This window comes from Schistocerca gregaria, chromosome 10 (genome assembly GCF_023897955.1).
Source record: "Schistocerca gregaria isolate iqSchGreg1 chromosome 10, iqSchGreg1.2, whole genome shotgun sequence".
Lineage (NCBI taxonomy): Eukaryota > Metazoa > Arthropoda > Insecta > Orthoptera > Acrididae > Schistocerca > Schistocerca gregaria.
The window spans coordinates 93,333,163-93,405,251 of NC_064929.1; the positions used below are offsets into that span (position 1 = coordinate 93,333,163).

Below are 72,089 nucleotides of genomic sequence, written 5' to 3' on the forward strand. Positions count from 1 at the left end.
GAGAGGTGTTCAATGAATTCGAAAGTAAAGTTCTATGTACTGACTTGGCAGAAAATCCTAAGAAATTTTGGTCTTATGTCAAAGCGGTAGGTAGCTCAAAACAAAATGTCCAGAAACTCTGTGACCAAAATGGCACTGAAACAGAGGATGACAGACTAAAGGCCGAAATACTAAAAGTCTTTTTCCGAAGCTGTTTCTCGGAGGAAGACTGCACTGTAGTTCATTCTCTAGATTGTCGCACAGATGACAAAATGGTAGATATCGAAATAGACGACAGAGGGATAGAGAAACAATTAAAATCGCTCAAAAGAGGAAAGGCCGCTGGACCTGATGGGATACCAGTTCGGTTATAAACAGAGTATTCGAAGGAACTGGCCCCTCTTCTTGCAGCGGTGTACCGTAGGTCTCTAGGAGAGCGTAGCGTTCCAAAGGACTGGAAAAGAGCACGAGTCATCCCCGTTTTCAAGAAGGGACGTCGAACAGATGTGCAGAACTATAGACCTATATCTCTAACGTCGATCAGTTGTAGAATTTTGAAACAAGTATTATGTTCGAGTATAATGACTTTTCTGGAGGCTAGAAATCTACTCTGTAGGAATCAGCATGGGTTTCGAAAAAGACGGTCGTGTGAAACCCAGCTCGCAGTATACGTCCACGAGACTCAGAGGGCCACAGACACGGATTCACAGGTAGATGCCGTGTTTCTTGACTTCCGCAAGGCGTTCAATACAGTTCCCCACAGTTGTTTAATGAACAAAGTAAGAGCATATTGACTATCAGACCAATTGTCTCATTGGCTTGAAGAGTTCCTAGATAACAGAACGCAGCATGTCATTCTCAATGGAGAGAAGTCTTCCGAAGTAAGAGTGATTTCAGGTGTGCCGCAGGGCAGTGTCATAGGACCGTTGCTATTCAAAATATACATAAATGACCTTGTGGATGACATCGGAAGTTCACTGAGGCTTTTTGCAGATGATGCTGTGGTGTATGGAGAGGTTGTAACAATGGAAAATTGTACTGAAATGCAGGAGGATCTGCAGCGAATTGACGCATGGTCCAGGGAATGGCAATTGAATCTCAATGTAGACAAGTGTAATGTGCTGCGAATACATAGAAAGATGGATCCCTTATGATTTAGCTACAAAATAGTAGGTCAGCAACTGGAAGCAGTTAATTCCATAAATTATCTGGGAGTACGCATTAGGAGTGATTTAAAATGGAATGATCATATAAAGTTCATCGTCGGTAAAGCAGATGCCAGACTGAGATTCATTGGAATTATCCTAAGGAAGTGCTATCCGAAAACAAAGGAAGTAGGCAACAGTACGCTTGTTCGCCCACTGCTTGAATACTGCTCAACAGTGTGGGATCCGTACCAGATAGGGTTGATAGAAGAGATAGAGAAGATCCAACGAAGAGCAGCGCGCTTCGTTACAGTATCATTTAGTAATCGCGAAAGCGTTACGGAGATTATAGATAAACTCCGGTGGAAGAGTCTGCACGAGAGACGCTCAGTAGCTCGGTACGGGCGTTTGTTAAAGTTTCGAGAACATACCTTCACCGAAGAGTCAAGCAGTATATTGCTCCCTCCTACGTATATCTCGTGAAGAGACTATGAGGACAGAATCGGAGAGATTAGAGCCCACACAGAAGCATACCGACAATCCTTCTTTCCACGAACAATACGAGACTGGAATAGAAGGGAGAACCGATAGAGGTACTCAGGGTAGCCTCCGCCACACACCGTCAGGTGGCTTGCGGAGTATGGTTGTAGATGTAGATGTAGATACTTGATTGCCGTTCGCGGTGTGTTTTAAAAGGCTGTTATTGCCGTACTGTTAGCTTCTGTGTGTTTTTTTTTTTTAATTTAAACTGTTGTATTACTATAAATAACTTGATTGCCGTTTGTAGCAGAAATTTTTAAACTGTTGCATTGCTGTAAATTACTTGATTGGCGTTAGCGGCATGTTTTGAAAGGTTGTTGATTGCCGTACTGTTACTTGTATTTTTTTTAAAAAAAGAATTTAAAAAAAATTGTATTGCTGTAAATGATTTGATTGCCTTTAGGGGCGTGTTTGAAAGTCTGTTTATTGACGTACTGCTGGTTTCTGTAAGATATGAATAAAACATTTGTGTGTGAAAATCTCTACAGTATTCTACTAGAAATCTGGCCCCGTTTCCCAACTTGTGAGTGTCAGTATTCATTTTGAAACAAGCTGTATTTTCGCCATTTCAGAGGGCCGTGTACTTGCTGCTGCTCACGCTGTTTGAGCAGGATCGGTGAGAGCCGTCCTCCCTCGCCTTGTCAGACGGTTATTACCCACAGGTCGGTTCAAATGGTTCAAATGGCTCTGAGCACTACGGGACTCAACTGCTGTGGTCATCAGTCCCCTAGAACTTAGAAATACTTAAACCTAACTAACCTAAGGACATCACACACACCCATGCCCAAGGCAGGATTCGAACCTGCAACCGTAGCAGCAGCGTGGCTCCGGACTGGAGCGCCTAGAACCGCACGGCCACCGCGGCCGGTCCACACAGGTCGGGAACCGCTGGATTGGTAGTTCAGAAGAAATGACTATTTTAACCGTGTCTCCAGGGTCAAAACGAGGTTAGAAACCGTTATTTAGACTGACAGTGTGTGTGTGTGTGTGTGCAGCAGGTCTGAGAAATAACCCGGGTCCGACACGGAACGTTTGATTCGCACACCGGACACGCGCCCTGTGTACGAGACCACGGACTTTGGCAGAACTACACCAGGTGCAGCGGGAGCTACAAGAAGACACAGAGGAGCAGGACTTTCTCCGTTCCTTTTCTCTCCGTGGCTATGATCATATCAAGCCTGACACTATGCCCAGGACCCTCGTGTAACGGACGGACGTCAGCTCTCATTCCCTGCAGCCCTTCTTCGCTCTTTGTAAAGTGGGGGTGCTGTGCGTGCATTCCCACCCTGAATAACAGGAAAGTGGGATAAAAACACGAGCGAGTGGTTGATAGCAATGTCGGGCCGTAGCTGCTCTAGATAACGATGTCACTCGAAGCGCTATTGGGTAATTGGAAAAATTTAATGTGCTTCATGGCGTCATATAGACAGGTCCATCTCATCTTAAATTACGTAATGCAGGGCTGCAGCAGCTCTCCACGCTCGCTGTTATCTCTCCGATATGGAGACAGCACTCGAGATAATCTGCTCTCGAGACGACGGAGCCTCATCGAGCAATGCGCTTCTGCGTGTCTCCAGATAGCGCTGTCTTAATTACGCCCATTATCCCCTCACAAACACTCAGAGCTGCACTTGAAACGGGAGATGTACGTCACTCGCCCGCCTATATATTCACCGCACTGGACGGCAGCTGTCAGCTGGACACCTGGCCCGCGCATCCAGAAGCCGAGTCGTCTTCCAACTGGAGCCTCCAGATCGCAGCTTCTCTTCGGTAACAGGTATGCATGGAATAGCCAGTGTCAGCATTTGACTGTACAGTATTTTTGGATTAATGGTAAATATTTTGGTAGGCGGCCCGACTACTACAGTGTTCCATAAAGCTGCTAGCGAAAATACCAATTTTCACTGGCTAATAGCTCGGGTTCCTTTGATCACAGAGATAGGGAGTCAAGTGTTTCGCATAGCTCGTGGCCTAATGGCCATTCGTATAGCTGTTGGAAAAAGAGCTACCCTCTAGCTATCCTAGAGTACAGGGTCGAAATATAAACATTGCATACGTCCTCCAGCCCAGGTACATTGAGCAAATCGGTTGCTTCTTTTAAGGTATGGTCCATGGTACACATTAGCGGCTTTATAAAAGCGGTCCCTTAGAAAGCCTTAAAAAATCGTAAGTTTTCGCTACGAAAAACACCTATTGTGGGGATTTCCGCATCCAACTATACGTATGTTCTTAAGAAACTATTTTCTGGGAACTTTGAAACTGTTTCGATATCATTTGTGTTACCAAGATTCAGAAGTTAAAAAGTTACAGCACTTACGTGCAAAATGGCAAAAATCGGATTTCAGCCGTTTTTGCACAATGGTCTGCTGTTATATAAATAACTAACCACAATAAAAATGCCAGATTTTTACTATACACTCTAGAAATTTATCTAGACACTCCATTTTCGACAATCTGAATCCGTTACCGAGATACACCAGAAAAATCACGAATTTTTTGCACCAAAAGTTGGAATTGACCGAATGTCCATGAACCGTCCTTTATTTTGAAAAAAATTCCTAAGAATTTATTCTACTTACTAGCGATTCATCAAGATCATTAACAAATTTAATCACATTATGTGAGCGTTGAAGTAGTTGCCAGGGACTAACTGATCAAATCATAAGCAAATTCCTTTTTAACAATTCCAATGATGCCTAAATCGTTTTTAAAAAGAAACAGATTTAAAATTATAATCAGAAAGCACCCTCTTAATATCAAAGTTAGAATTTATTCAGAGGCAGAAAGAAACAAATTTTTGACTTCTTCAACTTTTGCAGTCCTGTCTTCCTCAGTTGCGAGTAATACTACGGAAAACTGATAATTTTTACTTATGGACCGTCTGACAGAAACTGAATAAAACACAATTTTACTGCCATAGGCGTTTCGCCTTTATTTTCTGCAAGGCATCATCAGTGGCCTGGAATATGTACACATGTTAGCTATTTAGTATACATTTTTGTCACTGTGCCTATAGGTTATAAACAGTTCTAGTGGTTGGTATTTCCTATTAAGTACTTACAGGTTGACCACCAGAACTATTTATAACCTATAGGCACAGTGACGAAACTGTAAATTAAATAGCTAACATATGTACATGTCCCAGGCCACTGATTATGCCTGGCAGAAAATAAACGCGAAACGCGTATGGCACTAAAATTGTGTTTTATTCAGTTGCTTTCAACGCTCCATAAGTAAAAATTATCAATATATCGTAAAATTTTTGACTGTATGAGCTTTTGGGCTGAGAACCTTGCCGCTCCCTTTTGACACGCCCGTATTACGACCGCTCACAACAACCTCTGAAACACTACACTGGTGCAAATCTGCATCACACCAGATTACTTTAAACTAAAAGTTTTAACAATCCACACAAGCACACAAACTATGCACCCCGTAGGAGGGATGGAAATGGTACAAAACACTAAAAATATTAACTTTGCCATGAAGGTGCATCTTGATTTAACTTCTAAGAAAAGTTTTACGGTGGAAGGGTGGCAACTTTATATACTAAAATGACCATTTAATTCCAAAACCCATGAAATGCGATCTTATATAAAATTCTATACGGTTGGCCAAACAAGTTAAGATGCTCTACAGAACAGATACCGCCTCTCAAGATGATAGGCAAGATCAAAACATTTTTCAGGAATTAGGCCGTTACACTCCAAGCAATAAATTCGTTAACACACCAAATCCGACAAACATGACAGAGGCAGCTACTAACGTATGGCAGATTGATAGGGAGATTACCGAACAACCCGAACCACAGATTGCTCTAACCCGCCCCTACAACGCAAGGGAAAAACGGACCACCCAATTCATAAATACCCATCTTCCTGCGGGTAGGCAAACGGAGAAGTACAGTGGGACGACCCCAAAACAAAGCGGCTGGTCACCTCACCATGACAACAAGTTGAATTTAACAAGTAAATGAAACAACGTATCACCAATCATTTAACTTCTAATAAACTGCGATTTCTGGAGAAGACCTGGCGCAGCACCCTCAAATCGCTCTCCCGAACCGTCCGCTGCCGGCCACTTGAACGGACGCCGATCTCCCGTCTCCCGGCGTCGCAGCTCGCGCCGGCCAGACCGACGTCGTGGGTTGACTCCTGTTGCCCTCGTGTCGGCCGCGAAGCCACTACCCCTCGCTATACGGCGCGGCCCACTGGACTCACGTGGCGACCTCACATGCGCCGACGCTCCAGGCGTGTCTCAGTGCGCGGCCGACCAAACGATCGATCCAACCGCCAATGACCGTTGCCTGAGCAACTCGAGCAGACTGGCGGCAGACTAACGCGCAGACTCAGGTGCAGGAACTAAGCCCCGACCGGGCGACCACTAGCTGAGTTCTCTTACTGGCGGAGTGAAAAGACTTTCACTCATCCGGCTTTAAAGATTGATCCGAACTACAGACATACTAGCAATCTGGACGACAGACAGACACTAACTACCTCACAAATTCGGACGAGAGACAGACTAGCAAGCTGGGGATGAGAGACTGCCTAGCTCGCGAGCTCATAGCGCCCCTTTAATGCACGTGAACGGACAAGCTTTGCCCCTTTCCCACCAGAGGGAGACACCAAAGCTGCGATTGCCACAGCGGCGCCACAGCCAGAAACGGAGGGCGACTGCTTCACACAACGCGCTGCGGCGCGCTCTTCAAAACAACAATTTTTACCGCGGCTCAAGTCATGTCTATAATTTCTGTTCATGGCGAAACACCGAAAATTTTACGATAAGTCCTTAAGACGATTTTCGAGAAACTGTGAAAGTTTTTTCGATATCAGTGTCCGTTACCCAGGTCCAGAGGTTCAAAGTTACCATGCTTATGCAAGCAAATTATCCACGTAATATCCAATGTGAGGCGTAAATATGGGTTTAACGGGCATAGTGATCACATGGCAAGGATCCTGGGATCACCAAAAGATCTCTGCGATAAGCAAGCTGCATTTTTAGTGATATTTTTTCACCAATGAAACTTTAAAAGCCTCTGTCTTTGTATAATTTGCAGTTAATGGGTATACAAACTGACTCGATATAGAAATTATTCGTTCGTGCTACATGGCACAATAGGCATCTGACAAGAAATTATTTTGTCGCGCAAAATTCTTCGTGCTTGCAGAGCGAAGGTAACATATCCGTCTGGCGTCCCAGGTTGCAGGAAACACAACAAGGAAGGAAACAGTATTACTTAGATTTGCAGTCTCTGTTATAAGATTTAATCGTATGTTTAGTTTCATGCAGTGGTAATAGTTTAAATGGATTGGGTATTCTTATCTGAATAATGGTTTATTGATATGGTCAGGGAGTAGTTTTCGAGAGGCTGTCCCTAAAGTTACGTATTAGCGAGGAAATGCTCTCTCACAATTTATTGTTGTTCTTGATGGAATTTTCCATTGGAACAACTCTGCACGACGGTTTTTGCAGCTACACGCTCTCCACGTAAACAAATATTCTCAGTCCAGTCACATATTTCGTTTGGCACCAGATGTGGCTGTGCTGTCGCTGGTTAGCGTACCTGTGGTAGCGAGTGTAACGCTGGTTGGGAGTGGAGGAACCCCTCAGCCCCCAGACTGCACTGTCCGGCAGGGAGGGGGTTACTTGTTTGAACTCAGGATACGTTCTGATTATTCGCCAACAGATCGGCGTAGGGATTCCTTTAAGCCGTAGAGCTTCGCTCAGTTTTAGCGATTTGAGCTATTGTTTTATTTTACACCCACTTTCAATTAATATTAACTATTTGTTTGAAAACAGAACTCTTGTTATCAACGTCACTGTCAAGTTTATAAACTTTTTGTGTTTTTCATATGAGAATTAGTACATGAGTCAACACACTTCAGTTGCTCTATTTGCTTCTTGCAGGAAGTTAATACAACACCAAAAACAGCGCGATGGCAGACTTCAGGAAGAAGAAACTGATGTATGTCTTCCACGTATTCTTCGGTGAGTCGTCTGGCATAATTATTGCTTGCATACAACAAAATTGCTACAATTACCTGCATAATTGCTTCGTTATTGGTACAACTGATGCTTACGAGGTGATAAATTTTCTGGTCGCAACAGATAATTTCTCTTTCATGCGGCACCTCATTCCACACACTGAGACGTGCTGGAAAGTAAAGCCCTCGAAATTGTCGCGTGAAAATTCTTGCACCTTTTTAAAACTAAATAAACGTTACCAAGATTTTTAAAACCAAAAAACGTAATTAATGTTCCTTATCTTTATTTTCTGTATCTATATATTTTAAGCCCTCTACCACGAGAGGGCATGGAATTATACCGCGTAGCATCGCGGTGCGTAACGTAACTCTGTCGGTGCGTGAGAAACAACGTACTGTAATCAGGTTTTGAATTGTCCTTTGTCCAGAAATGAATCAGCCGCACCTTCAGCACGATCGCTGCCACATCTGCAGCTATCCGATGCCTCCCGTTGCTCCACACTCGAGTATGGGTTCAGTCCTCGTTGTTTCAGTGCTGACAGCGTTTGCGAGTGCGACATACAGCTTTTGCAGCAGTCGGACCGTTGTTTTACATCGCAATCTGTCACAACATTGGCACTTGTCACAATAAAAGAATCTTCTAAAATGCGGGATTTCGTAGAGTTGTCATCAAGGGGGCAGGGGCGAGGAAATAAAGGAAAAGTAATGTTGAGTGAGTGGAAAGAAGTTTGGTTTCGTGCTTAGCAAATTTTGCCACTGTTACTGAGAAATACAGCATGAAGCATCTTATTTTGCCTCTTTTTTCCAGATGTCAACAGGAGCGGCACGATTGACAAGAAGGACTTTGAGATGGCCATTGAGGTAATTATATTTTATTTATATGTGCTGAAGACTGAATCAAAGAATTTTCTGCTCCAGTCAAGGGTACACTGTCAGAAGTTTCGACATTAATCACCAATCTGACATGAATCAAGTAATTATAAATATCAAAATAACAATAGTAGAAGTTATAAGTGATCTACATCCGAGGGTCACTATTAAAGTTAACCTGTAGCAAACAGTAACGAGACTAAACTCTTTGGCGTGTGGATCCAGAATAACATCAAGTGGAGCATGCACGTGGTAGATGCTAACACAAATTTGAGTAAAGGTCATTCTAATGATCTTGAAAATCTGCACAAATAAGCAAATATTTGTGGTTCACTAACAGATATAAAAAAGGCTACGTATCGTATGGGATTGAAATTGCACAACAAGCGTGCAAAGCCATTTTGGTTTTTGTTTCGGTAGATGGTAGCAGATCCCTTTTCGCAACGTGTAACTCAAGTCATGCCAAACAAACAAACGCTGCTCGTAACGTCTCTCACGCGACGCCGAGTAACTGCAGGAGACGTTTTAGCGCGCCCATTGGATAGACCGGAGGAAGCCGAGCACAGTGGCTTGTTGACTACCCCGAATAAGTTTTTGTCCGGACACATATTTTGATTAGCTGCAGGGAAACATCAGCCAGCGTGACTGGTAACTTTCTCGTTACGAACCCATGAAGGGCTGTGCGTCTTTTTTAAATAGCAACCTATTTCTTTCGGTATTCCCTCTGCTCAAAACCTGTTCAAACCGAACCACAGTATACCGTTCACGTAAACATGACGTTGTGATCAACGCAACCTAACACCGACTTTGCTCTGCTAACACACCGCGCAAGTAGGTGATGTACAGCAACTCGTACACTCTCCAGAGTTGACAAGGAAACGAATCGAAACAGAAGGGAAATACACTCCAGTCATTTAGTCAGCCATCTCTAGTTGAAGGTTTGTCTGACAAAAATCCCCAACAACGAAGAGATGGTAGTAATGCTACTCACCTACAGAGAACATAAGTTAGCAGGACAGTAACAACAATGTTTTCTTGTCTGTAATACGGATTCACAACTGCAGTTCACACTTGTACAAACAAGCAACTCCACAAGAGCAGAACTAGACCGAAACAAAAACTGGTCATTTGGACTCACCAACTCACTGACTTGAACTTTTGGATTCTGGCTGCCAGCTGACTCTAGCTTTGTGCAAAATATCTGTTTAAGGATGGGTTGGTGGGAGATACTACAAAGCTGTAATATGTGAGGCTTTTACATTTTAGATACTAACGTAATAGACGCAAACAGTAAAAAGTACATAAACATATTAGAGACTGAACTGTATTTGTGCAACTACGTGCTGTATCTTCTTAAATTTGTAAAATTGATTGGTACTATCTTGAGGGGTCAAAAGTTTGGGAGCGCATCTGAAATCACAAAAAGCACCCACGAATGATCTGGAAACTCTTAAGTTTGTAACTGCAATATTTCCGAAACCAACATGTTATTCTAGAAATGTTATACATTTTTGGATAGACCAAGTTAGGTGACTCAAAACTATAAACTTTGATTTCCAAAAGATTACATCTTAAGATTGAAAAATTCTAGAGTACAGTAAATTTGAGTTGCAATAACTTTCTAAACAGCAAGTGGTGAGTAAACATAAAACGTTTGTTACATAGAGGAGAATGAAGTATTTGTTGTAATGTACTTCTAGGAGTAATGACTATAGTCAGGGTTGAATTGATAAGAGTTTGAGGTGAGTCATAAAGTTAGAAAATTGTATTACACAAATGCTATAGAAAATGTATCTATATGAACTATTAACAGTATTGTCATCAGGTGTTTGCGTACTGTATCCTGAATAACAGTTGAAAACAGAAAGTGTGTGTAAGAATCCGAAGATTTGGTATATTCAAGTTACAGTATTTTTGTAGTATCTCTGGCAATTCAGGAGACATCAGTGTGAAAAAGATAGCAGGTACAGAAAAACGCTGGGTGTGCATATCAACCCACAGAGTGTCACTGCGAGTTTCGATAGGTGACATTGTGACATAGTTGCACTGTGGGCTATGCACGTCAGAACGAGTAAACCAATCATTTGCTCCATACCGTCACATTGAATAAAAAAAGAAAGTTCACGCCGCAGACAGGCAACCCAACAAAAACTCATCGCAAGTGGGCTGTCATTGTGCCTTCCCACGCAATCTGTGTCAGCGAGACGGAGGAGATTGACATTTGTCGCATCACAAATGGTGGACATATACACAGCCTGTAAGACTGTAGTCGTTATTTGGTGGGGAGGTTTACTTGGTGAGTGGAGGTGTTGCACCAGAGTTGAGCGGGTGGGTGTGACCGCAGCTGTGCCGTGTTCCAGAAAATCTGCCGCAGCCGAGGCTGGGCCGAGGGCAGCGCGGAGCAGCAGAAGACGCGTGGCGCCCTGCTGGAGGTGTGGCAAGCTCTGCAGCAGAGGGCAGACGCCGACAGCGACGGGGAGGTGAGTAGGCTGGAGGCTGGAGGCTGGCGGCTGGAGGCTGGAGGCTGCAAAGCAAAGTGCACAGACCAGGTGGGGGGCAGGTTTTGCCCTTGCGTATCAACACCATCTAGTAGGCCACGCCACTCGCCAACAACCACAGTATTGTCCGAGTGAGGCTGTACCTGTTATTTGTCAAGCCTTTGTTCCCAATTTTTTTCTAATGAAAGACCTGTGGTTACCTTTATCATTTTTAATATACCTGAGTATCTCAGAATAATAAATATTTTGAAAGAAACAGTACCTGTTTTTCTAAAAATAAAAATAAAAATATTACCACTGCTGATGTGGTAAACTAACATGTCGGATTTTAGTATGAGTTATTAGTAAAAAGTGATAAAAGAGCCAAGACTGTACAAATCCCGAAAAACAGCGATGATTCATAACTTAAGTACCGTCATCGCTCTCAACGGGTCAGGTTTCGCATCTCGCGCTTCGACTAATTTGTGTCCACTCCTGGAATTTCCGGGGCTGCGCAGTGTACAGCCATCTTGTGAGTGAGGTGTACTGTAAGACTCTTCGTTCTTTCTCTCTTTGTGTCTATTGGCCTTCCGACAAACATGTCACATAACGTTTCGGGCACGGTCGTAACTGTTCCATGTAGTTGACTATGCCTGTCAGTGTTGACTATTTGTTTTGTGTCGATAGCTGACATGCTGGCTGGGAGAATACAAATGTTGATGACTTTTTAATGCTACTAGTACGAGTACCTGCAGGTACTAACCGGTGTAGAAAAAACATATTGCTTCTAACAGCTGTAGCTATTAGGTTGTCAGTACTGTAAACACTGATGTAATGTTTTGCAGTATGGTTGTGATATGGTTAGTTATACCCCAAACATCGTGTGTGTGGTCAGTTGGGGCGTTGATTTGAGGAAAGGGGCCAAACAGCAGGCCATTGGTCCCATGAGGCTAGGGGAAGATGGGGAAGGAATTCGGCCGTGCTCTCTCACAGGAACCATCCCGGCATTTACCTGTAGCGATTTAGGGAAATCACGGAATACCTAACTTGGGATGATCGGATGCGTGTAGAACCATCGATTTCCTGGATGTGAGTCCAGTGTGTTAACCTTCTCGCCCCCTCTCGGTCCCTGTATATGGTTTCTTCCATTTAAGTTTTCGCCAATAAGAACACCGACGAACTCGAAATTTTCTACCCTATTTATTACTTCTTTCTTGATGCAGTACATTAAAAGGAAGTGAGGTATTTTTGACAGTACAAAACTGAATGAACTACATTTTTCAAAGCTTAAATCTAGGTCTATTTTGCGAAATCAGTCAGTAGCTTTCACAAAAAATTCGTTTACTGTTTTCACAATGTATGCTTCTTTGCTCATCTTCACAACAGTGCTTGCATCAACTACAAACACCTACACGCATTAACTTGGAAACGTGTGCAGTAGCCGATATTTCTCGTGAGCGGTGGCAGCAAACCTAATTTTCGTCACATGGAGAAGTGACAGTCGTGTTCCCCTTTTGTTTACCACTGGCCACTGATTGCCTGGCGTGTGCCCACTGACAGGTGAGCGAGGCGGAGTGGATCCAGATGTGGGACGACTTCGCCAAGGGCGGCGACTCGGCGCTCCAGTGGCAGAGCCGCTACCGGGACTTCATGTTCCAGCACGTCGACGCCTCAGGTACAGTAGCGGGCCGGACGAGTCCACGGAGAAGGTTCCTCCAGCAGGACGATTCTGTAATGCATTTGCAATTGTGCTGCTAATAGTTACCAATATGGATTGAAGCTGGAGTAATGAATTAAAATTTGTGCCTAAGTCAGGTCTTGAACCCAGGTCGTCCGCTTACTAGACACAGTGCTAACCACTACACGGGTGTGACACAGTGGCTCACACCAAAGGACACACTGCCCTAGTCCAAGGATCTCCCTAACACAAACGCGAGGTCACGACTTCTGCAGTGTTGTGGCGGTTGGCACATCTGCCTCGTAAGCGGGAGACCCGGTTTCAGGTCCTGGTGTTGGCAAAAAAAGTTAACTCTTTACTTGAGCTCCTATCGTTATCGAAGATATAGTTGAGACATGTCTGCAGGAAACTGTAATTTAATCAGTTATCAATACGTCATATCTTATAACAGTCACAAAACACGCATCATCCTAGACATAAAAATCTTGATTACTTTTGAATACACTATAGTGATCAATGTGTTACAAATATGTACTATTAAAAACAGTCTTGATCACGTTTTCTTTATTAAGGTGACCAGTTTCGACCACTACTGTGGTCATCTTCAGACCATTGAGTAGGAACCTCAATCTGCTGGAGAATCACTCAATGGTCTCGATGGTCTGAGGATGACCACAGTAGTGGTCGAAACCGGTCAGCTTAATAAATGAATTGTGATCAAGTCTGTTTTTAATAGTAAATATAAAAATCTTGGATGAGTAAAACCATCAGAACTTCCAACTTTTCCCACAAGCTACTTACCTATGCATCATATTGTTAACCTTTTTGCAAATTATACAAAAGATTTCATGTACCTCAGTAATGCTTCAGTATCTGTATCTTGGGATGACGTTTGAGCATGAATTACAACTATAATCCGCAGAATTGTAGAGAAAGGACGTAGGACTTTTGAGCCGAATTTGAATCGTAAGTGTCTTAGTACAGAAAAATAATGTGGTTAATGGGGTATTAAGAAAGGCACCCTTTAATTCTTTTGCCTTGTGCCAAGTGAAAATTGTAAATAACAATTAATTTTAGTACTAATATTATTTTTGGTGAACTTGAATATGCTTTGCAGTTACTAATTACGTCTTCTTGACCAGGGGTCCCAGGTTGGTATATGTGCAAATTAAAACACGTTTACAAGAACTGACACAAGACTATTTCCTCACTAACAAATGATTCATTATGAATAGTTTAGACATTTTGAAGCAATATAACAAAAGACACCTAACTGGCATGCCTTCAGTCTTTCTATACACTATTTCCTCGTGGAAATCTTCAACAAGGACTCCCATATCAAATTACTAACAAATTTCTAAACAAAACTGAATGAAGATAAATGTAGATATATTTTGACATTAAAATTGAAATGTAACAAAACGATAGCTTCAGTTTTTTTATTGAACTTCTCATTTAAAACCTTAAGTTCGTAGAATACATGGTGTATTTACATAGGTTAAAATTTATACGTGTTCCATTCTTTTATGATTGGTTTTTTATCAATGAAATTGCACTTTTGTGTTCAGCAAAGTGAAAAGTAAAACTCAATAAGAAATTTCTATGTATAAAATTTTGCATTACTTTCTTTTTGCAGATTTGTAGTTCATCTTGTAGCAAATACATCCCATTAGTAATTTCATATAAATAAATTCTTCCCTGTATGTGTTATTTTCTTCCAAATGAAATAATTGGATGACCATCTCGGTTTGAGAAATACTATATTTATGTATTGTGCAAAATTATAGCTGAAAGGATCGCTCAAATGAGCTGTTGTGAGTGTGGCAATGGTTATTTCTTCATTACCCCAAGTATATGGCATAATTCAGCCATAACCATGCAGCAAAACTATGTCTTGGATACAATTTGTGCTTGCTGTTGGGTGCTTGATGGTACTAATTTTGCCATCTTCCCAGTGCTTTATATAAGAGAAAGTTTCGTTTTAATTGCTATAAGCATGCAGTACAATGAAAATGATTTCTTTTACACCTCAGCACTAGGATTATCTAATCTCACATTGTCTTGGCTCTGTGCACATAACTCGTCATTTTAGCTGCTTTGCTGTGTAACGTGTACTCCTGTGGAGCTGACAATTGCCACCTTTTCCTTTCGACAGGTGACGGCAGTATCGACCTTGACGAGTTCGTCAAAGTCTACACCAGCTACGGCATCTCAGCAGACGAGTGCAAGAACGCCTTCAGCAAGTTCACCAACGTAAGTTTTGTTCCGACGACAACACGTGAGGCAGTAGAATAGCCTACTGCACTCACAGCGGCTTACCTCAGGAACCAGAGAGGAGCAGACACAGTAGATCACTCTCACTGCTCTTCATCACTTGTAAGGCGCTCTGTGAAGGCGTCTCATAAAGCAGTCTGAGCGTTACGTCCTATAATGTGCGTGTTATAAAATAAAGGACTTGATGTAGGTTTCAAAACAGGCTGTAGGGGTTAACACATTACAGGCGCAACTCGTTGTTGACACTGTCAGTAGTGTAGAGTGTAGACTGTCTTCAGAAACCAACAGCTGTAACTGAATGGTCGCATGTCACTGTTTTATACATTGAACTTCGAGACCCAGATTGATAGCTGACTACTCCCAGAAGTAAGAGCCTCTATTGCGTTTTAGTAATTCGAGGACACTTTATATATATATATATATATATATATATATATATATATATATATATATATATATATATATATATATGATTTTAAACTTTGACCGTTTATCTAATATTCTAAGTAATCACCATTTTCGTCGATGCATTTTTGTATATGCTGTGACAGTTTTTGTATGCTCACGTCATGGCAGCTCGCCTCACGTCGCGGAGAAAGGGTCGAACATCATCTTTCATCTCATCATACGAGTGGAATTGCCTTCTGGTGAAATGTTTTTTGTTAACTTAGGGAACTGGAGGCAGTCAATTGTGGAATGACTCGACTGTAAAGTGGTTAGCTGGGTGAAGCATTTTCACTCAGACTTTGCCCGGAGATCGACAGTTTCATAGACGAAGAGAAATCAACTGTTCATCTGGAACTGTTACACCCTAGCAGAACATTCCTCTTCTCCGCTTCTAAACTGCCCATCTGAGTCTTTTCAGTATTTGACAGTAGAGTCCATGCAGGATATTGCAGCCAGTAGATGCACATTCGGCAGGGCATGCACGGAGAGAATGGTAGTGGTGGGGGTAAGGTGCAGGCCGTGGAGGGCGCTGGAAGGAAGTGTCGCTCCAAAACCCTGCACATTCCTCGTGTTAAAATTTGCTTCTTTTGCCAAAAGTCAGCGGAGTTTACAGAGGCTCATCTCACTGACATGTTCAGATGCAGTTGCCAAGGAATTATGAAACAGTGGTTTATTAAGTTTATTAAGAGAGGATCTGTGTAAAACTGATTGCAGCATCTTACGAAAAAGCACATCCTCAGTACAAAATAAATGTGTAATGTCTCCACTGTGTTGTTCCAAAAGCCATAGCATTTGACGTTTCACCACCTTCTGATAGCCCTTAAAAATTACATCATTTCATCAGACACGGTAGATAATGAAGTTTGACATAACAACCATATGGTAGAATACTGTCCTCTTTGTGTACTATAATTTGCCAAAATCTCATTTCGATATCTCAAACCGTTTATGAAATAAGAGGATTGTTGTGGATATTTCACTCTTTACCACTGTCGGAGTGCGATCGCAAACGAGTTTGCTACGTCAGATCAGTTTCATGGAGATTGGTGACAGACAGAGACCTTCTACCTAGTCTAAAAAAATTGAATATGTTTCCGAAATTTCATACACTGCATGCAACGTATTATGTAATATGTACTAAACCCCAAATCAAAGTGACCATAATTTTTCATGGCAAACTTGTTCGAATTTCTGTCAGTGTGTTATTTCCGTGAAGTATCACAGTAGCTATGAACATTAATGAAACGATTGGCTCATCATAATCAACCTGACATACATAGCTACAAGTGAAATAATTTTTTTTTGTGAATAGTTTCTGTGATATCGATTGAGAAAGACTGCAGGGCGTGGGCATAGATTCTGTCATAGTCTACCAGCAGAAAGGTGGCAAACACTGAACAAGCGAATGGACTCGGCCAGCGCTCTGGACGAAAACTGGTCACTGCGCATCGGCCTCCGTACCCTGCGCGCCTTCTACCTGCCAGCGTTGTTGTCGGCCCAGCAGCTGTGAAGGCGACCGTTCAGTCCCAAAACACGGTTACCAGAACACACTGTCTTTGTTGGAATTTGCAGGACTTAATTGAAGACGCTTCCCTCAGCTGGAGCCTTTAAAACAGTTTACTAACTAGGTGCCAAACTTTGACAACAAAAATCCATTTCATCTTCTTAAACGAACTCATAGGAAAAGTTAAATCTGGTAAAAATAGTAGTCTTCTTTCCTTTTATGCAAGATACTCAATGCTGTTATTGACCAATTATGTGACTTGATGGATTTCTACTTTTCTTATAACCTATCTTTCAAGTGCCTGTACTCTGTTGAGGTTATTGGTCATCTTTAAGGACTCAAATACACAGAAAGAAACCATTGTCAACATCGTGATAAAGCGTTTTGTATTTGTACTTCTATAGATGCCATTGGTGTTGTACGTATTTTGATCTGACCAATTGCTCCTTTCCTTTCACAACATCTTTCATCTGTTGTAAACTGTTATCTGTTCTTTTTTATTCTTATTTTTATTTTTTATATCTGTATTAACTATTTTATCATGAATGTGTATTTGACCACACAGAAACAAACACACAAACATTATTCTTACAGAATCAAACTGTGAAGGTTACACCGCAAGTGTTCGAGAAGCTGTGGAGTGAGTTCTTCTCTTCAACAGACCCTCAAGCTCCAGGAAACTTCATCTTTGGCAAAACTTCATTCGATTAGGCTTCTGTAGGAAGTGAGACAGAGGAAGAGGGAAAATGATGATGGAGGAGTGATGAGAAGACAAGGCATACAGAAATGGCGTTCTCTTATGGATGTACACAGCTGAAGATCCACTGATCCCAGTGTCAGCAGTTACTGCTCTGCTATTACATGTTATGAGGGACAGCAGTGGTATCCATTGGTCACCAGGCAGGGCCATCTCTTCTGCTGTATGCTCCATACATCCATGACCCAAACTCTGTTAAATTCATGCAACAAAAAGAAAAAGACATATAAGAGCATATTACTGTCATAGACATAGGCCTGTGCAAAGTATGACTATTGTTTTCATTCTGTTATCAAAGTTATCTTTCCCATGCAAGTTCATCACACACACCCCGTTATCTTTATTTGGACCTGACACACAATTATTCCTCAATTTCCTCTGTTAAAATGATAATCGTTTTTACAAATATAACAGATAATTATTTTATTTAATAAAGAAGGTGCTGCAGGTCATGTACAACTCTGTGCTGAACAATATTTTGTATTTATATGAGTTATTGAAAATAAAGAAAAGACATGGCCAAAAAAATAGGGTTTCAGTTCCTGTCACCATTCCTGCAAAATTAAACAAGAAACAGGTGTCATGTGTGTTATCCAAGCATACCACACTGAGTGATTTACAAAGTAATATGGACACCCTGAAAGGAACAATTCACTTTTAGAACTGGTCTTGTGAGTTAGCTATCACACAGTGACATACTTCTCGTTTCTCTGATGTCCTGTGCTTGTCTTCAAGTAGCGCGATGTCTGTGTGGCGTAAGGTGGCTACACTGATCTACTGTCACATCAGGCGTCTGACTTAACTGACTACCAGACCGTGCCTGCTCAGATGGCGCATCCACAGCACCAGAAGAAGGTAGCCCAAGCTTCAGTCATGAGTCGCTCCAGGTTCAGAAACGATTACTCACTGAAAACAAAACTCACCCTCTGTACACACAGGGCCCTGTGACATGTGCAAGGTGGCCACCAGGTACATTCCAGGGTTGCTGGAAAACATTCGACACTGTAATCTGTGAAAATAGCTCCAAACATAGGGAATAGTTTCACGACAAACGTGACTCGCTCGAAGACTATTTGCATGATAGAGTCGAGTACATTGTCTTCACATAGGTAATTATGGAATTCTCTAACTAGCTTAAGTACTGTAATATAAGTGACACAGGGGCTCCACAGTGTTCAGTCTTGGGTCCCTTTTTGTTCTTAATACCCACTAATGACTTGCCACTTTGTTTTCATGAAGATGCAAAGCTGGTTCTCTTTGCTGTTGATAACCTAAAAAACAAGAATTAGCTGAGAAAATTGTTAATAACGCCTTTCAGGAAATTACTAGGTGTTTTTCCGCAATTGCACTTCCAATAAATGTTGATAAAACACACTATTATACAGTACTGTACAGTAAATGGTATAAAATCGTTAAGAAATATACACCTTGAGCAGGAATTTGTAGCTAAGGATGAATATTCCAAATTTATGAGTATGTGCATTGATAAGAGACTGAACTGGAAGAAACACATTGGTAATTTTCCGAAACATTTGAGGTAAGCAACTTGTGGTGTTATGGTCGTTGCAAATTTTAGTGATAAATGTATCAGTCGATTAGGTTATTATGGTTATTTTAATTCACTGCCTTCATGTGGCATCAGGTTTTGGGGTAACTCATCAGTGAGAAAAAAGGCATTTGTTATACAAAAGCATGTAATAACTATAGGCTCCACAAGATTATTTTGCATACACTCACTTAAGAAACTAGGGCTATTCACAACTGCTTCACAATAAATATAGTCACGTATGAAGTTTTTTTAATTGATAACCTGTTCCAACTCCAAAGTAACAGATATGTACATAGGAAAAAGGCTGATCTCCGCTACTCTGTATTAAACCAGACTTGACACAGAAAAGGATAAATTATGCTGCCAAAAAAGGTCTCTGATCATTTACCAAATAGCACCAAAATCTAAACAAAAGTCAACCAGCATTTTAAAACAAATTAAAAACTTTCTCACTGACAAATCCTTCTGCCCAATCGACGAATGTGTAGGTAATTACTTATTTACAATTTTTTAAGGAAACTATCAATTATGTCATGTAAAAAAATCTTTTGTTAAAATTACCTGTTGCATATTGTTACGAAGTGTCGCATTCATGATCTATCAAACAACTATTAAGTTATAAATGTCTAGGCATGGCGTGAAATGGGAACTCACGTAACACACAACAGAACAAGACAACGACGGACCACGAAGAAATTAACCGAACGGTACAGTAATCGGTAGATGTGATTTATATGTTCCGACAAACAAATTATCATCATTTCAGAAAATATGGATAAATTATTTAAAAGATAGATCATCAGAAACTGAGTAAATCAATAATGCGTTGGTCCACATTTATCCATTACGCAAGCAGCTATTCGGCTGGGCATTGATTCACAGTGTTGTTGACTTTCTTCCTGAGGGATGTTATGCCAAATTCTGCCTAATTGGTTCGTTAGATCGTGAGCATCGCGAGCTGGATTGAGCAGCCGTGGCCACCGTGCTGACCAAAGCAGGGCTGGGCAAGCACGAACACGAGCTGCAGAAACTTTTGCAGTATACGGGCGGGCATTATCTTGTTGAAATATACGTCCAGGATGCTAGATATGAAGGGCGTCAAAACCGGGCACAGAGTATCGTCGACGTTCTGCAGTGCTGTAAGGGTGCCGCAGAAGTCAACGAAACGGGTTCTGCTACGAAACGAACGGCACCCCAGACCACCAGGCCGCCAGTCCTGGCTGACGGGCGACATCCAGTCTGGCGCCTCGAGTAATATTGTCTTCAGTGATGAGTCCCATTTCAAACTGAGCCCCGATGTCCTCCGTGGGAAGCCGTCCTGGCCTTAAATCTCAACAAAATTCTTACGATCTAACGAGCCAATTGCGCAGAAGTTGGAACAACGTCGCTCAGGAGGACATCCAACAAGTCAGTCACTCAGCGCCACGCCAAATGACTGCTTGCACTAGGGTCAGATGTGGACCAAAGTGTTATTAACTGCCCGAATTTTTCAAAATCGGATATTAAAATTTATTTCCAATTTTTTGACTTCTTGTGCATCTAAGTACTGCACATAAGCTATTATTTGACTGTCCTCTGCCTTAGTTTGTCTGTAACACAACGTGTCCATGTGGACGCGCTGGGCACTCAGATTTGAAATATTTTCTGTGATATTGAAATACATTTGAAGATATGTTTTGTTAATCAGATTTTTAATACAAGTAAGGCAAAATTTGAACAAAATAATTCTTACAAACCAATTTATAACACCATACACAAAATAATTCACAATCATTTGTTTTTCTGACTTACATGGTACACTTCAAAGCATTCTAGACACAGTCCTACATCACATTTCCCACATTTTGAGCAAACAGCTGATGATTTCTGTTCGCAGTACAAACTTACACATCTTCTCTTCTTCTCAGTTTTCTTGATATAGTACTTCATACCATCACATCTGATATCACTTGGAACACGCCATTTGTATCCACACATAGGACTGATAGACGGCCTGCCTACCTCTTTTATGGGACTCATATATCTTTTTAGGTAAACTTGTACAATTTCTCTTCTGAATTCAAGTTGAGTAGTCATAGGATCCGTTCCTTTCTTCTGCTACCACGCGTTATGTACAGATACGTCAATCAGCGAACAAAGTAAAGCCCAGTACCACTTCTTGCTTCGAATGTTTATTCTGCACATGGCAATGTTTTCATCCATTCTATCCACTCCTCCCATGTGTTTATTATAGGCGGTGATAATTTGAGGACGTTGTACTTGAATTGTCTTCTTCTCCTTTGCGGAATATCTTTTTACAACTCCTTCACAGGTAGAAGCTACAGTAACCACTGATTTGTCCACCCATTGTGTGACTATAACACCATCATCCTTACAAAGTGAGGATTCAAAATACCCCCTTTCCATTTTAACTAGCGCTTTCTTTGAGGAAACTGGTCACGATTTGGGAACTGTTTTCTCTGATACTGCCTGTTGCCCCATAGCCCTTTTCTCTCAGATATGACAGAACAGAAAAACCAGTAAATAGGCTGTCAAAGAAAACGTGGAATGGCAGTAGCTTTACATCCAGTGTCAAATAATCTATCATCTGAACGAGTGGGGCAGTAGCGTTACCAAACTGTGCTTCATATACTGTATTTGGATTGGGTGATTTTCGTTGAGAAAAGGAAAAATTCACCACATATCCAGTAGTAGTCCATAAACACCATGCTTTATAACCACATCGTATCGGTGTCCCCCGATAAATTGCTTGCAAGAGTGTCTCTCAAAATATTTTATCATTGACTCATCTTAAGACAGATTCTTCTGAGGAACAAACAGCTTATTACATTTGTCTCTTACTATTTCAATAAAGGGTCTAATTTTTCCACATCTTGTCCTTTTCATCAAATTTGTTATTGTCGTTACAGTGCAGAAAGCTAAGAATTTGTTCAAAACGATTTCTCCTCATGGCATTGCATACAAAATCGTTTTGTGTGTCTAAATTGGAATCCCAGTAAAACCTCTTATTAGGAAAGAGAGTTATAACTACTTAGAATGAGGATCCCCAGAAAACACCTCATTTCTTCACAAGTTAAATTAGGATTTTGGAAGTTCTTGAAAAGTGCACCATGGAGCCAGGTTTTTTGCATATTTCTGTTCTTGGAATCTATATTTCTGTAATCTGTTTCGGTGTGTGTGTGTGTCTTATTTCAGCTTCAGCCCCGTGTTGTCTAGGACTGAGGTTGTCTGCTGTTCCTCCTTCATCCTCACCACCCGAACCGTCATCTGTGAGGACTGCAACTGCCCAGCGTGTCCACGTGGACACGGCTGAAATAATCGCTTCGTAAACAGAAACTGAATCGATGGATAACAACTTTTCTGAAATGAAAATCTCTATAAACATATTTAGATATACTGCAAACAATTTCACATGCCAGAATGAAGAAGTTCTTTACGAAACATTACTTATTTTACATCAACATGCTCCATTGCGGACGTCAAAGCATTCCCTGAAATACAAGCTGTCACAATCACAGTGTAAATGGTAACAATGAAGTGTTAAGACAATGTACGTAAAATTCAAACCCTCCCTGAAAACAATATGTGACCGCCAACGCTAAAAATAATTGTAAGCCGACAATGAAGTAAAAACAAAACTAGTCAACAATTGTGTCCATATGGAAACGCTGTGAAGTTATGGGTTAATTTTTCAAGGTTCTTTACGTGGATAAATCATCTATTTTTTTGATACTGTAATTATTTGTTTGTCTGTAGATGTATGTAACATCTACCGATTTCCTTCCGTCGTGGTGCATCTTGTTTTTGTTTTAGAGTGCATTATACCAAAATGAATAACTTTAGGAATGATTAACACAGCACGACGAGTTTTGCAGTGTTTAGCTTCGGTAGCGAGGTGACGTTAACAAACGTAACAAAACAATTTTATCCAGAATTAGCTCTTTAATAAGTAAGGTGAAAAATCATCGAGTCACCATCAGGTAAGGCCACAATAATTCAGACAGCACCAGCTACAAACAAGACAAAACTAGACTTGTGACCTCTGTCAGTGACATATTTATAGTTTCTAAGTTACAGTTATTTTGCACCTCTGTGTTGCAGTATTAGTTACAAGAGATTTAATTACACACAGAAAACATCATCAGATTACCTGTGATGAACTACACTGTCCAATAAATTTTCGCTGAAAATTTGTGAATAACTTAAATTCAGGAGTTATTCATTTATTTGGATAGGTGGTAGGGATCAGAATTATTTGTAGTGCTGACCACTACTCTTCTTCACACAGTTGCATATTGCTACTGGGCGTCATTTATTTCGAACTGAGTGTGCTGTTCACATCGAAGAATGTGGAATGTTTAGTTGAAGTCACTAAAACACTTGTACCTTTGTCAACACATGTCCTGTTTGATACCATCAATATACAAATGTACTTAAGCACCAGGGAATACTATAAATATCTAGAATAAGAAATTTGTTAATAACTGTGGGTGAAAAATTACACTAGTGATGTCAAATAATTTGCTACAGTAAAATTCAATGAACACAACTCAAAAAAATTACCAAATTAAACCAAAATAATCTGAAAATTTTGTGTAGCGTATAGAATTCGTATTGGAAATTAGTAAACACAAATAAACAAGCCACTGTATTATAATGAACATTGAGGTTAGCAGTAGGTAACATGAGGCTACACAACATTCTGTACTATAATTTAATCTAATCACAAATAAGACCAAAACTGAACAGAAGCAAAGATAAGAGGTGGATAACGTCTGCGATTAAAATCTCTCTTGCTAGGAAGAGAGAGAACAACATGAATTCAGACTACAAGAAGTACTTAAAATTCGAAACACCATTCTCACCAGTGTCGACAAATCCCCCAAGATGCCATTAAAAAAACTCGTTTACTACACTTGAAAAATAAAACACGAAAGCTAATTGGAACACAACTAAGCTGAGACAGGAGCTGATACAGCCAAGACAGCTTCTAGTGCAGGCAGCAGGATTTTGGATTCTGGGAGCCACACTACAATATAGGCCAGTGAGAAAAACTCGGAACACAAAAATTCGTATGTTTGGGTAACGTATTTAAATATTTCACATAGTTACATGGACGGTTAGCGCTGCTTGCCGACCACCGTGGAGTTGTCTTCTGATGCTCGACTGGAGTCGGACCTGGCGACGGAGCAGGACAAGGCAGCAGGCCGACGCTCTGCAGAGCACAGTGTGGACCAACACCTCGTGGACTGTTGCTCACGAACAGCAGCACAACAGGCCGCATGACTCTGCAGTCAGCGTGTGTAGGATAACCAGGAGAGCGCCTCTGCCGTAATAGGAAACAGCGCCGCAGACCGCAACTCCAGATGTGGATTTGGTGCGTCTGGGAGGAAGGCAGATGGGTTGAATGGTTGCGGGCCTTCAACCGGCCTAACCGATACGCGGTCGTCACTGGTACCGCGTCAGGACGAGTTTCCACCAGAAGACACAACAGGTCTCCAACTCTCAATCCAGTGAGCTCTCGCTTGGCACCAGTCAAGTCGCAGACGGCGGTGGTTCGGGGTAGGCGGAATGCGCGGTGAAGGTCATCTGCCCCGGACCTCTCCTTGAAGTGACTGACTTGCAGGAGGTGGTCGTGTCACTGCGGTGCCGGCTGCTGCTGAAGCTGCGCCAGAGTCCACTGCCGGAAACGGTGGTCTTCCCTCGCGACAGTGCCACGTGGCCGTCTGTACATTCTCTGACCACCGCTGCCAGCACTAATTTACAGTCCTACATTCCTGGCAAGTCTTCCTGCAACATCGCAGAAGGAGCATCCACCTTCTGCTAGCCATATTATGGACAGATACACTACTGGCCATTAAAATTAATACACCAAAAAGAAATGCAGGTGATAAACGGGCGTTCATTGGACAAATATATTATACTAGAAATGACATGTGATTACATTTTCACGCAATTTGGATGCATAGATACTAAGAAATCAGTACCCAGAACAACTACCTCTGGCCGTAATGACGACCTCGATACACCTGGGCATTGGGTCAAACAGAGTTTGGATGGCGTGTACAGGTACAGCTGCCCATGCAGCTTCAGCATGATACCAGAGTTCATCAAGAGTAGTGACTGGCGTATTGTGACGAGCCAGTTGCTCGGCCACCATTGACCAGACGTTTCTAGTTCGTGATCTGGAGAATGTGCTGGCCAGGGCAACAGCCGAACATTTTCTGTATCCACAATGCCCCCTACAGGACCTGCAACATGCAGTCGTGCATTATTCTGCTGAAATGTGGGGTTCCGCTGGGATCGAATGAGGGGTAGAGCCACAGGTCGTAACACATATGAAATGTAACGTCCACTGTTGAAAGTGCCGTCAATGCGAAGAAGTGGTGACCGAGACGTGTAACCAATGGCACCCCATACCATCACGCCGGGTGAAACGCCAGTATGGCGATGACGAATATACGCTTCGAAAATGCGTTCTCCGCGATGTCGCCAAACATGGACTCTGTAAACAGAAACTGGATTCTTCCGAAAAAATGAGGTTTTGCCATACGTGTATCCAGGTTCGTCGCTGAGTACATCATCGCAGGCGAGCCTGTCTGTGATGAAGTGTCAAAGGTAACCGCAGCCATGGTCTTCGAGGTGATAGTCCATGCTGCTGCAAACGTCGTCGAACTGTTCGTGCAGATGGTTGTTGTCTTGCAAACGTCCCCGTCTGTTGACTCAGGGATCGAGACGTGGTTGCACGATCCGTTACAGCCGTGTGGACAAGATGCCTGTCATCTCGACTGATATTCATACGAGGCCGTTTAGATCCAGCTCGGCATTTCCTATTACCCTCCTGAACCACACCATATTCTGCTAACAGTCATTGGATCTAGACCAACGGGAGTAGCAATGCCGCGATACGATAAACCGGAATCGCGATAGGCTACAATCCGACTTTTATCATAAGTCGGAAACGAGATGGTACGCATTTCTCCTTCTTACACGAGGCATTACAACAACGTTTCTCCAGGCAACGCCGGTCAACTGCTGTTTGTGTATGAGAAATCGGTTGCAAAATTTCTTCTTGTCAGCACGTTGTAGATGTCGCCATCGGCGCCAACCTTGTGTGAATGCTCTGAAAAGCTAATCATTTGCGTATGACAGCATTTTCGTCCTGTCGGTTACATTTCGCGTCTGTAGCACGTCATTTTCGTGGTGTAGCAATTTTAATGGCCAGTAGTGTAGTGGAAATAGGCTACACACGGACACACTGAAAGCAGCGCTTCAAGTGAAAATAAATTATAATGTAGAGTGGAAAGCTTTCTCAATATGGTCCTAAGTGATGAAGTTTTGGCGTGTGCAAGAAGCAACAGGGAATATTGTTTTAAACAGAAATAATATGTGTAATATAATATGCGTGTTTCTAAAAATAAATCAGGTGAAATATGATTATAATTTATAATCCTACAGTAATTTAAATTCCGATTTTTATGTTAGGTAACGTTTAACTGCATTTGTGGAAACAATTTTTCTATGAATAATTGAAGGAAGGGAACTTAACTACGGATTAATTTCGTGCTGTACTGTTTACCTGAAAAGCCTGAACTGTCTGTTTTTTACCATTCCTACAGAGGTGGTCACCCTATTGTTTGCACCAAAAATACACTTTCTAAGTAGTGCTACGATCTGTTTACGGGCTAACAATATGAGACCCTGACTACCAATCCATTCTGTGGAAACCACACATCAGTGGCGTTTCTCATTTCGGATTTCGGCAGTGTTTGCGGTGCAAGTTCTGGGTGATTCACCCTGTATAGCGTTCCGAAATCAAATATTTTGTGTCTTCGGAAAAGAAGATAAAAGTGTTTATGGAATGAATTATTTGGAAAAATACTAAATCAAATTTATCCATACTGATATGTGTTTGAAGATCATGAATAGGACTACATGAAAATTTAAATCTATTACGACGCTAGAAGGAAGTGTTGTTTAATCATCAATGGAAATTGATGTCAACTGTGAATCTTGGAACGATTTTAAAAGCAAATAAGACCCTGGTAGGGTACATCAGTGAAAAGTAATAAGTATATTTATTATTGAAGACGTGTCTTAAATGATGAATTATGCAAAATAACTTTTCGTACTTGAGAATTTTTGATGCACCAACCAGAGATAATTGCACTCGCTGGTGTCGGTGTTAACAGTACTCCTTGGTCGCCATAGTAACCGGAATAAACCGATAGAGAGATTCTTTGATTCAGTTCACTTTATCACATTTGAAAGATAATTTGGTAATTTCCAAAAACGATTGCCTGCCGAACTTGCGACCCGATGTCGACCGCACGACTCTCTTGGAATGTGTTTAGCGCGTTCACCAGAGCGACAACAAAAGACGAACGTTACTGTGTTACAGGCAGTTACAAATAAAAGTACTAACTTTGTTTGCTCCACTCGTCAGCGACGTCTTCTTCACGCAGTGTTCCTCTGCCGCCGGCAGCAGTTCATTTTTCCAGAACCCGGGTACAATCTTGCTCCGTCAGTGAGAAATTTCGAGAAAGTATCAGGAGGGAAAATTTTTCCACTCAGCCTCAAGTTATGGAAACATAGGTACTGGAAGGGGTCTAAGGTTCCACACTACATAACAGGGAAATTAGATTTCGCCATGCGAGACTATAGGCACTCCAAACTGCGACGCTTTCACTCATTGCTATTCGCAACGAAAACGATAAACTGTGTTCTCCTGGTAAGCATTTACCACGATTCGCTCCGCCCGTGTCTTATCATCGACGTATAAACGCACTTTCGATGTATATCGTTATAGGCCCGCACGTTCGATAGGCAATCATTCTTGAAAATTACCGATAATTTTTTAAGTACGAATATAATTCAGTGCCAACAGATCGACTGTTGAAGCAGAAAAGAACCTACTGAGACAATAACGTTCCAAATCTTGCAGTACGTTGGGTCGGTAGGCACGTTCTCTGGAAACGAGGTAGCCTACTGTAGTTTTGCAAACGAATCTCTCGGCCAGAAGATTACATAAGCCACTTTTCATCTCAGTGGTGTCGAATGTGAAAAAACGTCATTAGTATCTCATATTTCTCGTATTATTACCGTCTTTGTCCCTTGTTGACGGCAACGGCTTTGGCGTACCGGTAACACCTGTTCCCATCAGATCCCCGCAGTTAAGCGCAGTCCGCGTGGGCTAGCATTTGGATGGGTCATCGTGCGGGTCTGCCGAGAGCTGTTGGCAGCCCTGGTGAGGCCAACTGAAGCAAAAGCTACCCAACTGAGAAGAAGCGGCTCTGATCACGAAGACTGACGACAGCCGGGAGAGCGATGTGCAGAGCCTAAGGACTGAGGGTGACATGGAGGCCGGTCGGTGTCACTGGGCCTTCAAGACCTATACGGTCTTTGTTTGTGTTTTAGTGCTTTGTTCGTAATTCTGCTCCGGGCCTGCAACTCAGTTTATCCAGGCACCTGAATCGCTGTACTCAGTAACGCTTTAGCACAAACGATTTGGGGAAATGACGGTCAAATATTTCGTGAAATGATTTGTTTAAAATTAAGAAATAAAATAGGTTACAGTAATAATTGAAGCGCCTCTGAACGAGTTCCACATCATATACAGTAAACGAGTTGCCGACTGACAATTTCAAGTTCGATATTTAACTCACAATTTTGAAGACCTACTGGTCGCAGCCCATTCGTCTTGTTCTGCAGCGACGCCTACCCTGTTAGGAAATGGGTAATGCTGCTCGACTGGAAGAACTGTGCCAGAACCAGCGGCATTACATGTATCTAAAGGGTGCTTCTTATGATTTTTCTAGTTTCAAAACAAGTGAGCTATTCCAACTTCTTTCATACAAAACACTGCCAAGTTCGTGCTGACTAGACGTTACAGTTCCGATATTCATCCGCAATCACAGTCACAGCTTACGGCTTGTAAGCACCTGTTACCGAGTTCACAAGACGGGCTGTCAGTCACGGAATGCTCGCTCTAGTATTACACAAATCACTCATTTCGAATATTCAGTTTGCCGCCACGAATTATACAACACGCCACAGGGATTCTAGTTAATTCAAAACTGCAGTTGACAAAGAACAGCAAAATATTACTCGTTCGCGATTACTTCGCAGCACTTCACGGTTAAGTTTAAGTCACAATTCCGCAAAATTATTAACATTTGTTCAGAGCCTCTGGTATAAGCCTCCTACCGTCATGGTGGTTTCATGGTGGTTGAGATCCAAACTGAATCGCGATTTCACAAAGCACTTCTCTAACCCACATAACAACAGCTGATCATCTCTCTTCTCATTGGCTAAGAAACATCATAGAGAATGATCTGCCGTTACTAACCCACGCTGTCTCGCGTCTTTTTCTACGAAACAATCAGGACATAATAGCTCTTATGAGCAACTTAGTAAAAGAACAAATTCCTAAAATCAACAAATATCAAAATGCTCCTTTCGATATCCAACCGAATTGTTGTAGTATGTTGTTTCCCCAGCACAGCACCATTATTTTTCTTTTATTGTTATTTCATCCCCCACGCCTCATTCGGGTGGGGGAATCTGGGCTACAAGTGATACAATGCTCTGGTCTTTGCCAAGAGTACAGATAAAGAGATAATAAAGATATAAAAATAAGAATTTGTGGACTGTTTACATTTTAAGTCAAAAAGATTAATGAAGAAAGCTAAAATGACGAAAAATATATACAGTTTAAAAACGCAGTTGCAGTGACGTGGCACTCCTCTCTGCAAAACAATGCAACACTGCCCTTTCACTTAACATTTGTATGACCTACACTGGGTGAAAAAGTATTTTGGGAGAAGAGAATATGTTGCATAGACGTTCGGGGTTTGGGTAAGGAGATAGGGGCCTATTAGGTGAGGAAACTATGATGACAGGCAGGAGGTGAAGTAGATGGCGAGAATGGGAAACTATGAGATGACAGGTAGGACATGAAGTAGATGGCGAGAATATAGATGACATGAAGGACAGTAGGTGAAGAGGAGTAATGGTGTGTGGGGAGGGTAGTGGTACAAGTAGAAAGGGGTATGGGTGGGTGGAGAGAGAATAGCCCTGATGTGGAGTTAAAATTGATAGGATGGATATATATCGGGAGAATGTCAATGTCTGGGAGAGGGAGTTTTTTGAATTTGCTTTGAGGTAGGATATGGAGAGTTTGTTGTTGTATGAATGGATGGATGTGTTTGTAAAAGCGCAGCAGCATACCAGGGTTAGCGATCAGAGGCGAGATAATGGGGCTGGCAGAATCTAGTTTGCAGATAGTATAGAAGATCCGGAGGTGTTGGATGTGGGTGAAGAGGGGTGAGAAATTGATGAGATGGTAGAGGATCCACATGGAAGAAGGTAAATGGATGCGGAAAGTGAGACATAGGGCATGGCGTTCGAGGACCTGGAAGGACTGACAGAACTTTCCCTGGGCAGATATCCATGCAACATTGGCATAAAAAGAATGCGTCAGAACATGATTTTGTAGATATGGAGAATAGTGGAGGGGTATAAAACTCAAGCTCGAGCTCTTAGTAGTTTTATCTATTGTGGGATTCCTGTTGGATCGTTAGTAGGTGCAGTTTCCGTTTTAGTTGCCAGTCGAGAGTTAGTCCAAGATATTTTAGTGTTTTAATTAACTGGATAGGATGGTCATAAATGGTCATGAGGAAGTCATGAAGGCAGATGGTGAGGGTCGTTCGTCCAGTAATTACTGCCCAGGTTTTGGAGGGACTGATCTTTAGAAAGCAATGCTTACCACAGAAGGTACACTGGTATGGAGAGATCGCTCGGATTTCTTGAGTGTAGGGTAGAGAGGTAGGAAAGAGGTGTCATCAGTGCACTGAAGGAGATGGACTGGTAGGAGTGGTTTGGACATAGCAGCAGTGTAGAGGACTGGCGTTTACATAGAAAGAATGCAAATTGCACATAGTTAACTGGAAGTCCATATGCCTGGAGTTTGAAAAGGAGACCAGAATGCCTTGCACAGTTGTAGGCTTTCTCCAGATCGAGAGACATAAAAATAGCAGGTCTACAGGAGGTGAGTTGGTGGGATAGGGGTGATGAGGTGCAGGAGCGGGTCACCAGAGGAGAAACTGGGACAGAAGCCACACTGGTTACTGGGAAGGAGGTGGTGTTGGTTCAGTAAGTGATGGGTGCCTTTGGAGAGGATGGACTCGAAGACCCTGCTGAAGACTGAGGAGAGGCAGATGGGGCGATAGGAGGAGGCATCAGTAGACGGTTTGTGCGGTTTGAGGGAAAGTAGGATTCTGTAGGTTTCCCAAATCTCAGTATAATAGCCCGAGGGCAGCGGAGTGGTATAAAGGGTTGCATGGGTGACGAAGAAGGAGAACAGACATTCTTTGATCTGGCCATAGGTGATGCGGTCGTGACCAGGGGATGTGTTGCGTTTTCTGCGAAGCCCGTATTGTTATGTCATGTGTCCTTTAACAAATAAAAATAATATAAAATAATAATATATAATACAAATAATATAATATAATATAGTAAAATATATAATATGAATAATATATAATATAAAATATCAATAATAATTATTATTATTGTAATTGGTTGTTGTTTGGGTAAGTAATTGAGAGATTAAAATTTACGCCATGAATTTATCGAGCTTCGCACGTCCGAAGATGTACGGAACGTAGCCAGGGCTCATTATATATTTTTTGTAGTCAAAGTCTGATATCTGACCTCAGCTTCAATCATGACTTAAGTTACTAAAACAGAGAAAAGCATACGATTAAATAAAACATATGTATTCGTTTCAACATATACATTACGATATGAATCACACTTACATAAAATTTTAGGTAAATAATTGCAGATAATTCACAAATGAGAGAGACTTATAATTCTATTTTCTGCAAATAAATATCAATATCCCTAACTGTGGAGCCACACAAAATATGACGTCCTTCTAGGACAACGAATGACATAAGAGTGTAGATGCCTACTGGCTGCGACAAGAGAGGGTTAATTCCTTTATTTTGCTTTCTCTTGCCTTAAAAAATCGATACATGTAATATAAGTTCAGTAAATTAAATATCGTCTGTGCTGGAGTGCAAATGGTTCCTTAAACTGCCCCCCCCCCCCCCCCCCCCAAATTGTGAAGGCAAAGGTGTACTACCTGGAGCTGAGCAGTTCCTTGACGTATTTTCTTTATTTGCCACGTCATGAACCATAAGTTATTATGTATCATGTTTCACAGAATCAACATACATAAAATATCATAAATCTATACAAATACATACATAATATTTTCATACATGTTAAATGAAAGTGAAAAGAAAAAATAGAAATGTCTAAATCTGTGCGGAATTGAAGCCGCGGGCTTAGTTACTAGGGTCCAGTGCGCTACCATGTAGCTATTCATGCTGGCTAAAGTAAGTCTCGTTACACGTATATATATTTTATAACATTCATTTCGCAGTTCGTATTCACTTGTCCTTAGTCACTTTGTAAAAAAATTGTTGGGTTTAAAGTCTATTCTATTTCGCTTCAAAATGTTATTACACATGTTCATTCAATAAATAAAACTAATTAATGTTTTTTGTGCGTATTCAGAGATATGTGAACGTATTCTCTTTAGAATGTCACTTGTTACAAAAGGTTTATACTGTGCTAAAGTCTTTGCACTTTAAAATAAATATCGCGTGTCACATGTTTAGTTTTCGTTGAGACGGGAGTTCTTGAGCGTGCTTTGGAAGACGTAGGTAAAATGTGGTTTCGTCTTGGTAGGAATACATGGTGTCAGTGGTTCCCTACTGACCAGTCCGTGTTGCATCTACTCAATAACCTCCATATTTCGTCTTCCGAGAGGAGTATGTCGTCTCTTGGATATTGTGTCGTCGTTTCGTCGGAAAGTGTGCCGTGGTTTTGCGACTCGTGTCACCTGTAGCATCCCACCATGAGCGCAGTGAACCGTTTTTTAACAATTTGCACACCACTTTTTCATACATTGTTCGTTGCAACACAAAATGTTCGTTCACAACAAAGAGCACAAAACATAACAAATATCACTTCACATTGAGTACAGTGTTCTAATACATATTTACATAGATATAAAAAAATTTCTGGGAATCATGTACCTATAAATTTACATTAAATTGTTTAGTAATACATATACATATTTTACATTTTTCAATTGCATTAAACTAGATATTTATAAATACATATGAATAAATACATTTGAATAAAGTTTTCCTTTTAAGTACATTTTCCTTTACATCAGTACTACACAATAAATGTTCTTCCTCATTAAATGTTTCTTGCAACATAAACTTTCATAGTAGGTTGGAAAACATCTTGGAGATGATCTGTCCTGAAAAGTCATAATTAAAATAGGACACGACACGTTACATCCACAATCAATTCCAAATTATCAAATGCACAAAGTATCATTTACAAATAAAGTAAAGTATATAGCCTTGCTAAATTAATCTCAGTTGTCATTTCCTGTAGAGTGTTTTTTGTGAATGTTGTGTTCATGTGGATTGTGGTGTGAGGGTGAATAGAAAATCTAGTGACTATCATACCAACTAATATATCTGGTTCAGGGCAGAAAATGTCTCCGGTCATTTAGTCTGTCAGCTTGGCTGCAGGGTATTAATAAATATAATCAGTAGCTGTTCTTTGCATGAAAATTGTTAGTTCTTCCTGTGTCTGATCTTCTTGCTGCTGCTGTAAAATGTAGATACGTAAGATTATAGGTTACAGGCCTATCTTCTTCTTCTTCCAGTTTAAAGTACCAGATGTGACTTACCTTGTTGTTGTATCAGCATACTCTGCCAAGGGCTAAAAGTTTTTAAATCTTAGTGAGGGTACAAACCTAAAATTCTCTTATTCTTGGGGTTTTGTAACAGCTATGCTCCAGGGTGTGCTATATCAATGATTGTGTAAGGACCTTCATATAATGGACGCCACTTAACATTACGTTTTAGAGGTGATGACGATTTGTAGTGGGTCTTAAGTAAAACTTGCATGCCAAATGTAAAGTTTTGCCTTCTTTTAAGATTAGCACCATAGTTCTTATTTCTAATGTCAGCTTGTTCAGTAATTGCAATGAGTACTTCCCTTACCTTTTCCTTGTGTGAAGGTGTGTCAGAAAATTTTGGTAGTGGGTTGCTCCATTCATTAGTTTCCTTTGTGTCAAACATGATTTCTCTGGGAGTGTAGGGTGCATTGTATATATTTAAATTGTTGTGTATTTCCACAAAAAGTGCTAGGTAATGTATCCAGTTTGTGAGCTGTGTTCTCATGAATCTGTTTAATTCTCTAAAAATTCTCTCACAAGGGTTGGCTGATGAATGAAACTTTGAAATAAAGATGCTCTTAATGTTATTGTGCTTTAGAAATTTTCTCCAGGTGAATCCTGCATAATACGTGGCGTTATCTGATAGAATGACTTTAGGTTTTCCACAGTATGGCAGGTAATCATTTGTGAATCTCCTGATGATGATGTTTGATGTGGGCGACTTTATGGCAAAAAGTTTGATGTGCTTAGAAAATATGTCATAAAATGCTAGAATGTGTTTTCATCCACCGATGCTAGTGGGATGAGGTCCACTAACATCTGTACAAAGTATTTCTCTATGTCCAGTGGGTAACATAGAGTGCAAATCTGTTTTGGTAGATTGATTTTGTGGCTTGTATTTTTGACATATGAGACATTTGCTGATAAAATCATGTATTTTTCTTCTGATGTTTGGAAAATAGCAATATGTGTGTAACTTTTTTAGATATTTCTTTGTTCCTTAGTGTGCTCAAACTGTGTGAGTGTGTGCAATGAGATTGTGTATAGAATCTTGTGGTATGCAAACTCACCAGTTAGTAGCATTTGTGTGTCTTTTGTAGAAAAGTAGGTTGTTGTGTAACATGTATCTGTCTTGTAAAGTGTTGTTGTACAATGATTTGTTTTATTTTGTGCCAGTGTGGATCTTAATCCTGTAGTGTTGCCATGTTCTTGCATAGGTCTTTGTAGTATTGTGTGAACTGTTTGTCTTGCAAGAGTAGTATTCTGTAATCATGTGTGTTCTCAAAGTCTGTATTCTTATTGTGTAATCCTTGTGGTAGTCTTGAAAGTGTGTCAGCTATTATGTTGTCTTTTCCATTGATGTGATTGATTTCAAAAGAGTAATTCTGTAATGCAGGACCCATCGTGTAAATCTAGGATGAATGAGTTTACATGACAAAGGAAGGTAAGTGCTTGATGGTCAGTGTATAAAATGGTGTGTCTTCCATACAGATAATAATTAAACTTTTTAAATGCCCACACAATAGATAATGTTTCCAGTTCTGTGGTGGAGTAAGAGCTTTCACATTCCGTTAAAGTCCTACTGGCAAAACCAATGATCTTAATATGTTCTGAAGTTTCTGTTTTAACAACTTTAAATAAACAACATCCCAAACCAATATTTGATGCATCACAAGCAATACAAAAGTTCAAATTGAAGCTTTGATTTGCCACCATGTTAGAATTTACTAGGGCTTCTTTGATTTTAGCAGTCATTTTCACAGTCTTGGTTCAAAATCCATATCTGGTTGTTCTTTAATAAGTTCAATAAGTATCTGCTATTGAGTAACTGTTTAGGTATGAATCGTCTGAAAAATGAGCATAGACCGAGAAATGATTTTAACTGTTTCTTTGTAGTGGGACTGGGGAAATGTCTGATAGCATATAATTTTGAAGGGTCAGGTTTAATGCCTTGTGTGTTGACGATGTGTCCTAGGTATTTGATCTCAGAACCAGCAAAGAAGTGATACCAGCTTGTGTGAATCTGTATATTAAAGTGTTCAGGGTATCAGTGTGTTTGTTCCTTCCAGGATTTTGAGGCAACCAGTATGTCATCTCCATAGTGTGTAACAGTTTCTAGTAAATCATCACCGAGTACAGAGTTTGGTGCAGTAATGAATACTCCTGAGCTCACATTTAGGCCAAATGGTAATACACAAAATTGATAAGTTCTACCACCAAACATAAAGGCCATATATTTTCTAGATTCTTTGCTTATTGGCACCTGCCAAAACGAATTTTTAAGGTCTATTGTACAGAAATATTTTGCATCCAAGAATTTCTGAACTCGTTCATCAAGATTCTCTGGTTCTGTACTCATGGGTAAGATAATTTGGTTGATAGCTCTAGCATCTAATACTAATCTGATACCTCCATTGTGTCTTTTCACAACATGCAAAGGGCGACTTTAGGGAGATGTTGATGGTTCTATAATATTCCATGTAATAATTTTCTTTAGTTCTTCCCAAACCGCAGGTCGCAGAGTTAGAGGTACATTGTATGACTTATGGTAATAGATTTGTCTGCAAAAAATGGTCTGTTGACCAATAATCACTGATTTTCGGGAATTTGACGACACACAAATGCAAAATAATACTGAAAAAACGGTAAATCTCTTGCAGTTTTACTGCAGACCACTTACGCCAAATAGAGTTTATTTTCAGGCTACCTTTGCATTTCATTGCCGTAATAAGGTTACCAGGGTACCGATTCGTTTCACTTTTGATGAGATGAATAATGTCGTCACCAAAGAAATAACTAAAATATTGAAGCTTCTCAGTGGCATCCGAAAAATGCGATGCTACGCTGACTGTTTGCTGGAAATCCGGCAGTGCTGGCTGATCGTCCAGTTCCGACCAATCTCGCTCCTTGTGCTCAGTGAGCCACGCACGACCAGCTACGACAGATGCTGACTGATGGTCTGTACCACTGTCTGCATAGAAATAAATAATGCTAAGATTGGTACTAAGAGGTACTAGATTCAAGTGAAGTAATGAACACTACTCACGATACAAAATGCAGTAATTAACTCTTCACTTTATAAACAATTGAGACATATACGCACCTGAATCATCAATTGTACTTTCGTCTGGAGAGTACGAATCCTCTTTGTCAGAATCGCCAATTTCAGATCCTACATCTCCATAAAGGATACCTAAGATCTCGGCCTCCGTCAACTCGCTGCGCGCCATTTTCACGATCGTAAACACCTGTGAATGAACTGCAGATAACTTCGTCTTTGCAGTGCTCACAACCGCTCCCAGGATGAGATGGCCGATAAATCTGGCTCTTGCGGAAGAAGAATGAACTACCTCCACATTAGTTGACGAAACTGCTTCGGAGACGTGCCAAACGCGCTTACGGAGCCAAATCAAGGCTCTCCCGTACGGTGTACGGGCGCGTTCGCCAATGTCAGGACGGCCGCGCCCGTATGGCGTTCGGGCACCGTGCTGTATGTGTTAAACGCGTAGTGTGAAAACGTACTGCCTATGTGTGTGTTTAAATGACGGAGAATGATTGAGAGATGACTTTAAAGATCGAAAGTAGCATACGTGTTAATGGTGACTAGCCATGTTGCTTGAATCTTGTACAATGTCGGCCATATAGTGCAATGTAACATGCGTATTGTCGGATCGCAGTGTAATCGTCTAAATAATGAGATTTCGCGGAATTTTGAAAAAATTACTGAATGAAAACTGAATATTGAATTAAATTCAATAACAATCCTATTAGGTTCTGGATTCGAATCCCTGTCCAACACAAAGCTTTACCTCAACACATTTTAAGTAAGTTACTTGTGAAGAAGCAGTATTTAACATCTCTCGTAGTTCGTTAACAGGGACAATACATGCTGCGTAGGAATTCGCGTCCGTTAAAAATGTTTACGTTATGTAATTTGAAGTTGATATTTGTTAACTGATACTGTCTAAAATCGAGGTATATCACTGTCTTTATGCCTAGTCAGGAATGACTGTTAATTCCCGTCAGTCACGAAATCTTAGTTTGCATGACCTGGGTTTGAATCCATATGCAGAACGAGTCGATTCGTCGCGTCATTTGAAGTTCATACATATTCTCAACTAGCTCCTCGTGAATGACGTAAATTTTTATGTCATTTTGTGTTAAATAACAAGTATAGTACGTTACTTTGAAGAGAAAATCATGAATACGACGAACTTACTACGTGCATTACCTATCTGACGTAATAATGAGAGTGCTAACATTTCAGGTATGTCAGTTATTGCAATAAATGCTAGCTTACAAGCCCTAAGGACAGTCTTATCTATGATGAGGTGTTCCCTAATATTTGTAGTATCGTGGTATTACTTTACATCTTGAGTTATTGCGATACAGAGCGTTCTACGGATCGGAGAATGGAATGTCAGATCCCTTATCAAGCAGGTAGGTTAGAAAATTTAAAAAGAGAAATGGAGAGTTTCAAGTTGGATATAGTGGGAATTAGTGAAGTTCTGTGGCAGGAGGAACAATACTTTTGGTCAGGTAAATACAGGGTTATAAATACAAAATCAAATAGGGGTAATGCAGGAGTAGGTTTAATAATGAATAAAAAATAGGAGTGCGGGTAAGTTACTACAAACAGCATAGTGAACGCATTATTGTGGCCAAGATAGACACGAAGCCCACGCCTACTATAGTAGTACAAGTTTATATGCCAACTAGCTCTGCAGATGGTGAAGAAATTGATGAAATGTATAATGAGATAAAAGAAATTATTCAGATAGTGAAGGGAGACGAAAATTTAATTGTCATGGGTGACTGGAATTAGAGTGTAGGAAAAGGGAGAGAAGGAAACATAGTAGGTGAAAATGGATTGGAGTGAGAAATGCAAGAGGAAGCCGTGTGTTAGAATTTTACACAGAGCATAACTTAATCATACCTAACACTTGGTTCAAGAATCATAAAAGAAGGTTGTATACATGGAAGAATCCTGGGTATACTAAAAGGTGTCAGATAGATTATATAATGGTAAAACAGAGATTTAGGAACCAGGTATTAAATTGTAAGACATTTCTAGGGGCAGATGTGGACTCTGACAACAATCTATTGGTTATGAACTGCAGATTAAAATTGAAGAAACTGCAAAAAGTGGGAATGTAAGGTGATGGGACCTGGATAAACTGATTGAACCAGAGGTTGTGCAGAGTTTCAGGGAGAGCATAAGGGAACAATTGATAGTAGTGGGGGAAATAAGTACAGTAGAAGAAGAATGGGTAGCTCTGAGGGATGAAGTAGTGAAGACAGCAGAGGAGGAAACATAAAAGCGCAGTAAATGAAGCAGGCAAAAATAACACAAACGTTTCAAAAATGAGATCGACAGGACGTGCAAAATGGCTAAGCAGGGATGGCTAGAGGACAAATGTAAGGATGTAGAGGTTTATCTGACTAGGGGTAAGATAGATACTGCCTACAGGAAAATTAAAGAGACCTTTGGAGAAAAGAGAAACACTTGTATGAATATCAAGAGTTCAAATGAAGACCCAATCCTAACCAAAGAAGGGAAAGCAGAAAGGTGGAAGGAGTATATAGAGGGTCTATACAAGGGCGATGTACTTGAGGACAATATTATAGAAATGGAAGAGAACGTAGATGAAGATGAAATGGGAGATACGATGCTGCGTGACGAGTTTGATAGAGCACGAAAGACCTAAGTCGAAACAAGGCCCCAGGAGTAGACAATATTCCATTAGAACTACTGACGGCCTTGGGAGAGCCGGTCCTAACAAATCTCTACCATCTGGTAAGCAAGACGTATGGGACAGGCGAAGTACCATCAGACTTCAAGAAGAATATAATAATTCCAATCCCAAAGAAAGTAGGTGTTGACAGATGTGAAAATTACTGAACTATCAGTTTAATAAGTCACAGCTGCAAAATACTAAAGCGAATTCTATACAGACGAATGGAAAAACTGGTAGACGCCGACCTTGGGAAGATCAGTTTGGATTCCGTAGAAATATTGGAACACATGAGGCAATACTGACCTTACGACTTATCTTAGAAGAAAGATTAAGGAAAGGCAAAACTACGTTTCTACCATTTGTAGACATAGAGAAAGCGTTTGACAATGTTGACTGGAATACTCTTTTCAAATTCTAAAGGTGGCAGCGGTAAAATATAGGGACCGAAAGGCTATTTACAATTTGTACAGAAACCAGATGGAAGTTATAAGAGTTGAGGGGCATCAAAGGGAAGCAGTGGTTGGGAAGGGAGTGAGACAGGGTTGTAGCCTCTCCAAAATATTATTCAATGTGTACATTGAACAAGCAGTAAAGGAAACAAAAGAAAAATTCGGAGTAGGTATTAAAATCCATGGAGAAGAAATAAAAACTTTGAGGTTCGCCGATGACATTGTAATTCTGTCAAAGACAGCAAAGGACTTTGAAGAGCAGTTGAACGGAATGGACAGTGTCTTGAAAGGAGGATATAAGATGAACATCAACAAAAGCAAAACCAGGATAATGGAATGTAGTCAAATGAAGTCGGGTGATGTTGAGGGAATTAGATTAGGAAATGAGACACTTAAAGTAGTAAACGAGTTTTTCTATTTGAGGAGCAAAATAACTGATGATGGTCGAAGTAGAGAAGATATAAAATGTAGACTGGCAATGGGAAGGAAAGCGTTTCTGAAGAAGAGAAATTTGTTGACATCGAGTATAGATTTAAGTGTCAGGAAGTCGTTTCTGAAAGTATTTGTATGGAGTGTAGCCATGTATGGGAGTGAAACATGGAAATATGTTGCTACAGAAGAATGCTGAAAATTAGATGGGTAAATCACATAACTAATGAGGAGGTGTCGAATAGGATTGGGGTGAAGAGTAGTTTGTGGCAGAAGAAGAAGGGATCGGTTGGTAGGACATGTTCTGAGGCATCAAGGGATCACCAATTTAGTACTGGAGGGCAGCGTGGAGGGTAAAAATCGTAGAGGGAGACCAAGAGGTGAATACACTAAGCAGATTCAAAAGGATGTAGGTTGCAGTAGGTAGTGAGAGATGAAGAAACTTGCACAGGATAGGGTAGCTTGTAGGGCTGCATCAAAACAGTCTCAGGACTGAAGACCACAACAACTACAGAGCAGTGTTTTCTAGTGGTGACTTGTTGGAACCATTTTCAATAGTCAAATGCAATCCACGTAGTTCGGATACTTTTGAGCATGACTGTACTTCGTTAATAATCCGATTAGGTTCTGGGTTCGCATCCCCATCACAAGCTTTATATGACGGCATTTCGATTTTCAACATGAGCATACCTTGTTCCTTGTGAATGACACCATATTAAACGTCGTTGGGGGTAGTTACTTGGACGGTAACTGTTGTGACAGGATTCCCAGTTCAGTACAAGTATTTTCGTCATTTATTTTCAATATCTGAATTGATAACTGATACTGGTGTAAACGTCTATACTTCACGTCTCTTTATGCCTAGCGATCGGGTCTCAATAAGGCAGAAACAAAGCTTAGCTTAGTTAGCAATGGCTATAGGTGCTGGGTTTGAATCCTGGACCAGAACGACTATGTTGGTCATGCCATTTGAAGTTCGAATTTGTGTACACGTAGCTGCTGATGTGTTACGAGAACAATGATATTACTGGTGATTCGCTGTTAATGTTTGAGATTTCCTTAGAGTTCTTGTTGCCATTGATCGCGTTTTTCTACTGGTTCGTCCAATATCCAGTTTCCAGAGCCACTCGCTGCTGAGCGACCTTTAGCATGTGGATGGAAAACCTTTTAGAGAGCGAAAAACTTTTTTCCAGTTGTCATACAGCTTTGTAACTCCATATATTGCCTCAAGTATTTAATTTTGACTAAGGATTACTCTACAATATATGTAAAATAATCCGTTTTCTCAGAACTTGTTGTAATTAGATTATGAGTGTTATGGGGTGTCTCATTGCGAAGATCGTGTTTTCTAATACTTATACTGACTGCCATGAAGACCTTTGGCCTCTTTGTAGTCTCTTGCAGTACCCATTGTGTGTAGTCAAACGACTGTAACCCCATGGGGTTTTGGTGTGTAGAGGACCTGCAACACAGCTACGTTATGTTGGTTGTATTTTGCAGTGACCCACTTTTTTTGCTGTGAAGTGTACATTGTTGTTGTTGTGGTCTTCAGTCCTGAGACTGGTTTGATGCAGCTCTCCATGCTACTCTATCCTGTGCAAGCTTCTTCATCTCCCAGTACCTACTGCAACCTACATCCTTCTGAATCTGCTTAGTGTATTCATCTCTTGGTCTCCCTCTATGATTTTTACCCTCCACACTGCACTCCAATACTAAATTGGTGATCCCTTGATGCCTCAGAACATGTCCTACCAACCGATCCCTTCTTCTGGTCAAGTTGTGCCACAAACTTCTCTTCTCCCCAATCCTATTTAGTACTTCCTCATTAGTTATGTGATCTACCCATCTAATCTTCAGCATTCTTCTGTAGCACCACATTTCGAAAGCTTCTATTCTCTTCTTGTCCAAACTATTTATCGTCCATGTTTCACTTCCATACATGGCTACACTCCATACAAATACTTTCAGAAATGACTTCCTGACACTTAAATCTATACTCGATGTTAAAAAGTTTCTCTTCTTCAGAAACACTTTTCTTCCCATTGCCAGTCTTCATTTTATATCCTCTCTACTTCAACCATCATCAGTTATTTTGCTCCCCAAATAGCAAAACTCGTTTACTACTTTAAGTGTCTCATTTCCTAATATAATTCCCTCAGCAGCACCCGACTTAATTCGATTACATTCCATTATCCTCGTTTTGCTTTTGTTGATGTTCATCTTATATCCTCCTTTCAAGACGCTATCCATTCCAATCAACTGCTCTTCCAAGTCCTTTGCTGTCTCTGACAGAATTACGATGTCATCGGCGAACCTCAAAGTTTTTATTTCTTCTCCATGGATTTTAATACCTGCCCCGAATTTTTCTTTTGTTTCCTTTACTGCTTGCTCAATATACAGATTGAATAACATCGGGGAGAGGCCACAACCCTGTCTTACTCCCTTCCCAACAACTGCTTCCCTCTCATGTCCCTCGACTCTTATAACTGCCATCTGGTTTCTGTGCAGATTGTAAATAGCCTTTCGTTCCCTATATTTTACCCCTGCCGCCTTTAGAATTTGAAAGAGAGTATTCCAATCAACATTGTCAAAAGGTTTCTCTTAGTCTACGAATGCTAGAAATGTAGGTTTGTCTTTCCTTAATCTTTCTTCTAAGATAAGTCGTAAGGTCAGTATTGCCTCACGTGTTCCGACATTTCCACAGAATCCAAACTGATTCCCCGAGGTCGCCTTCTACTAGTTTTTCCATTCGTCTGTAAAGAATTCGTGTTTTTATTTTGCAGCTGTGGCTTATTAAACTGATTGTTCGGTAATTTTCATATCTGTCAACACCTGCTTTTTTTGGGATTGGAATTATTATATTCTTCTTGAAGTCTGCGGGTATTTCGCCTGTTTCGTACATCTTGTCCACCAGATGGTAGAGTTTTGTCAGGACTGGCTCTCCCAAGGCCGTCAGTAGTTCCAATGGAATGTTGTCTACTCCGGGGGCTTTGTTTCGACTCAGGTCTTTCAGTGCTCCGTCAAACTCTTCACGCAGTATCGTATCTCCCATTTCATCTTCATCCACATCCTCTTCCATTTCCATAATATTGTCCTCAAGTACATCGCCCTTGTATAGACCCTCTATATACTCCTTCCACCTTTCTGCTTTCCCTTCTTTGGTTAGGATTGGGTCTTCATTTGAACTCTTGATATTCATACAAGTGTTTCTCTTTTCTACAAAGGTCTCTTTAATTTTCCTGTAGGCAGTATCTATCTTACCCCTAGTCAGATAAGCCTCTACATCCTTACATTTGTCCTCTAGCCATCCCTGTTTAGCCATTTTGCACTTCCTGTCGATCTCATTTTTGAGACGTTTGTATTCCTTTTTGCCTGCTTCATTTACTGCATTTTTATATTTTCTCCTTTCACCAATTAAATTCAATATTTCTTCTGTTACCCAAGGATTTCTAGCAGCCCTCGTCTTTGTACCTACTTTATCCTCTGCTACCTTCACTACTACATCCCTCAGAGCTACCCATTCTTCTTCTACTGTATTTCTTTCCCCTATTCCTGTCAATTGTTCCCTTATGCTCTCTCTGAAACTCTGTACAACCTCTGGTTCTTTCAGTTTATCCATGTGCCATCTCCTTAAATTTCCACCTTTTTGCAGTTTCTGCAGTTTTAATCTACAGGTCATAGCCAATAGGTTGTGATCAGAGTCCACATCTGCCCCTGGAAATGTCTTACAATTTAAAACCTGGTTCCTAAATCTCTGTCTTCCTATTATATAATCTATCTGATACCTTTTAGTATCTCCAGGCTTCTTCCATGTACACAACCTTCTTTCGTGATTCTTAAAGCAAGTATTAGCTATGATTAAGTTGTGCTCTGTGCAAAATTCTACCAGGCGGGTTTCTCTTTCATTTCTTAGCCCCAATCCATATTCACCTACTACGTTTCCTTCTCTCCCTTTTCCTACTGCCGAATTCCAGTCACCCATGACTATTAAATTTTCATCACCCTTCACTATCTGAATAATTTCTTTCATCTCATCATACATTTCTTCAATTTCTTCGTCATCTGCAGAGCTAGTTGGCATATAAACTTGTACTACTGTAGTAGGAGTGGGCTTCGTATCTATCTTGGCCACAATAATGCGTTCACTATGCTGTTTGTAGTAACTTACCCGCACTCCTATTTTTTATTCATTATTAAACCTACTCCTTCATGACCCCTATTTGATTTTGTGTTTATAACCCTGTAGTCAGCTGACCAGAAGTCTTGTTCCTCCTGCCACCGAACTTCACTAATTCCCACTATATCTAACTTTAACCTAACCATTTCCCATTTTAAATTTTCTAACATCCCTGCTCGATTAAGGGATCTGACATTCCACCCTCCGACCCGTAGATCGCCAGTTTTCTTTGTGCTGATAATGACTTCCTCTTGAGTAGCCCCCGCCCGGAGATCCGAATGGGGGACTATTTTACCTCCGGAATATTTTACCCCAGAGGACGCCATCATCATTTAATCATACAGTAAAGCTGCATGCCCTTGGGAAAAATTACGGCCGTAGTTTCTCCTTGCTTTCAGCCGTTCGCAGCACCAGCACAGTATGGCCATTTTGGTTATTGTTACAAGGCCAGATCAGTCAATCATCCAGACTGTTGCCCTTGCAACTACTGAAAAGGCTGCTGCCCCTCTTCAGGAACCACATGTTTGTCTAGCCTCTCAACAGATACCCCTCCGTTGTGGTTGCACCTACGGTACGGCTATCTGTATCGCTGAGGCACGCAAGCCTTCCCACCGACGGCAAGGTCCATGGTTCATGGGGGGAGGAAGTGTACATAGCAAACATCATATTTTAGAGACTGAAAGAGAACGATTTGTACTAAGCAAATAATAAAATGGTCACTACTAGAATAAAATTCGGTCACGGTCAGAACGAGATTTATATTTTCCTTAACCGCTGTCATAAACAGGAGCAGAAATCAGTGCAAAGTGAAAGAAAGAAAGAAATGATCCTTAACCATTCTGAACCTATTGTAATTAAACCGATAACTTTAAGTAATACTAATGCAGAGTTTCCTCTATTTATGTTCCATATTCCATGAGTTGACGGAGAATGGCAAATTCCATTCAGTGAAGTGGTAGAAAAAGGACTCCTGTCGTGAGCGATTCTTGACAAACAATTCGACGGCACAGTGTGATCCACGAACCAATGTACAATGTGTGTAAAGTAAGAAAGAATATTACGGTGGAATAAACATGAGCCTACAGAGCTTGTAGAGACATTGAAGATTTGGAAAACGAGTTAAAGAATAATGAAACTATGATGTCAATTTCATAGTTGTAGCATTTTAGGACTTTATATGTACTTCTATGCGTATGTATTTTTTTCTCTACGACAGTGCCTGTCATCTCCATTTAATGTATTGTGAATAGTAATACTTTCCACGTTGTTGTAGATGTTAAGACACCTTGTGACCAAAACACAGATGTAGATGAACTGCACAAAGACAATTTTTACTAATGATCTTAAAAATGAATGTTTTCTCTAGTGTGGTAACTTTATGAAGCGTCAACTGTATAGTACTATGTGACTACTCAATTTCAGCAGTAGGCATGTATTAACAGCCGCTAATATTAAGAGTGACATGAGGATGGAAGAATGCCTCCGTTATTCCTCCTGTCCTCATGGGAGGCAGTGTAATATTAGTATCTGTTCCGATAGCTTAAATAAACTCACATTCGATAATCTAACCATGCAGGTTCGTAAAACCCATCTGTGTAAAACTTTCTTTGATCGTCGCTGAGCAGCGACCACCTGATATTTCAAAGAATACCTTACGCGCCACGAGGCGGAATAGGAATTGCTCACAAATTGTATCAATAGAGACGTTTGGCGTTTCTTATTTTTTGACAGCTGAAGAATTGTAATTCTCTTCTGTTAACACAGTCGTGATATTTTTTAAAGACGGCGTCGCGTATATGGCTTGGTTCGCAATCACTAATTAGTTATTATAAAATATTACTATTGTGCAGTGCTATGTAAGAATCTGTGTGCAGCTAAGATGAAAAGTCGAAAATTTTAAAGGACCTTATTTAAAGAACCAGCCAGCATATATAAAATTGAAATGTACGAAGCCTATTGTTAGAAATACTGACTAAGGTAATTAAATAGGTTATTGTGCTCTCAAATGCTGTAGTGGATGCTTACTACTTAAAGTATTTCTATGCTTTCCATCTCGTATTAATAGCAACAGAAATAACGGTGTTTTTGTAGATTTCATATAGCTACCAAGTAAGGACCGCATGCCGGCAAACGTCGTAGTTAAGGCAGAAGGCGCATTGCTATTTTACCTTGATTATGATTTAAATCCACCTTCTTTTAATGTGTGGTGTAGTATAGCAAAGATAGTTTCCAGCTCTATCTGGTCCCTTAGGTTTCTCGGTTCCTTGTTGCTATGTCTCATATCCGGTCGTGATCGAACATGATCACGACACAAATAAATTAAGTGGCAATGCGAACTCTGTTCTTAGTCTTGAAAACGATTTCAGGTCAAATATGAACTATCTCTTAGAATACTGAAGTTTTTTGAATAGTCTTTGCTCTTCCCTCCAAGAAGCGGTGCAAAACTCACAACTGATTTCTGAATCTTCACAAGAGAATAATAATTTGATCAAAATATAAATGATGATGATGATGTGGTCTTCAGTCCTGACACTGGTTTGATGCAGCTCTCCATGCTACTCTATCCTGTGCAAGCTTCTTCATCTCCCAGTACCTACTGCAACCTACATCCTTCTGAATCTGCTTGGTGTATTAATCTCTTGGTCTCCCTCTACGGTTTTTACCCTCCACGCTGCCCTCCAATACTAAATTGGTGATCCCTTGATGCCTCAGAGCATGTCCTACCAACCAATCCCTTCCTCTAGTCAAGTTGTGCCACAAACTTCTCTTCTCCCCAATCCTATTCAACACCTCCTCATTAGTTATGTGATCTCCTCATCTAATCTTCAGCATTCTTCTGTAGCAACACATTTCGAAAGTTTCTACTCTCTTCTTGTCCAAACTATTTATTGTCCATGTTTCACTTCCACAAATGGCTACACTCTATACAAATACTTTCAGAAACGACTTCCTGACAATTGTTATTTGTTAACATTGAGTATCGATTTTACTCGATGGTAACAAATTACTCTTCTTCAGAAACGCTTTCCTTGCCATTGCCAGTCTACATTTTATATCCTCTCTACTTCAACCATCATCAGTTATTTTTCTGCCCAAATAGCAAAACTCCTTTACTACTTTAAGTGTCTCATTTCCTAATCTAATACCCTCAACATCACCCGACTTAATTCGACTACGTTCCATTATCCTCGTTTTGCTTTTGTTGATGTTCGTCTTATATCCTCCCTTCAAGACACTATCCATTCCCTTCAACTGCTCTTCCAAGTCATTTGTTGTCTCTGACACAATTAAAATGTCATCGGCGAACCTCAAAGTTTTTATTTCTTCTCCATGGATTTTAATACCTACTCCGAATTTTTCTTTTGTTTCCTTCACTAAGTGCTCAATATACAGATTGAATACAGTCGGGGAGAAGCTACAACCCTGTCTCACTCCCTTCCCAACCACTGCTTCCCTTTCATGCCCCTCAACTCTTATAACTGCCATTTGCTTTCTGTACAAATTGTAAATAGCCTTTCGCTATATTTTACCCCTGCCGCCTTCAGAATTTGAAAGAGAGTATTCCAGTCAACAATGTCAAAAGCTTTCTTTATGTCTACAAATGCTAGAAACGTAGGTTTGCCTTTCCTTAATCTAGCTTCTAAGATAAGCCGTAGGGTCAGTATTGCCTCACGTGTTCCAATATTTCTACGGAATCCAAACTGATCTTCCACAAGGTCGGCGTCTAACAGTTTTTCCATTCGTCTGTAAAGAATTCGCGTTAGTATTTTGCAGCTGTGACTTATTAAACTGATAGTTCAATAATTTTCACATCTGTCAACAACTGCTTTCTTTGGGATTGGAATTATTATATTCTTCTTGAGGTCTGTCGGTACTTCGCCTGTCTCATACATCTTGCTCACCAGATGGTAGAGTTTTGTCAGGACTGGCTCTCCCAAGGCAGTCAGTCTAATGGAATGTTGTCTACTCCCGTGGCCTTGTTTCGACTCAGGTCTTTCAGTGCTCTGTCAATCTCTTCACGCAGTATCATATCCCCCATTATCTCTTTAAAAAAAAAAAAGATATACACCATACTGTGATTATATACACCTGTGTTTGTAAAGTGCTATCTATAATAATAATAAAACGTTAAAATCGTCGCTTCTGTTTATCTGCTTGAACACACTAGCCTCCAAACCTGCTATTCGAAATTTCGTGGGGTTTGCAGGTAACTTGAGCGTAGTTTGCGGCAACATATAGTTTTTATTCCATCAAGATCGGACCTAGAAAAAATATATCACGATTTAAAGTTTTATTTGAAATCGTCTTCTCAGCTTAGTAATTCGGAAGTTTAATCACTATCGTGTAATACACCACAGAATGACGAGATGGTAGTCAGCGAAAACATTTTTCAATTGTTTAGTGAAGTTCCTGCTCGGGTTGATGGAGTATCGTGGTGCACGTTATTTACAGGGCGGTCCATTGATAGTGACCGGGCCAAATATCTCGCTAAATAAGCATCAAACGAAACAACTACAAAGAACGATACTCGTCTAGCTTGAAGGGGGAAACCAGATGGCGCTAGATGGCGCTGGCATTGGTCAAATGGGTGTCAACTGCGCTTCTTTAACCAGGAACCCCCATTTTTATTACATATTCATGTAGTACGTAAAGAAATATGAATGTTTCAGTTGGACCATTTTTTTCGCTTTGTGATAGATCGCGCTGTAATAGTCACAAACGTATAACTACGTGGTATCACGTAACATTCCGCCAGTGCGGACGGTATTCGCTTCGTGATACATTACCCGTGTTAAAATGTACCGTTTACCAATTGCGGAAAAGGTCGATATCGTGTTGATGTATGGCTATTTTGATCACAATGCTCAGCGAGAGTGAGATATGTATGCTACTCGGTATCTACATCTACATTTATACTCCGCAAGCCACCCAAGGATGTGTGGCGGAGGGCACTTTACGTGCCAATGTCATTACCTTCCTTTCCTGTTCCAGTCGCGTATGGTTCGCGGGAAGAACGACTACCGGAAAGCCTCCGGGCGCACTCGAATCTCTCTAATTTTACATTCGTGAACTCCTCGGGAGGTATAAGTAGGGGTAAGTAATATATTCGATACCTCCTCCAGAAACGCACCCTCTCGAAACCTATCCTGGACGAAATGATCCAAGTGTCCGGACCGTTCTCCGGATAGCTACGTTATTTAAGGAAACAGGAAGTGTTCAGTCACATGTGAAACGTCAGCCACGACCTGCAACAAATGATGATGGCCAAGTATGTGTTTTAGCTGCTGTCGCGGCCAATCCGCACATAAGTAGCAGACAAATGGCGCGCGACTCGGGAATCTCAAGAACGTCGGTGTAGAGAAGGCTACATGAACATCGATTACACCAGTACAATATTTCTGTGCACCAGGAATTGCGGCGACTTTGAACGTCGTGTACAGTTCTGCCACTGGGCACAAGAGAAATTAGGAGACGATGACAGATTTTTTACACACATTCTATTTAGCGACGAAGCGTCATTCACCAACTGCGGTAACGTAAACCGGTATAATATGCACTATTGGGCAACGGAAAATTCACGATGGCTGCGGCAAGTGGAACATCAGCGACCTCGGCGGGTTAATGTATGGTGCGGCATTATGGGAGGAAGGATAATTGGCCCCCATTTTATTGATGGCAATCTAAATGGTGCAATGTGTGCTGATGTCCTACGTAATGTTCTACCGATGTTATTACAAGATGTTTCACAGAATGGCTATGTACTTCCAACATGATGGATGTCCGGCACATAGCTATCGTGCGGTTGAAGCGGTACTGATTAGCATATTTTATGACAGGTGGATTAGTTGTCGAAACACCATAGCCCGAACGTTCACAGGATCTGACGTCCCCGGCTTTCATTCTGTGGGGAAAGCTGAAGGATATTTGCATTTGTGATCCACCGACAACACCTGACAGCATGCGTGAGCGCATTGTGAATGCATGTGCGAACATTACGGAAGGCGAAATTCTCGCTGTAGACAGGAATAGCGTTACACATATTGCCAAATGCATTGAGGTTGACGGACATCATTCTGAGAATTTATTGCATTAATGTGGTATTTACAGGTAATCACGCTGTAACAGCATGCGTTCTCAGAAATGATAAGTTCACAATGGTACATGTATCATATTGGAGCAACCGAAATAAAATGCTCAAACGTACCTACGTTCTGTACTTTAACTTTAAAAAAGTACCTTTTACCAACTATTCGTCTAAAATTGTGAGCCGTATGTTTGTAACTATTATAGCGCCATCACGGAGCGAAAAAAGTGGTGCAACTAAAACTTCCATATTTCTTAACGTACTACTCGAATATGAAATAAAAAATGGGAGTTCCTATTTAAAAAAAAAAAAAAAAAAAAAGACATCGCAGTTGATATCCGTTTGACCTGTGGCAGCGCCATCTAGCGGGCAAACCATAGCGGCATCTGGTTTCCCCCTTCGAGCTAGACAAGTTTCGTTCTTTGTATTTTTTTCGTCTGGCGCTTATTCCATGAGATATTTGGCCCGGTCACCATCAATGGACCACCCTGTATGCTCTGTACGACGGGACTTGAAAAGATAAGTGACGCATTGTTACGGCAGGCCAAGTAACTCTTATAGAACGCAGCACTACACTTCGGATCCACACAGATACGTGATACTGGTTTACAGTAGAGACACCAAACCTGTGTAAACTGCGATCAGGACGTTCGACCAACCGTTCGGTCAGTCGTCGGCTGGAACTCGCTCTCGGTCTTGGGGCCATTCGAGAACCGAACCACGAACGTCCCCACCGTCGAAAAATTTGCGACTGATGCGGATCAGTTCCTCTCCTCTGCGACCAGGACACTGTCGCCTGTTGCCGACGTCGATGGCCTTTCTTCCTGGTCAGTCAAACTGCTGAGGTCGATATTGACCTCTCCAGAGGTACTGGGGCACCGAGTTAACGGCGAATGCGACGAGGCGTGCAGAGGCTCGGACAGCAGCGGGCGAGGGCGAGGTGGACAGCGCGGCACAGTGCCGGCGTCCGGGTGGTCCCAACTCTGCACTAATGGCTTTGGCACTCTCTGGCTGTGGGCGCTTATGGCGAAACCGAGACGCTCGGGAATTCAACGCTGCTGTGGAACGATAAGCCGTGGGCTCTGCAGTTGTACGGACGCGGTTTGCGGCGAGCTGTGGCCGATGTCGTTTGTGGGTGTTTTGCCACGGCAGATAAAAAGACAGCGTGGGCCCAACATGAACACGCTGTGCTGTAGCATGTTCACCCACAATAAGGATGTTGTGATATTGCAGAAGAAAGCAGGAGCCTTTCTACCATTACGATCCTGTAGGGTTTTATTTGGAAGTGATGTTTGCTACTGTTAACGGTTGAAAATTTATGACGGGATGAATCAAAGGAACAGTTATATAAACAAACTTTTTAGTAAGTTGTAAGTAGGCTGTTTAGTTTTTTTTATTGGTAACGCCGCCGCCACGTAGCGCTCTGTATGAAAATCACTGGGTGTGCCGTGTGCAGTCTGTGGCTGGTTGGCATTGTTGTAATAATCGCCATTGTAGTGTTGGGCAGCGGCAGCTGGATGCTAACAGCGCGTAGCGTTGCGCAGTTGGAGGTGAGCCGCCAGCAGTGGTGGACGTGGGGGGAGAGATGGCGGAGTTTTGAAATTTGTAAGAATTGGTGTCATGAACTGCTATATATATTATGACTAGTGAGGTAAATACATTGTTTGTTCTCTATTAAAATCTTTCATTTGCTAACTATGCCTATCAGTAGTTAGTGCCTTCAGTAGTTTGAATCTTTTATTTAGCTGGCAGTAGTGGCGCTCGCTGTATTGCAGTAGCTTGAGTAACGAAGATTTTTGTGAGGTAAGTGATTTGTGAAACGTATAGGTTAATGTTAGTTAGGGCCATTCTTTTGTAGGGATTATTGAAAGTCAGATTGCGTTGCGCTAAAAATATTGTGTGTCAGTTGAAGCACAGTCTTGTAATAATTTTTCTAAGGTGACGTTTCAAAGTGTTTAACGACTTCTTTTTCAGTGAACAATCATTAACGAATTACGTAAATCAAAAATGGTTCAAATGGCTCTGAGCACTATGGATCTTAACTTCTGAGGTCATCAGTCCCCTAGAACGAAGAATAACTTAAACCGAACTGGCCTAAGGACATCACACACATCCATGCCCGAGGCAGGACTCGAACGTGCGACCGTAGCGGTCGCGCGGTTCCAGACTGTAGCGCCTAGAACGGCTCTGCCATTGCGTAAATCAGTAATGTTGCGTAAGTAATTATTGAAGGCACCCATCTCCATTAGCCAATCAACCGCGGCCACTTGGGAACGCGCACGGATGTAACATTAGGGGCCCAGAGGCTATTTATTAAGTTGTGGCAAAGCTAATCCTGTTGAAGTGTCTTGTCGCCCCTAAATTAAATAATAATTGCGCACAGTGGCATTCCTCCACTAGCTTAAACACAACAGATACACATAGTGGATTCTTACGTAATCAGTAATATAGTCTCCTTCACTATTTCCGACAGTCTGCCAACACTGCGGTAACTTTACGATTCCGCGATTGTAGAAACCTCGTGTGTTTGAGGCGAAGAACACACCGAGCCATGTTCGGTGTGCATTCTCATTTGGAAAGGAAGTTCGTTGAAGGTTGTTCGATGGCGGAAGAAGGGAAAGTCTGTGGGTGCAAGATCAGGTGAATGAAGTGGGTGCGTAGTGACTTCCCAATACAACAGCTGTACAGTGATTTTTGTGAGGCGTAACTTCACGCAGTCCTCTTGCTCGCTGCTCTCGGACTGCCAGCAAGACGTCTCAGTTGTTGACAGTGAATGCCGGCAGTGATGGTTACATCTCGGGGAAGGAATTCATAGTGTACTACAGCGTCGCCGTTCCACCAGACGCCTAACACCGTCTTTTTGTGGATGCGCGCAGGTCTTTGTACTGGCAGTTGCTGCTCGGTTTGGGTTCATTCCTTTCTTTTCGTTGCGTTAGCGTAGAGACACCATCTCCCGCCACCAGTAACAGTACAGGACAGGAATGGTCGGCGTTGTTCAGGAGCCAGTTGATGACGAGCAAGCATAGTTTGTCACCACCGATTTTTGTGACTTCGGCTTAGAGAATGCGGTACCCGTACACCCGATTTTTGAACTTCCCCATTGCATGAAAATGTCGCACGATTGTAGAATGATCATAGCTCATCACTTTTGCCAATTCTCGAGTACAGTGACGTGGATCATTGTGTATGACGATCTTCATCAATCCACACAGCTCTTTCTGGAGAGTCACTAACAATTTCACTCCAGTCGGATTCGACATAGCATTTCGTCGATAGAGATATACAGACAGAACTCCACGGTGGTTCTGTGTGCCGTTCCGACGTATTACCCACAGGAACTGTATGTTCCCGCGTACTTCAACCCTGGAGTTCGTTTCCTGTTGCGGCGCAGTTTCGCTCGCTCACTCTGACGCACAAGTTAGATGTACCGTAGCTGAAGTCCGTCTCCAGCAAACCTGGAATTCGTACTTCATTCTGACAATGCGACACCCGTGTTGCGGTGTGCTCTTAGCGTGGGACCATATGTGTAACTTAGTTTCTCAGTCCCCTCGTATACTTACTGCGTGTAGCCGTAAGATTGCTATCGCCGGGCCGGCACTGTATAGTGGCAATAGGCGCTTTCTGGAGTTCGTTAATTGTAGCCTGTGTTGCCAAGGATTCGGTGCTGATTTCTTCCGCGATCGCCCAAAGCAACGGTGAAAATATGCGAGACTTTGACGAGGGTCTGGTAATTGACTAGCTCTGACGACTGCAACATCACTGTGATATGGTAATAGTGACTGAGTTTCTGCTGCCTTCATCGGAAAGGGTGGGCATTTCACGCCGTTTTGTCGTATTCACAGTAGGACGTTCCGTGTTCTTGACGGACACTGGGCGTTGTTTAGCGACTCAGTGCGTGTCGTCTAGTACGAGAAACGTCGAATTTTATGTAATTACAGGTCTACATATGCAACTGTCAATATGTAACCAATCGTTTTCATTATATGTTTTCTAATCGTTTGTAAGTGCTTCGCTAATCAGTTAAATGTGTGTTTTTTTACCTTCAAAAGTTACTTTCGACCTCCTTCGTTTCGAATAAAGGTTATTCGGTTTCACATGCCAACAAAAACTCTTAAAGAGGAAAAAAAAAACAGTTTTGACACTTATTTGTACGTGTTCAGTATTTAACAGCTATCATACTACAGCTCAGTCACGGAAACTGCCACGCCCAGTGAAGTAAACAAATCCCCTCGATTTGGCCGATGATATGTACTTTTATTTTTCGAATATTTCATTAACAGTGACTATTTGCTACGATATCCGAGAATTTTATTATACGTTTTCCTTAGCTGTCCCATAGATGTATGCTCCTATGTGCGGGCGCGGCATCTGATAAGCGACGTGCGGGTACGATTACGCAGTCACACTGCCTCCTACTCTGTGTTCGATTGTTCTCTAGTCCTACATTCCACTTGTTCATGCCGAATCTTGCGGTGGTTTCGCCTGTGTGTCCATTCCCATTTCGCCTGCACACTTTGGTCCAGAAGATGGTCGCGGACGGTGTAGAGACTGCCTGCGATGCTGCATTTGCGGTCCAGTGATCGGATTCGGACGTCTTTTGCAAATAGTTGGACTGCGAGAGGGCTCTGATCAGTGCAGTGAATGCCGAGACTTTTGAGAGAGTTACACCTCAGTACAATGAGAAATTAGCTAGGACCCGTCTCATTCTCCCACTCGCACTACCTAAGTTAAGAATCGAAAAGAACTTTCTTTGAACATTTATTTTTAAATTGCCTGAAGATGCCCGATATTTACTTCTTTTCCTCCCAGTATTGTGAGAAGTTGTCAGTGCACGGCGAGTGCTACCTACTGATCTTCGTCAGAAATGAAAACTAACTCTGCGCATTGTTACAAAACTCGCTTTCTCTCCACCATTGCTGTTCCTCGAGGCATTTGCTTCACCCACTCCCTGTAGCCTTAAATTGTGTACACACTATACTTAGTGTCTTAAGGGGCAGCATTTGTTGCCATAGGTACACTTACATAAGTAAGAGATATTCTTCAATGAATTTTGCACAGCATACAAACCATAATTAAAGGTGTATGAAACTCTAGAATTTTCCAAATCTACTAAAAACTGTGGTGAAAATTGAGGTAATTAACTATAAAATTTGCGTTTTTTTTCTAAACATGAAGTTTAAAATATAGCAGTTCATTCGTTTTTTCATAAATTAAATAAATTCTAGAGTTTCATACACCTGTGAGTATGGAATGTATGCTGTGCAAAATTCATCGAAGAATCTCTCTAGCTTATGAAGAAAAGTGTACCTTTAGCAACAAATGCAGCCATTAGTAAGTGAAAAAATGATGAAATTTCGCACGTAAAAAAAATTATTTTGTTATGTTTTCTAACTTCCACTGCAATGGGTGTCAATCCTGAATCCTTCCTGGTGATGATGAATTTGTTTTGTAAAAGTATAGACACTGGGAATTAAAACGTCCTGAGATGCCTCTCCTGCTCCGAGTCGGCCCATTTGACGTTCTACCCCCTCTTAAATCACTTTATTAGCAATTCTGAACTGGATTAAAATGGAAGACTTCAGACTGCCAATACCGTGTGTCTCATCGTTGCCACTGATAATACTGAAAAAGAATAGACTAGCATGAAACTCGACGCACCCCGAAGGAATTATCTGAATTGGACACAAGTTGGCAGATTTGATGTTCGTGTATAGGCAAACAAATGATTACAATTTCAGAAGAGCTGGACAAATTATTCAGGAGAGAGAGCTTCACCAATTGGCCTGCTTGGTCACCAGTCCTGACCGTCGGGTGCCAGACAGGCTGGTATTCCAGGACGTGTCCAGACACATCTAGGGCCTGGAACCTCATTGTCTGGAGTAGAATGATCTTACATCGAGCTGAGCCTCGGAGCACCGCTTCTCTTCACAGCAGGACCCCCTCGGCGGACACCTGCGGCGCCCTTACAGCACAGCGGTACCTCGACTGCACTCTGAGCCCCGTTACGTTGCCCTCAGTGGCAAGCGATCCTCGACTAATATTTCAGCAAGATAACACCCGCCCGCCTGCAGTATCTGCCGCTTGTCTGTCAAACCCTAGGTTAGCCGGCGAGATTGTCAAATCTCTTCCCAACTGTGAACGTTTTGAGCGTTATGGGTAGGGCCCTGCAACCAGTTTGAGATTTTGACGATTTGTTTGTTGATACAGTCACGTTAGTGTGTTTGACTTTGTTGACGGAGCCACAACGTCACCTCTGCTTGCACCGCCTCGTCACTATCAAAGTGAACTCCTCGGAGTTGTTATTTAAGTTTCTTAAACAGATGAAAAAAGGATGGGCCAATTCGGGTCCGTAAGTAGGATGACCGATCGCCGTGAACCGAAGGCGTCGGATCGTTACAGATGTCGCAGCTCTCGTGTGTGGTTTGGCATTGTCATTACGTAGGAGAGGGGGGTGGAAGAACTCTTGGAATTCGTGCTCCCAGTTTTCTGGACTGCTTCTCACGGACTGGAATGCACTGAGGTGTCAATTGTAGCGGGGCGCCTCCTAATGCCACACCGGTGCTCCTCTTGCCCAGCTTGGTTCAGCACAAGAATAGAAAAGAAAATTGACGGTGTGCTAGATGACGACAACTTGGCTTTAGGAAAGGTGAAGGCGCGATAGTCGCAGTCCTGACATTACGGTTAATAGTGGAAGCAAGACTAAAGAAAATTCGAGACACGTTCATAGCATTTACGACTTGGAAAAAGCGTTCAACAGTGTAAAATGGTGCAAGAGAAGGGTCATTTGCAGCATGTGCAAGAGGGAAGAGAGGATAATAACAGTGGACGACCAAGAACGAAGTGCTCGTATTAAAAAGGGTTTGAAAGAAGGATGTAGTCTTTCACGCCTACTGTTCAGTCTGGGCATCTAAGAAGCAATGATGGAAATAAAAGAAAGGGTCAGGAGTGAAATTAAAATTCAAGGTGAAAGGCTATCAATGATATGATTCGCTGATGACATTGCTATCCTGAGTGAAGGGGAAGAAAAATTACACGTTCTGCCGAATGAAGAGTCTAGTGAATACAGAGTATGGATTGATAGTAAATCGAAGAAAGATGAAGCTAATGAGAAGCAGTGTAAAAGAGAACAGCGAGTACAATCAGCATAGATGGTCACGAAGTAGGTGAAGTTAAGGAATTCTGCTACCTAGGCAGCAAAATAACCAATGGCGGACGGTGCAAGGAGGACATCAAAAGCAGACTAGCAACGGCAAAAACGGCATTCCTGGCCAAGAGAACTCTACTAATATCAAATATCGGGCTCCATTTCAGGAAGAAATTCCTGAGAATGTACGTCTGGAGTACAGCATTGCATGGTAGTGAAACATGGACTGTGGGAAACAGAAGAGAATCGAAGCATTTCAGATGTGGTGCTACAGACGAATGTTGAAAATTAGATGCACTGACAAGGTAAGGAATGATGAGGTTTTGTGCAGAATCGGAGAGGAAGGGAATATGTGGAAAATACTACAAAAGAGAAGGGACAGGATGATACGACAACTGTTAAGACCTGAGGGAATGACTTCCATGTGGCTGTAGAGGGGAAAAACTGTAGATGAAGGCAGACACCGGTATATGTCCATCAAATAATTGACGAGGTAGGTTGCGAGTGCTGCTCTGAGATGAAGAGGGTGCAGAGGAGAGGAATTCGTGGCGGGCCGCATCAAACGAGTCAGAAGACTGACGAAAAAAAAAAAAAGTGAGCAGCTCCACGCGGCTCGGAATGATAGGTTCTTTCGACCCCACTATAGAAATAGTGAGCCACGCTGCCACTGCAGCTATCCATTAACTGCGGAAGTGTCGGCGGTGCACGAACTTACTTCTCGATTAAGTGTTCTATGGCATTCATTTCGCGCAATCTAGGTGGCCACATCGTTCGCACGAATTTTCCAGAATGTTCCACAAACGAATCGCGAACAACTGTGGCACAGTGGTATGACGCATTGTCATTGATAAAAATTGAAGTACACGAAAGTAGTAGAGCAAGGTTCGTGTCACTTAACTCTGCATTGATGCCAAATTTATTCAAGATGGCATTGTTGATGTTATCCAACATGGCGGCTTTTGGTGGGAAAATAGGCCAATTGTGATATGTCCACTAACCTAACCCAGAAAAAAAACGGGAATTTTTAATTTTAGCGGGAATATATGCCAATTGAACTACCAGAAGAAATTGGCAACAAATTAAAATGCCAACACCATAATGCCTGCAAAACCATACATTTCTTTATTATTATTTATCATCATTTATTATTATTTATGATTATTGTGTATTATTGGACTACCTCCACTAGGAAATTCGCGCCAAATTCAAATTCCAGCACGATAATGGCTGCAAAACCGTAATTCTGTTTATTATTATTGATTATTATTCATTATCATTCATCATTTGTTATTATTGTTGGTCAACCTCTACTAGAAAATTGTGCCAAATACAAATTCGTACACGATTATGTCTAGAAAACTATTTTTTATTATTTATTATCGTTTATTATTATTATTTATTCAAGATGACCGATTCTCGCGGTGAGAAACCCATTTGCTTTACATACAAAACAAATATCTATCACAAGTTTAAATCCCAACACCATAATCGATCACATGTACGAAATATTCCGCATCCTAGGAATTTTCGAACCAACTTATCTTTTTTTACTGTTAACCTATCAAAAGTGACAGATAATAAAATGAACTTATAGTAACCTACGTGATGTCCGACTTTGCAAGGAGAAAGAAACTGATGCCTTTATTTAAAACAGTAAACTCATCACTTGTCCTCCAACACAATCTGTATACATCTTCAAGATCACAGCAACGCCCAGTGTAGTCGCCACGACGTCTTCGCTCCAACTGAATTAGTTCAAATCGTCGCCACCCCCTGGCTGGGCCCGGCCCACGCAAGCCGCTGGACCAGCGATCGCTCCCACGTGGAAACATGTTTTCGCTGGACACGCTGGAACTTGCAGAGGTTGACGTCACAACAGTCACTTGTCAGTTCACAACGTGTATTCGTTGCCTCTGCACATTTACCACCAAAATTGTTCTCTGGGAGTGAAACCACACAACGGTCGGCCGTTCGGTTCAGCACGTGGTTCGACAAAGAACGCCCTGCCACACTTTTGGCGCAAAAGTTGTTTTCCTGGGCACATTCAAACCTGTCGATGCCACCACATGTTTTTGTGCAACTGAGAACAACGTGCTACACTTTTGGCGCCAAAGTTAGCTCGATAGTGGAACCCTGCGTGACTGTACAACAGTACGTTTGGTCGCCACGACACCACTCGCTAAGTTAATTGACTCTCTCTCGTGGGCGCGTTATAACCGGACTCGCGCTGCGCTGACGCCCCTCTCACGTCCGACCGCTTACGTCACACACCCTCGATCGCCCCTCCATACACGCAACAGACACAGTCTTCTGTAAATATGCTAACAGCCACATCGCACATCTACCCTATCAATTACCTAAGTACTTCAATTTTTAGTCATATTAGATAATTCAATTTACAATTTCATATACATATGCAAAGGTGTTCAACTACCTACTTTCAACTACTTTTAGATAACCAGACCGCCACCTCCTCCTAGGAACCCTCATCGAGTTTGAATTCTGTAAGTAAAGAAAATTGCGCTTAAAGAAAGGGCACTTGTACTAACCCCATCCACCTGACCACTACGTTCTCCTAGGATCAGGCGCCAAGTGTGAAATCTCCCAGTAAACAAACCTCACTTGCGTCTTCGCTACCAACATAAGAAGGTTGCTGAAAACGAAGCGTACCACGAGCACCACAAGCACGTCCTATGAGGCGGGTGGTAAAAGGACTCAGCCCACAGCAGGCTGATGGGAGGAGGAAGGAGTGTACTTTATTTATTTCGGAGCAGTTTATTTAGGGATGGAGTATATGTATTACAGGACACATGCTCTGACATACCCCACACAGCACACAGACCCGCAAACTACTTCTAGTAACTCATGTATAAGGCTCTACACACATGCTTGCTAATTGTAAACCGTCAAAAAAGTCACTGCACAGCCTAAAGCACTCCTAAATAATTCAAAACATTCACGCCTATAGAACCGAACAACTCTTAATTTCTCTGAATAATAATGCATCAAAAATACCTCAAGTTTTCAAAATCATACACCTGTCTTTATTTAAACAACTACTGATAGACAGCACCACCACCCTCTGCGTTCACTACTCAGTCCACGGTCCAGGTGACTTAGTACACAAGACAGCTCCTCCCCCCCCCCCCCCCTCTGACATATGTGAATAGTTTCACATATCTTTTTAAAAGGTTTCCATGTCATAGGTTTCGACATGTGAGTATGACCTAAGGCAGGTTCTGAACTCCAGTAGTGCACTACACGTGGCAACACGACCACCCATCAAGATACTCATTCCAATCCATGCCTGTAACTCCCCTACAGATAAATTTGTCCGGTTATTTGTTGACTCACTTACAGTCTGACCAGATTTCCGTTTTTGCGCAAAAAAAAATTCAGACTGCGCTGTGCTGCTCGGGGAATGAAGTAAGGACGGCACTCTATTTCGAGCCCTTTTATTTAGGTATGGAGTATATTTGTCACAAAACACCCACACTAATCCGACTGCGGTCATGTGACACAGCCCACAAACACGTAAACATCTCATAATTTCACCACAGAATAGCAAACTGCTCTTAAACAATGCAGTACACAATATCCGCAGACGAGCTCTGTACTCTTTAAACTCTCCAAATAATGCACAGCACAGTGCACAAACATGCTCGCAAAACACTGCAACAGATCCTCCTAAATACCCTTACCCAGTATCCCACCTCTAGCTGCCAAACTGACCAAAAATCTCTGCTCAGCCTCCCCCAAACATGACCGCCTCACAGTCGCATTCGCGCCTAACACCAGAGAAACTTATATCGCCTATGCGCCTTAGATTACGCTCCAAGGCAGACCGTCTATTGTCTATTGTGAGAATAGCCCATAGCTCATTGACACACACGATTAACGCCGCCACGAAAATACTTACTACTCGCCCCCAACCGAGATGGTGACGGAAAACAAATCCCTCTGATCTGCGCTGCAGGGGCGTGTAATCATTGATAACACTCAATTTATTTTTTCGAACAACTTATTTAACCACACAGTACATCTATCACGCTATCACAAAACACCCACCCAGATGTGCCCTGGGCCATGTTGAACAGCCCACAGACACACACCGAACTCATAATTTCAGTATACACAATGGCAAACTGCTACTAAATAATGCTTCACACTGATGTGTAGATACGCTCAGTACTCGTAAACTATCCAAATAACGCATAGCAGAGTCTGCAGATCCGCTCACAAAATAACTCAGCAGACGCGCGCAGGCACCCCGCACTGCACCCTGCCCACAGGATCGTGAAGTCACGCATCCGTCTCATTTCAGACCTCGCACAGCCCCTGCTCGGCTTCCGCAAGCGTCAGTTGGTGCGGTCGACGCGCTCGTCAGCTGTCGAAGCACACAGTGTCGTCCGCCCAGGACCGCGATCCGCCACAACCCCGAGCCACGACCGACGAACGTGGGTGAAAGACAACTTCAAATCAACGTAGCATAATTCGAAAGTGCAGCCTCCATAAGCTAGACACATCATAGCAGCAGCACATGTCTTTACCTCCTATGGCACTATAGCACACTGCTCATTGCTCCTAACACGACATTACACAGCCCTTTAACAAAACATAACTACACATCCTTGCTCTCGTCTCGTCGCGTGACCAGCCATCTAAAACCTTCTCAATATTGTTCTTATTTTACAACATTAAAAAAAAATATCTACTTTACTCTTCCGATCGCACCTAACCTCAGCCGGCGGCATGTCAAAGCCACATACCTGTCCATCTAAACAGCTGTCCACTCAGCCCCAGGACCAACATGCTGAAGTGGGTTCTCTCCCTGTACCTGCTCTCCAGCTATTGTCTAACGACATACAGTGCACAAATGGATTCCTGAATAGCGCATGTCTCTATCCTCTACCGCATCTCCAACTGAACATGTAAACAGTGTCTGCCCCAGCCAGCAAACTAGACGTCATCCACGATCCGCTGACAATTTCTACTCACAAATCTTAAAGACTCACATATATAAAAGCCTATTCACTCCTGCCAGAACTCAATGATAAAATAGGATTCTCCCTTTCTAAGCATAGATAAGTACTCATGTAGAACAAATAGACACACACAATTCCAAGCAGAAGACATACATATGATTAAAAAAAAAAAGACCTCAATTTAGGTTATGCGACATTTATGTAGATGTCTTAATGATACAGTCGTAGATGAGTCGTGTCATCCACTCGCTCATTCCTTCAACACACGCTTTCACAGAACTTGTTCTACTTATGTTCCACCGACGCTGTTATAATAATTTCGTACAAGCATTTATGCCACCACACACAACCCAGCACACTAGAACATAATAATAATTCCTTTTTCCACAGATAGTCATATTTGGTGAACAATTAAACGTACTAAATTACGCATACATGTTGTCAAATAAGCAAATATTTTAAAGGGCATACTCACCCCTCCCACTGAGGATGGGGCATTTAATATTATATATTTAAACACAGACCATTGATAACAATATTCCGACGCGCACTTTGTCCTTGTATTAAAGATATAATTCATTTTCCTATACATTACAAAGTGACCATTTTACATCACAGCACCCTCAGTAGACCCAAGTCCATCTCGGAACCGTTCAGCTAATTCGAGAGCCTTTTTCCGTTGGCACAAACGGCTCAGTCTTTCTGATCAGAGACTGCTCCCTTTTCTACAGACATCTAGAGTGTTAGAAGACCAAAAATATTTTAAATGTAATACTACAAAATTCACCGCGTACTCGTCGATATTAAGCTCTGTCCTAGTACTGTAGCGCGCCACAGACCTCTGACTACCTGGAATTCCTGCCCTGCACAGGCACTAACACGGACTGATGCACGGCCTCTCACAGGAAACTATACCTTGCACCTTGTAAATCGTGTTCTTACAGTCTATAGTATAACATTGAATGATTTTAAATAAAGGACAGCCACAACACAAGGAAACTAGAAAAACCTGGTGGCGCTGTGGCGACTTTCCAAACTACCGCCCGAAAGTGACTGACGGCCTCTACATTTAAACTCATACGTCGCAGTGACCCAATAGTTGATAACTCTGCGATCCATTTCTAGTGATTCTGCACACAAGTACGGGATCACCGTTTTCGGTGCTACCAACCCTAGAAGTTGCAGTCCACCAAGCAAAATTTGTTCGCAACTCAAACAACAATTGTTCAATCATTATGTGGTATCGAATGCACGGATGGGATGGATAAGACACCACCGCTCTACTATACTATAATCCATCACAGTTGATATCGCGAAAAATTTTACAGTGGCCAATCATGTGACAACATGTTTTCGTAATTTCAGTATCATAACTAAACCATACCTCATCTACTTTGCAAGTATCATTGCGAGCATTGATAGATGAGTGCTCAGTACGTCCATTCACACTTAATTCTCGAACACATAAAAACGATCAAAGTATACCAGACCACGCTATACATATTTCTAAGACCTCGTGCATAGTACTCGATCAATCTCCCTGTGTATGGCGGTCAAAGAGTAATCTCGCCCTCACCTCGGCATTGATCAACCTACCCCGCAACATCGCTACCCAATTAATCCCCAACCGAGCAGACGAATACAGCTACACTCCACCTCTCTTGACTGAATAGAGATTTTCTAGTCCTAACGCCTCCAAGTGCACCACATTTCTCGAGATGTAACAAAGTCTTGGAGCTTAGCACACCATATCGATCTATAGTAATAGATCTGAAAGTGCCTTAATTTAATAGCAAACAATTAAGAAGAACAAGGAGTGATACTTATATGTAATGTAGTTCAATACATTTTTAGGTAAATCATCCAATCTATCATGTGTAAAGTATTGTAGCTGCATACGACTAGAACGTAGGCTATATCACGTGACGGAAGCATTCAGATAGATCACTGGAAAAAAAATTGACCTTCAGGAACTTTTCCCTATCTAGAATAACTGACTCAACATTTAAATCGTACATAATTACGCTCTATCTCAATCAAGCATCCGGCATACTCTCTGTTATCCTTTAATACAGATGTGAACAAGTTCAGACGTGAATGATGCTCTGTCCTCCTGTGCGTATCGCTGCTACCTCAGTAGACATACACTATAATAGGAACTCAACGAAAAATAATTTACTACCTTCCTGATTCCGCTCGCATCGCTTTCCTACATTCGTCTTGTTGCCGCATACTTGACTCCATGTAAAGTATTTGCTTATTTGTCCGTTTAATTGTTCACCGAATATGACTATCTGTGGAAATTGGGTTTGGTATTTCGGTGTGTTTGTAAAATTAGTTTTACTGTTGAAAGTGCGAGAAAGATGAGTTGATTGGTGTTTAGATGGGATGAAAACAGTAAATTCATTGATGGACATGGTTTGTGGGGTGACATATGACCGTTAAGATAGGGTTGAGGATGTTTGCGAATGTTGATGGTGAGAGTGATGGGAGGTTAGGTGCGGTGGGAGGAGTAATTTAGATTTTATTTAAAAAGAAATGTTGTGAAGTAAGAATAATATTAAGAAGGATTTAGAAAGCTGGTCACGTGACGAGGCGAGAGCAGTGATGTGTTGTTATGCTTAGTTAAAGGGCCGTGTACTGTCCTGTCAGGAGCAATGCGCAGTGTGCTACTGTGTCGTAGGAGGTAAAGACGTGTGCTGCTATGATGTGTCTAGCGTATGGAGGCTGCGCTTTCGAATTATGGGTCTGAGCACTATGGGACTTAACATCTGAGGTCATCAGTCCCTTAGAACTTAGAACTACTTAAACCTAACTAACCTAAGGACATCACACACATCCATGACCAAGGCAGGATTCGAAACGTGCGACAGTAGCGGTTCCCGACTGAAGCGCCTAGAACTGCTCGGCCACACGCCCCGGCAGTGTAGTGCACTAATGGAGTTCAGAACCTTTCTTAGGTCAGCCTTACATATCGAAATCCATGACATGCAAACCTTTCAAAAAGTTATGTGAAATTATACACGTATTCTGATGTCGGGGAGGGGGGAGGGGGGGGAGGGGAGGGGGGTTGTGCACTAAGTCAGCTGGACCGTGTACTGAGTGGTGAATACAGAGGGTGGTGGTGCTGTCTATCTCTAGTTGTTTAAATAAAGACAGGTGAATGATTTTGAAAAGATGAGGATTATGGTGCAGGGTATTTTAGATGCATTATTATTCAGAGAAATTAAGAGTTGTTCGGTTCTATGCGCGTGAATTTTTCAAATTATTTAGGAGTGCTTCTCATGTCTGTAGGCTGTGCAGTGACTTTTTTAACGGTTTACAATTAGCAAGCGTGTGTGTAGAGCCTTATACATCAGTTATGTAGGAGTAGTTTGCAGGTCTGTGTGCTGTGTGGGGCATGTCAGAGGGTGTTCTGTGATATATATACCCCATCCCTAAATAAATTGCTCCCAAATATATAGACTCCTTCCTCCTTCCATCAGCTTGCTATGGGCTGAGTCCTTTTACCACCCGCCTCCTACGAGGTGGTGGTGGGGATGGTGGTACGCTTCGTTTTCAGCAATTTTCTTACGTTGGTAGCGACGACGCAAGTGAGGTTTGTTTAATGGGAGATTTCACACTTGGCTCCTGATCCCAGGAAGAAGTGGCGGTCAGGTGGATGAGGTTAGTACAAGCGCCTTTCTTTAAGTGCATACGTATGTGAAATTGTAAATTGAATTATTTAATATGATTAAAATTGAAATACAATTAAGTACTTAGGTAATTGATCGGTTAGATGTGCGATGTGGGTGTTAGCATATTTACAAAAGACTGTGTCTGTTGCGTGTATGGAGGGGCGATCGAGGGTGTGTGACGTAAGCGGTCGGACGTGAGTGGGGCGTTGGCGCGACGCGTGTCAGGTTATAATGTGCCCACGAGAGAGTCAATTAATTTAGCGAGGGGTGTCGTGGCGATCAAACGTACTGTTGTACAGTCACGCAGGGTTCCACTATCGAGCTAACTTTGGCGCCAAAAGTGTAGCACGTTGTTCTCAGTTGCACAAAAACATGTGGTGGCATCGACAGGTTTGAATGTGCCCAGGAAAACAACTTTTGCGCCAAAAGTGTGGCAGGGCGTTCTTTGTCGAACCACGTGCTGAACCGAACGGCCGACCGTTGTGTGGTTTCACTCCCAGAGAACAATTTTGGTGGTAAACGTGCAGAGGCAACGAATACACGTTGTAAACTGACAAGTGACTGTTGTGACGTCAACCTCTGCAAGTTCCAGCGTGTCCAGCGAAAACATGTTTCCACGTGGGAGCGATCGCTGGTCCAGTGGCTAGCGTGGACCGGGCCCAGCCATGGGGTGGCGACGATTTGAACTAATTCACTTGCAGCGAAGACGTCGTGGCGACTACACTAGGCGTTGCTGTGATCTTGAAGATGTGTACAGATTGTGTTGGAGGACAAATGATGAGTCTACTGTGTGAGATAAAGACTTCAGTCTCTTTCTCCCTGCAAAATCGAAGTATGTGACGTAGGATACTATAAGTGCATTTTATTATTTGTCGCGTGTGATAGGTTAACAGTAAATGAAGATAAGTGGGTTCGAAAGTCGTAGGATGTGGATTATTTCGTACATGTGATCGATTATGGTGTTGGGATTTGAACTTGTGTTAGATTTTTGTTTTGTATGTAATGCAAATGGCTTTCTCTAGGCGAAAATCATATATCTTGCATAAATAATAATAATAAAAAATGATAATAAATAATAAAAAATAGAAGTACAGTTTTCGAGACATTATCGTGTCGGAATTTCAATTTGGTGCAATTTTGTAGTGGAGGTAGACCAATAATAATAGTAAATGATGAATGGTAATGAATAATAATCGATAACAATAAAGAGAAGTACGGTTTTGCAGCCATTATCGTGCTGGAATTTGGATTTGGTGCGAATTTTCTAGTGGAGGGAGACCAATAATAATAAATAATGATAATAATAATAATAAATAATAAATCATAATAAATGATAATAAATAATAATAAAGAAAAGTATGGTTTTGCAGGCATTGTGGTGTTGAAATTTTAATTTGCGGCAATTTCTTCCGGGTGTTAAAGTCGCCATTTTGGATGATGTCAAGTCTTCACGCCGCCATCTTGGATAACGTCAGCAACGCCATCTTGAATATCTTTGGTAACAATGCAGAGTGAAGTGACACGAACCTCGCTCTACCACTCACGAATGGCTGCTGATGATCTTCTAGTACAAAAATAAAAAGACTGTTTTCATTAGATGAACTGTTCAGTTGCACCAGATGACCCATTCCATTCCATGTGAACACAGCCCACACCATTACGGAGCCTCCACCAGGTTGCACAGTACCTTGTTAAGAACTTGGGTCCGTGGCTTCGTGGGGTGTGCGGCAGGCATGGGTGGCCGAGCGGTTCTAGGCGCTACAGTCTGGAACTGCGCGACCGCTACGGTCCCAGGTTCGAAACCTGCCTCGGGCATGGATGTGTGTGATGTCCTTAGGTTAGTTAGGCTTAAGTAGTTCTACGTTCTGGGGGACTGATGACCTTACAAGTTAAGTCCCATAGTGGTCAGAGCCATTTGAACCATTTTTGGGGTGTGCGCCAGTCACGAACAAAAAAATGGTTCAAATGGTTCTGAGCACTTAACTTCTGAGGTCATCAGTCCCCTAGAACTTAGAACTACTTAAACCTAACTAACCTAAGGACATCGCACACATCCAACCGCAGGATTCGAACCTTCGACCGTAGCAGTCACTCGGCTCCAGCCTAGAACCGCACGGCCACTCTGGCCGGCCAGTCTCGAACACTTCAGTCGGCTCTTACCGACAGAAATTGTGAGTCACGTGACCAGGCCACGGTTTTCCAATCGTCTAGGGTCCAACCGGTATGGTCACCAGCCCAAGAGAAGATGGGCAGGCGACGCCTTGCTGTTAGCAAAGGTACTCGCGTCGGTCGTCTGTTGCGACAGCCCATTATTGCCAAACGTCGCCGCACAGCCTTAACGGATACGTTCGTCGTACGTCACATGTTGTGTTTTGCTCTTATTTCAGGCAGTGATGCTTATCTGCTAGGCCTGACAACACTACAAAAGTGCTGCTCCTCTCGGTCGTTAATTGAAAGTCGCCGGCACTGCGTTGTCCGTGTGAGATGTAGTGCTCGAAATCTGACATTTGCTACGCTCTGTGTACCTCGCAATATTGAATTCCCTAACGATTTCCGAAACTGAATGTCCCACGCGTGTAGCCCCAACTACCGCTCGGCGTTCGAAGTCTGTTGATTCTCGTCGTGCAGGCGTAACGGCGTCAGAAACCTTCTGACGCGCTTCACCGGAGTCCAACTGATAGCCCCGCCAATGCACTGCCCTGTTGTACCTCGTGTGCGTACGCTACGTGCTTGTAGTTATCCCACGACTTGCCACCTCGGTGTAGCGCCAATTCGCCCCCCAGACACAGCGCTGTACAAAACAGCGCGGAACCTGGCCAGATTTTGCCCAGATCTGCGGCAGCTTTGAAACGACACAGGCCACGAGGACGTCCTCAGTTCTTTCCCTCGAGATTAGATTAGTAATTGTTCCATTGATCATGAATACGGCACTTCGTAACGATGTGGAACGTGTCAGGTTAATTAATGGTGTCTGTACAAGATATTACATTACACAAAATAATACATGATACTTAATATTTTTAATTTTTTTGTGATGGTTGGGGAAATTATCCACTCATTATATCGAAAAATTCATCTTTGTTTTTTCCAGTTCAACCCCTCATCAATGCATACACCTAGGAATTTTGAATATTCTACCTGCCGGCCGCGGTGGCCTAGCGTTTCTAGGCGCGCAGTCCGGAACCGCGCGATTGCTACGGTCGCAGGTTCGAATCCTGCCTCGGGCATGGATGTGTGTGATGTCCTTAGCTTAGTTAGGTTTAGGTAGTTCTAAGTTCTAGGGGACTGATGACCACAGATGTTAAATCCCATAGTGCTCAGAGCCATTTGAACCATTTTTTGAATGTTCTACCTTAGCTACCGATCTGATCGAAGTCTATATTTATCTGTGTGGAACTGTATTACTGTGTTTTGTTAAAGTTTAATGAGAGCCCATTTGCAGAGAACCACTTAATGATATTCTGAAAAACATCGTTTACAATTTCACCAGTTAATTCTTGTCTGTTGGGTGTGATAGCTATACTTGTATCATCGGCAAAAAGTAACAGTTTTGCATCTTCCTGAATATATATTAAGAACAGCAGAGGACCCAAGACCGTCTGCGCTCAGAATATTCCCCAGGACCTTCCTGTATTCGTAAAGTCGGGGTGGTCTGCTCACTTTTCGAACGAGAACGTCAGGAAAACGGCATAAAAATATGAGCGAGTGGTTGACACGAATATCGGGCAACAGCTGCTCTTGATGGTGGCCAAGTCTCGAAACGCTCCTGGGTAATCGGAAAAGCTGAGATACCTCCATCACATCGTAAATTACGTCATCTATAGGCTGGCGCAAAAGCTACTGGTCAACGGGCACCAACTTAAACGAGAGATTGAACATACAGATTATTCTAATTGTAATGAAACATAACTTCAAATCATTTTGGAACACTTTTATATACTCAATGGCATAGTGTGGTATCACTGTCCTTTTGTCCAGCAATGGTCTAACGCTTTTGAGAATAAACAGAACCCTTGTCAGCATCCCACAGGAAAGAATCCGCGGGAGTAATAGCTGGTGAACGTGGAGGCACGTCAGTATCTGCCCTCCGGCTAATCACTTTTCTTTAGAAAGTTCCGTTTACATAATCGCGGCCGGCACTGGCCTAATGTGGTGGGGCACCATCGTGTTGAAAATGAATTTCTTGAATGTTTTCAGCACACGTCCTAAATGATGATACTACGTAATTCTGTCTGAAGCAAATCCAAATAGTTTCTCCTCCCGCTGTTCCTTCAAAGAAATATGGTGTAACTACGCCAATGATGATATTGGTCCACAAACACTCATACCAAATTGACGTAGTGGTTGATCTAACAAAAGGTTCTCATTGTCGGCATACCACTAACTGCTGTTACGTCGGTTAACTCTTCCGCCTAAGTTAAAATTGGCCTCTTCAGACCACGAGGTTGCTCAGGCCCAAATCCACGAAACCGGAGGCGTCGATCTGATCATCTTAAAGTGACCCATGTCGTAAGTGTCGAGTGTAAACTTTAAACTTCTGTTTGTGGAACATTCTTTGCATCGAGCTTCGTGATGCATGCAGCTCAGATGCTAATCGTCTGGTTGATTTTCGCGGAGTTTGGGTCATCGAAAGAAGTACCCGCAATTCATTTTCATCAGTTGTGAGTGCTGCTGGAGGACCAGATCATGGTTCATCCATAAAAAGTCCACGTTCTTCAAATCTGTCTCGTATATAGTACAGCGTTTGTCTAGATGGTGGTTTTTATCTAAAGCGTCTTCCCCACTCATTAACAGCTGCAGTAGTACCCCTTTTGTAAAATGGTTTTAATGCGAAAATCCTTTCTTCTTTCGTTAACATCGTGGCAATTTGGAAACCTAAATCTGCAAACACGCTTTCAACAATTCACTGGCTTCATTACTGCGTTTGTTTTGTTTGTCGTTACATTGTATACCAACATGTCAAGGGGTAATTATCACTATTTCGTAATAACAACTCAATAGGATAAAACTTGCTATTGTACAACGTCTTACCGTTCCTTTTGTTGTCTGTTTACGAACTGACAAGTGACGTCGGCGCCACACCGTGAAACTGCAACACGGCTCCACGTTCACGATTATCTCTCCGATATGGAGACAGCACTCGAGATAATCTGCTCTCGAGACGACGGAGCCTCATCGAGCAATGCGCTTCTGCGTGTCTCCAGATAGCGCTGTCTTAATTACGCCCATTATCCCCTCACAAACACTCAGAGCTGCACTTGAAACGGGAGACGTACGTCACTCGCCCGCCTATATATTCACCGCAGTGGACGGCAGGGGTCAGCTCGAGACCTGGCCCGCGCATCTAGAAGCCGAGTCGTCTTCCAACTGGAGCCTCCAGATCGCAGCTTCTCTTCGGTAACAGGTATGCAGGGAATATCAAACG

The 72,089-nt window shown here is 41.9% G+C and overlaps 2 protein-coding genes across 2 annotated transcripts in view; both read left to right on the top strand.

The window, feature by feature from the left end:
• The first annotated feature begins 3,332 nt into the window (after positions 1-3,332).
• LOC126293446 (calexcitin-2-like) lies at positions 3,333-18,183 on the top strand. Its single transcript, XM_049986679.1, has 7 exons — positions 3,333-3,441; positions 7,572-7,652; positions 8,457-8,509; positions 10,879-10,998; positions 12,556-12,670; positions 14,829-14,926; positions 17,493-18,183. Exons 2-7 carry the CDS (start codon positions 7,601-7,603, stop codon positions 17,607-17,609), a joined length of 555 nt encoding a protein of 184 aa, XP_049842636.1. The 5' UTR covers positions 3,333-3,441; positions 7,572-7,600; the 3' UTR covers positions 17,610-18,183.
• A 53,804-nt stretch (positions 18,184-71,987) lies between these two features.
• LOC126293445 (calexcitin-2-like) overlaps positions 71,988-72,089 on the top strand; it is a 13,571-nt gene continuing 13,469 nt past the window's right edge. Inside the window, exon 1 of the mRNA XM_049986678.1 lies at positions 71,988-72,068. The gene's annotated coding sequence lies outside the window, so the exon portion shown is untranslated. The remainder of the gene's footprint in view (positions 72,069-72,089) is intronic.

Coding starts and splice junctions, on each gene's coding strand:
- LOC126293446 (XM_049986679.1), top strand. CDS start 7,601: ATGGCAGACTTCAGGAAGAAGAAACTGATGTATGTCTTCCACGTATTC. Junction 10,999..12,555: donor ACGCCGACAGCGACGGGGAG/GTGAGTAGGCTG, acceptor GCCCACTGACAG/GTGAGCGAGGCGGAGTGGAT. Junction 14,927..17,492: donor CCTTCAGCAAGTTCACCAAC/GTAAGTTTTGTT, acceptor TTATTCTTACAG/AATCAAACTGTGAAGGTTAC.